The following is a 61,574-nucleotide window of genomic DNA, read 5'->3' on the forward strand; positions in this document are numbered from 1 at the left end:
CTTTGATCTGGAAATCTATGAAAAACGTTAGAGGTGAAAATATTTCTTTGATTGGTGTGTCTTAATAGGGTGAAACACTAAACACCGAAGATATCTCAGCGAGCAAAGGATGATTGAATGGGATGGTCAGATGTTACGCGAACGACGACATATTAGAATCCATTCGCCACCTAACAGTTCAAGGAATCCTTCCTCTTGATGATTGAAGCACCAAACTTTTGGCCCTCGATTTAGATGTACCGAGTACGATGGAGGTGCAATGCAATTACAAGCCACTTTAGTAAAACCTTTGACCATTTAATTTTAGATTTTTTTTTATGGTTCCTCTGGAAGAAGCCTGAGAGGAGATTTTACAACCTAATGCAAAACGACCATTGATCTCCGAACCTCCCTCTACGAGATTTGGAGACAGTTACAATTCTCTCAGTTCTTAACCCACTTCTCCTAAAAAATAAAACTATCTTAGCAAACTCAACTTTGCATGCATTTGACGAACATAGTAAGCCTCCTCTTTTACATAGATTGGAATTTAATGAAGACTGATTATATGTGAGTCAGTGTAGACAAATTCATCTGATGTGTATCAAAATATCAATCTTATGCATCCGACACTTTTTATCACACCCGATCTAATGTTTTAACCTTCCGTACTTATTTTTAAGAATAATTAAAATCATCAAATACACGCTAACGCATATTTAAATGATCCCTTCTCATTTGGATAGCAACCACCAACATTATATCTTCATCCAGGAATACCTTCACTATCTTTACAAAAAAAAATTGAGAAATTTATTGTTTAATTTAGCCCAAAATAAATCAATAAATCAGGATTCCAAATCAAATCTTCCAATAATTTATCCTTGCAACCACAATATATATATATATATATATATATATATAAAATAAATTTTCAGATCAACATCATCTGACACTTCCATCCAATCACACTGATAACCTCATTCTAATAACAACATCTCATCAAACTAGTCTGTGGTTCAAGATTCCAAAGACAAACTAAAATCTCCTTTTGTTTTCAGTTTAAAATATATTTTTAAAATAAAACAACTAAGTTTTATATGCTCTTATCAAGAGTGGACCAAATTGGAGAGATAGACAAAATTAGGTGTTGAGCCAGCTGAGTCACACCCACCCCTCTCTTCCAACCCTGATCTAATGGCAATTTGGAACCACCTAAAGGGTTGTGGGTGGATCTCATGCACATACATAGCAAAAATGATGGAGACATCACACCCAAAACTAATTGGCCCTTCTCCTACCAAGATTAGTGCATTAATTAAACTAGTCTTTGGATCACAAGAAATTGTTTTTTAAAATCTCTGAATTTTAATTTTTTTTATTTAAAAAAACATCGCACAATTAATTTTAGATGTTTTAAATTTTTTAGATATTCGACAGTTGAGAGGAGGCTAAAATGTCGGAAAACAATAATAATTTTGGGAGTCTCAATATGTGATTAGCGTAAAGAGAATGTCTTAATTAATCATTAGTGGATTAGAATAACCAATAATGGCATCAAAATTAATGAAATGATAACATAGAAATATTGATCATTATTATTGCAACCCTTTATGATTAGAACTAATCTTATATTCATTGTTGTTATTTCTTTTGTGTAGATATGACCATCCACCAACTTATAAGTTGACTAGCATCTCCATAATCTTCTATGTCAGCTAATAACCTACTGATATGCCACATCAGCATGTGAGCCAATGGTAATTATATATATGCATGGAATTACTTTTATGCCAACAAAATATTAAAGATAGGCAGGAAATTGAACTTTTCTCCAAAAAAATTTAAGAAAAAATGCTAATTTATTTCTAGTTAATTTTTTCTTATTGACTGTTGAATTAATTTTGGTCCTCCCCTATTGCACCCAAAAAATAAAAATCTTAAATTTTAAATAATAATAAAATTGGGTTGTTAAAAATTGAGTGTATTTATTTTAATACTAGATGATACTCACAAAGTTTAATCTCACTATTTTAAAATTTTTAATTTAATTTTTTGGGTGCAAATGCCCTCCTAAAAATATTATATTAAAGAATAGATATATATATATATTCATTATAGTAGAAAAAAATAATATTATCTATTTATCTTAAACCCTAGGGGTATTTTAGTCCTTTTACGAGAGAGAGGGAGGGAGAGAGCTGTAACGTTTACTTCGACCTCTCTCTCTCTCTCTCTCTCTCTCTCTCTCTCTCTCTCTCTTATTTTTCTCGCTCTGTTTCTTTAGAAGTTGACGATAGTTAGCAGCAGCTTAAGCTCGATTGCCGACACTCTTCTAACGCCATGAGCTTCTAATCCGGCTACTTGTTCGACTCCGATTGCCGGCTTCCGGAGGTATGAAGAGAGAACGAGAGATATATTGAGTTTTTTCTGTTTTGTGATTTTGATGTTATGGTTCTTTGATCCTTGCAACTGAGATCGTTTTTGGTGGGAATGGAGAGGTGGACTCGTCTCCCTTTGCTGTTCTGATATATACGTTGGGAGAAAAAGCTGGCCTTTCCCCCTTTGGGTTGGTTTCAGCTTGGGCTTTTCGTTTGATGCAGATTTGGGAATGAGGGTTTGGTTTCTTTCCCGAAATGGGGTGCTTTTCTTCTTCTTATTTGTAGTTCTCGGAGTAGAGAGGTAGGTGGGGGGGGGGGGGGGGGGGGGGGGGGGGGGTGTGTGTGATTGGTGCTTTACATGGGAAATTTGAGAATTATTTTTAACAGAGAAGTTGGACATCAATTGGATTCTGTGGTTCTATGTTTGGATATGATGGACGAGTTACTTCATGGGCAGGATTTTCTTTAAAAAATTTGCAAAAGTTTGTATTTTGTTGTCAAAATGAGGTTATTTGTGATTAAAACTCACCATTTTCGTCAATCTTTTGGACCAGTCGGTAGGGGAAATGTTTTGGATTTGGTACCATCTTTGGTCCTTTTGTTGGATATTCGTGCGGTTCTATATGGTTTCTACAAAGATGTGTGGCCAAATAGCCAATTCTGATTTTTTCTATGAGAATTTGGGAAATGATAGTCGTCGTAACTTTAAGTCGGATATAGTCTTTTTCTTTTTGTTGGTTTAGCATCATGGCCAATTCTGATAGACGTGGCCAAATGGCCAATTCTGCTCTTTCGTTGGCATAGCGTCATGTTGAATATAAGCTTTATTTTTTTTAAATGGCATTTGTGATGCTTTGCATGGCAACGTGGGACCTGGTTTTTCCTTTTGGCTCTCTGATGTTGGAAACTGTGTCGCTTTTAAATTTAATCAGCAACGTCAGGCTGTTAGTGTAGTTTTTCTTACTTTTGCTCTATAGATGATATTCTATTCTGCTGCTGGTTATCTGATCTGTTGAGTTTTGCGTGATTTCAACAGAAATGAAATAGTAACTTGACCTAGTTATCTTCCTTCACGGCTTCACCAACATTGAGGATAGATTTATAGAAAAAGTCCTTTGGCATTGATACACTTGGTCTTCTAGAAGACTTAGTTTGGCTTTTGATTTTAGCTGAGGTGGGCTATCCCTCTGCTATAGTAAGATCAAGATGAATGCTATCATGCTCATGTGATTTTCTTGATCTGGTTTGATGCAGATAGTTAGATAATCCACCTATTTTCATTAAATGACAACATGAGATATTTTGTAAACTATGCAACTTAAAAAACCAAAGTTAGCTATCTTGCCCTATCAATCTATGGCAACCTTTCTAGTTAAGGTGGCAGAATGGTGGATCATCAAATTTGGGAGACTGAATATCACTAGGATATACTTAGATACTCTAATTAACTCTGAAAAGTAGAAGCATGGCCAATTTGTTTGTTCTTCTTTTCATGCTATATTGAAGTTTAGAGAAAAAGGAATTAGATTTCTTGAAGGCTTTCACAATGTTCTGACATATCCAAGTTAGCAATGAGAAGACTCTTATTCTGGTTGAGTTGAGAACAGGAAGTTTGAGTAGATAGACCTTTATAGTTGGGTGGACTTAGTACAAACAGATGGAGTTGATTGCTCTCTCAAGGTGTCTATATTGATTGCTATCGCAAGGTGCCTATCGTAGCTTTTCTCCTTTCCGGATAACATAGTAAATATAGAGACCTAAATATATGGTTTATTTTCTAATTTCTTCTATTCCACATACTAGGCGTGAAGTCATACTATTTGGTATGCCATTATTATGCGTATTCTTAACTGAGTTATCTTCTTTATCATTAGTTTGCAACTGAAAAATTGCTACGTTCTCAGGTACGATATCTTGTATATTTCCATCAATTAAAGCATCTTGATTTGTTTTACTCACATTGGATGAGTTTCACTATGACCCTATCTGTATAAGGAAAATTTTCATTTTGCTCCCCACATTATTGAGTTATTTTGGTTCATGTTCTTCTTCACCTATTTATAAATCTACATTTTCCTTTGAAATGTTCATAGCATTATGGGTCAAGTTTAACCTAACAAGTTCTAATGAAAAGGTATTATAAAGGAATATTTCATTCCTTTTGAACCTAAATGTTTGTAATCACCAATTGCCTTTTTCTCTCTCTCAAATCTAGTCACTGGATGCCTCCTCAGAAATCCGTTGGAGTATGAAAGTGGGATTTGTTCTATTAGTCTTAGATTTAAGTCATGTTCACAGCATCGTGTCTTTTAGGTCCCATTGAAATTATCTAAGGGTATTTTAGTAATTTTCTATATATGGTTAAGTGGATAAAAGGAAAGGTCACAACTTGTTATCCGGAGTAATTACGGAATGTAAGACGATAGACATTTTTGCAGAAATGCAATATTAATTCAGAAATAATGAGATGTTACGGTCAGAACCAAAATAGGGCAAAAATGCAGGGTGCAAAATGATAATCTCCCTCCTATGTTAGTAGTTTCCTGCTGTCGTTGGATCAATGCCTGTGCTAGAAACTATAGTATTTGGGAATGAATAAATGAATGACATAAAATTTCGTTGATTATTGGGGAAACTCTTGATGTTAATTACTATTCATCATCGGGAATTTCTTTTTTTTGCTTTGGCCACTTATATAAACATGTAAATCTGCATTGGCTGTCCTGTTGTTCCCATTTCTTCTCTTTAGTTTATACTCCTAAATTATCTGCAATGATGTTCATTTCTTTTTGTTCCTTGAAAAGTACAAGGGAGGCTGTAATTTCTGTTGCAAATGTTGATGTGCAGTGATATTGTCTTTGCCTATTGGAGCTCAACAATAATCCTTGTGGATTACAATTGACTTTAGAGATTGACCTATCAAGATCTAGTGTTGCAAGTTGATCAGGCTTGATGGGTTCCAGATTCCCATCACATCAACTTAGCAATGGGCTCTATGTCTCAGGCCGGCCGGAGCAGCCAAAGGAGAGGTCTCCAACAATGAGTTCCTCAACCATGCCATACACTGGGGGAGATATTAAGAAATCTGGGGAACTTGGAAAGATGTTTGATCTTCATGTAGAGAAATCACGAAAATCTGGTCCTCTTGCCAACGCTCCTTCAAGGACTGGATCAATTAAAGGTGCTGCTTCCAACTCAGGACCTCTCATGCAGAATGCTGCTAGTCGGTCCAACTACTCAACTTCTCTTTCTTCTGGAGCTCCTGGTTCTGGAGGATCAAATAGGCAAAAGTCCAATTCCGGACCGCTTAACAAACATGGGGATTCAGGCAAAAAGCTATCTGGTCCTCAATCTGGAGGAATGACACCAATGGCTCGGCAGAATTCTGGCCCTCTTCAACCAGTGCTCCCTACAACAGGGCTCATCACCTCGGGTCCACTTAATTCTTCTGGCACTCCACGAAGAGTATCCGGTGCTCTGGATTCCACTGGATCTATGAAGCACCATAGTACCTCCTTTGTTCATAACCAGGCTGTTACTTATCTCAGCAAGGCAGATGGTTATTCATTCAAGGGCAGCCTCCCAAAGCAAATATTCTGGTAAGTGATTCTACTAGTTCCGATGGGGTTAATAGCAGGTGAATTCATTCTTGGTGCTATTTAGAATACCGTTCTTCCTATCATTGTGCTTATATCTGTGGTGGTTGTTGCACATTTTTCAGTTGGAATGCTTGCTGGGGAATAAGTGGTGTAGTAGGATTCATCAACCAGTATCCTGATGCTGAACTTAGAACTGCAAAAGACGGGCAATATGTAAAGATTACTGGGGTATGTGACCAAATGAGGATTGTTGGTGGACTATTTCCTATTTACATAGAAAAATGTCAACATTACATACCAGAGCTTTCTGCTTCTGCAAGATTAATATATTCAGTTATTCTACATCTTGTTATGTTGACAGTAACAGATGCATTACTTTATATCCTAGATTAAGTCTGCTCCTTCAGTCAATTACAAAACAAGCAACTCTTTTCCTATTTTTCCTTGATGCACTTTATTCTTTTGTCCTTCACCATTGGCACATAAGATCAGAAAATTCATTTGCAACTCTGCTGCCTGATTGTTTTTAGCTCTTAATATAATACGTTTGTGAGATCTCATCACAAACTAAATTTGTGGAAAGAACATTTTAATGTTACCTTTAACCTGCATTTTTGGAACTCATACTGCACTCAAACATGTATGCTTTCAAGCAAATGAGAAATCCCTAATTCCCTATCAATCTTATTTGCATCCAGAAGAATATCTTTTCAGAACTGTTCTAATTTATCCATGTTTTGCAACTCTGTGATGTGTACACATATTTCAAGTACTTTAGTTCATTTTAAACATGTTTCTTTCATGCTTTTCTCATAAAATTTTGGGCTTGAATCTGCTCTTGTCATGTTTCAAAATTGGCACCTATTCTTTATTGCAAGCAAGAGCAACTTAGCAATAAGCATTTTTGCTCCTGCCTGCACCATACACAACCATCAACAATGAATTGATATATGTACTGCATCTACTTATGTAATTTGAGGGTTAAATATGGAACGGGGGGAAATATGCAAAGGACTAGTTTGTCTCTTTAAGTCCCTGTGAACTGCATTTGGCTTTCATTTTGATCCATAGTTGGATGCCTTTTCTATTGGTTGACAATTGCAGATCCTTTCCCGCCAATTGTCAATTAGGTGCTACTTCTAATTTGACAGGTGTTGATGTATTTAAGCTTCTTGTAGGTTGTTACATGTGGACATGTGCCTCTTGAATCATCATTTCAAAAGGTTCCGAGATGTGTATACACATCTACTTGTTTATACGAGTACAGGGGTTGGAACTCAAAGCCTGCCAATTCCAAGCATCGTCGTTTTACATGGGGTTTACGGTCTATGGAGGTAAGCAGTTCTCATGTCACGAACTGTATCTTTAAGATATTAGTTATGTGTGATCCAAAGAGGAGTTAGATCACTGGATTAGTATCTTGTTGGCATTACTTTTTGTGGTCATAACGGTTACAATCTTGGTTTGACCTTCTATCATTGAATTTGAAACTGTGATAGCGACGTGCGGTTGACTTTTACATCTCCGACTTCCAATCCGGTTTAAGAGCTTTGGTGAAAACAGGCTATGGTGCTAGGGTGACAACATATGTTGATGAATCCTTTGTTGTTGACATCAACCCAGACAATAAGGACATGTCTCCTGAATTTCTGAGGTGGTTGCGGGAGAGGAATCTCTCTAGTGATGATCGTTTGATGCGCCTGAAAGAAGGGTAAATATGAACCTTTGGTTGTTTGCTAGCTTCTCATCAAGTAGTATATTTTTCTGTTTATGATGGAGGTTGCAAGCATCTCTGTATTCATCCGAATGTACAAGCTACAATACAAGAACATAGATTACTTAAGGAATCAATCATCCTTCAAGATATTAGATTACTTTCTTGTATATTATGCTTGACTACTTTGCTTTAACTGCAGGTATATCAAAGAGGGCAGCACTGTTAGTGTTATGGGGGTCGTCCGGAAGAATAACAATGTGTTAATGATAGTTCCTCCATCAGAGCCTTCTTCCACAGGGTGCCAGTGGACTAAGTGTATGCCTCCAGCAAAACTTGAAGGAATAGTCTTGAGATGTGAAGACACTTCACAGATTGATGTCATACCGGTGTAGTGGATATGTTGAAAGGTTGGTTATGTTCATGGATTTGTTTCTTGGCAGTTGGCTATAGGAGGAATGTGAGTAGAATGGTAATGATCTAAGATGAGTAAAATATCAAGGTGTTATTTACTTTGGGTCTGTATAGTCTTATATTTGTCTTCATCTTTTGTGAAGCTTGAGTATTATTGTTACAAGGATGCTTCGATCAATGTAGAGTGAATCATGCACTTATAGAAAGAATAGTGGAATCAATGGAGTTATAATGAGGAAAAATTTTATTTGGCTGACATCGTGTTTCTTATTCCTCTTACCTTATGCCCCTCTCACTATGCAGTTGTTCTCTCAATTCATTACAATTAGGTTTGTCATCTTGGTCGATTCCATTACTATATTGTGTCGATCAATTGATCTCTTAAAGCCTCTACTGTTCTGACAAAGTGAATTGAGTAACATGAAAAATAAAGCTTGATCCAAGAACTTTTCCAACACTTTTTTCATCAATGGAGAATAAAGCCAGTAGAAACCCAATACAACTCCAACAAATCTTGGATAGAAAGATGAGAAAGAGTATCTAAGTAAGAGAATAAAATTCTTTGGAGTAAGTTTTTCACATAAAATTCTTTCACTCACACTTTCTTTTGCAAGAATTCTGATTCTCATAAAACCTCGAATTAATACCTTCCTGTATTTTGTCAATATTGAAATTGAGAAAAGAAAAAAAAAAAAGGTAAACAAGTTCATGTGACACTTTTCATGACTGAATTTTGCACAAGCAAAGAATATGCTTGAGAAATTATTGGATAAATTTAAAACAGAATTAGAATAGCCTTCTTTCGGATGATTTTAAATTGCAGAAAAGAGGAAAGCTTTCAGTCTCACATTCCTCCTCTCTCTGCACCTGAATCCAGATGATGATACAACGCATGCGATTCATGCTATTGACTTATTTCCATCCCAATAAGTTCCGTGCCCATAAAACTCCAATTTTCCACCAATCTAACTAACTTCTTTACGTTCCGCAATGCTGTCTATAGTCTCTTCAGGCTTTTCTTCCTCGCGTCCATCTTCTTCTTATCAACAGGAACTTTTGTTGCAATTAGCCCTTCCTTCTTGTGTACTGCTGATGCCCCAGAAGCAGTCTCTAATGGAGGAACAATGACCACATTCTGGTCCTGACAATTGGTACCTGATCCTTTGCAGCCAGTTGCTGTGGTTAATGGGGTAGGTACCAGTGGCACTTTACTGCTGAGAACTGTGTTCGTCTGGTCTACATTCAGCACTGTGGTGGACTCGGAAATTGCTCCAGTTTTGGACTTTGGCCTCGGTTTTAGAGCGTGTATGCCAGTGTATAACCTGCAAGATTAAATTACCTCTTGATGCATACCATACGACCATATGACACAGAATTTAATAAAGGATTATGAAATACATGCCGGTACGATGCTAATTTTGGTTATAAACTTGCAGGCTCAGTTGTGATGATTTAAGTAGCTACAGATTTCTATTGGAAATATATACTATAAAATCCAATGAGAGATAGAGCAAAAAACAGGCAGGAATATGAAGAGAAAGAGAGAGATAGGATCTGACCTGGCATGCCTTGCATATTCGTCGTAATTTTCCAGCAACATCTTACCAGCCTGTTCATTGAGCGCAGATTCTGGAAATGGTTCAATGAGTAGGCATCTGACCACCTGCGATAGTCCAAGGTGCCACGAATTAGTTAAAGATAAACATGAGTAAAGCTGCTCAATTCAGTGATGTACTTATTTATTCTACAACCAATAAGCATCAAGATAGCAGAATAAGGTACTAGTGTATATCAAAGTATCAAACTTTGATTACTATGACACTTTTCAAGAGCAGACAACTTATTACCAAAAGTCATGATGCAGCCATTATGGTCAAAAGGTGAACTGATTTGTCTAAACAATCTGGCCCACCCATGTGGCCATCATTAAATACTCATGAAGAGGGACACCAATTTTAGAAAACAGAGGATCTGGATTCAATGGTTCAGGGGCGTGTGATGTAGAATAAACAATACTGTCTAAAAAGAAAAGCAGGACTTCATTATCTTGAACTTACAAGCAAAACATGCCGCAATCCAAGAGTTGGATTCCAGTCCTTTTTCAATGTGTTGACACAGATCTCACCATTTGTTGCAATGTTTGGATGGAATATCTTTGTCAGAAAGTAACCTACAAATATGTAATAGGAAATTAAAACACTCTTGAGTTCCCTTTTAAAAGTAAAGTACACGACTGTTTCTAGTGTTATCTACACAATCGTGGTTCATATTCAAAGCATTTTAAATGAAATACCTTTTGGGGGAGATTGAGGGAAGTCATGAGACAATATCAGCTTCATGCGGAATATGCCATTCTCATATGGAGTTCCACCTGCATTAGTGAGGTTCTACTAATTGTCATCCATTAGCTCAAAAGCTATGTATATATGGAAGGAGGCAGCCTATGACTATATCCTACCAGGACCCTCAATGTCAGCAAAAATAGTAGAGAAATCATCGTCATTCACAACAACTTTAATGCCTTCTGGAGGTGCCTCATCTAGATTCTTCAGTTCCTTCGCCAGTTGCTTGATGACATTAGGTGGAAGGTTTTCGTTGGTTGCCTTCAATAACATAAACATATACTTACTGAACAGGTCTATTAACCAGAAGAGTTAGATCTCTTAGGTGTCTGTCAGAAGATAAACCAAATAAAGCCAATAAATTGTAACTCCACTTATTCAATTACCATGGTAGCAAGGACAGTCACTGGCCTATTGCACCTGCTTTGCTATGAAGGTAGGTTTAGAACTTAGTTGCAAAACAGCTTAATATTTGACGAAATGATGCTTCAGCAGCAAGTGAAACTGTGAAATCTCCCACCAGGTGTAATCCTGCAAATGCTGTCTGTCAATTCAAATCAAATATAATTAGAGTATCATCAACAGCATGGATCTAAGAATTTTCTCATAGAATATACAGATACACAGAGTATTCAAAATAATAGTAACACGTTCTGTGCATAAGATCATTAACAAATGGTATTTCTTTTCCAAATCAAAAGTCCATTTCTTTCATCTCAATACCTGGCAAGACTATCTGCATTATTTGCAAGCTTAAACACATAAGCAAAATAAATAGAAAAAAGAAACTAATCTTGTAGCACCATTGATTTCATCAAGGAAAAATAAGATAGAAATTACTACCATTGGGCCCAATAGGAAATGATTTAGATCTCTTTCTGCTTGTACCTAGGTGGGTACAATATTTTTGCATCCTCTAGTTTTCCTTCCATTGGCAATCATTTGATTTCTTAATTCTTGGCTAAAAGTCTATGAAGAAGATGAACCACACATATTTAACTGTCTATGCACATACTATCATCTAGGTCAAGATCACCAAGCAAAGTTTAAACTTGAAACATGGGAAAAGGTTGAATGTAGAAATATAGCTGTCATTAAACTATTCCAGAATCAGGGCCTTTGGACGGTAACATAACTGCAAAACCAAGTGCCACAAGAAATCACGAATGTTAAACTTGTCTTCAATAGCCACAATAGGCACATACTCCTCTTCTCCCCTAAACTTCGACAACCCTAGCCACCCAATCCCTAAAAGTCCATGCTGCCTAGATCAATAAATAATATAATCTTCAAATTTGTCACACCAATTGTACTTCAGGACATTTCGTTCAACTAGCAATGTGTTGATTGTTTCAGATATATGCCCTTACAGCATAGTTCTGAGGATTGACTGAGGGTTAATACGAAAAAAAAAAATCTGCCTAATAAGAGCATTGCATGTCCACAAGTCAAGAATAAGTCTTTTAACTGCAATGCCTACGGTTGATTAGATGGATCCTTTTCCTCAGTTTAGTTCTACATATTATTTGATACAAGGTTCTTCAGTAAATCAAACTAATCATGTCTTTTCATACTACTTACTCCCATGTTACTTTGTCTTCTTCTCTCTCTAAGTCGAAGACCTATAACTCTGTACATTTCAGGTAAGTGAAAGAATCATAATACTATATCCACAGATCATATAACTGATGCTCCTTCAATTACCAATTAGACAATTCAAGAACAGCATAAAACTTTCCAAGGCTCACTGTCAATCCTCTTTTTTCTCTCTTTCATGCAAAAGCAATATTCCTCACCTTCCAAATTTACTCATATTTGACAAATGTCCACAAGAATATATTCTTCCTAGCAGATGATCGTGTCGGTAAAGATGCTCTAACTGCTCAAATACCTGCACAGATCCAAAACGCTTCCAATGACAGTAAAACTGTAAATGTCCACCATCCTTTCAAATCACAGCAAGACTACAAGAGCATCCAAACCCATATTCTCATTCAGATAAGACCGGAACCCAAGATTCCCAAAAGAGAGAGGAAACAAGAAAGGGGAAAACCTTAAAGAACAAATCCTGCAGATAAATTCACAGACAAAGAAGGCAACCCTCAGATTGGGGTCGCCACTCGCACCGTCAAGAAGCAACTCGAGAAAGTTAAAGAAATTAGTAGTTAAAAAAACACAAATTTTTACAAGAAAAGTGTTTGTAAACCCAAATTTCCCTTCGGAACAAAATAATCAGTAGCCGATCGAACTATCGAATCGCAACGCCGAAAGGGGACCCGTCGGTTTCTCACCTGAGATCTCGAGTTCGACTTCCTTCCGATCAGAGAAAGCGAGAGAGATCGCAATGATTGTAGAAATATAATAGATAGGGAAATAGAGAGAGAAATAGAGAAGAGAGAGAAAGAGAGTTGATGACGTGGCGACCGATCAGGTAAGACGTACTTGTAGAGTGGGAGCCCATCGAACACCGGATCTAAGGCCCACATTATGACCATTATGCCCCTTGTAGATTTACTATAACGCCCTTAAGTTTGTATTTCTCAATGCAGTCTATACAATTTGCAAAAATTACTAATCACTTTTTCCGTAAATAAAATCAGTATAACTTTTCAATTTTGCAAAATCGATCCTTGTGTTTATGCTAAGATTGCAACATTTTTAGAATTAATTTGTGCATTTATACTTTGCCATAAATTTGAGAGCAGAGATTGCAACTAGCAATGCTCATAGTATTTAATTTTTCTTTTGAAAATTTTACTAAAAACGCCCTATGGTTTACCTTTATCATTATTAATATCCTCCTACCATATTGATAGTTATTATCTGATTCCTCGTTATTTAAGATTAAGGTAAAAATAGAAATAAAAGTAAAACGTAGGGTGTTTTTAATAAAATGTAGTATATCTTTTATATTTCCGACAATAAGGGTAAATGTGAAAAATGGAATAATCTTTTGACGAAATTACCCCTCGGATGGATCGTTGACGATTGTCCCGCTTGCCGACGATTTGCGGACCGTTTGCAAGGTAGCCGTTGTGAACGCGGTCAGCTGGCATGTTTGAATTTCTTTAATTTTCGTGAATAGAATAATATAATAGGTAAAATAATATGGACTAGTTGGTAGGAAGGGTGGTGCATTTATTCTTCAAAAAGACACCCCCCATCACTACCAGCTCACACCCTCACATATATATATATATATATATATATATGACCAAAAATATGTCTTGTTTTAGTAAGCATGAATGTAGTATAATTTATGTAGTTTTTGACCAAACTACCCTCCCAAATATTTTGAACACTCCAAATGTTTAATGTGACATTAGATATACTTTGCAGCAAAATCATTGACGGGACTTTAAATATAAGGCTTGTAGGTGATACTTAATTTTTTCTAATATATTATTAACCGGTAAGCTAATTATAGAGAGGAATAGCCATCTTTAATATAGGTTGAATAATTATATTAACTATCTTAAAAAATAGACAGTAATAAAGCTAAATAATACACATATAACACTCGATGAAAAATTTATCAAATATCAATCACTAATGTCTAGGAAAACTCAAATGCGTAACTTTATTACGTGCTAGTAGAATTCAACTACTGGGTTATAGTAATGACCTGATTATGTTATTATAAGTTTGCCTTAGGAAATAAATACATCTTAGTGCATATTCGTGTCTAATAGAAGCTATTATGGACATCCATAATTATATATATATATATAATTATATATATATATATATTTTGCTTGCATGAAAATAATACAAAAGATGGTTAGATATAGATACAGCCCTCCAACTTACACTGTTGTACTTGATCATTATCGACATCACACCAACTTACCAACCAAAGAGTGGCATCGAAGCGTTACTACTTTTATAGTTGGAATAATAGGATCGCCTACTTTTCCGATCGGATGAAATGCTCGTCCGTCCCTAACTTCCCGGTAGTGGTGGGACCCGCGGTGACTACCGGAAACTGACTCTCACTTCTTCCTCCTTCCGGATCTTCTCTTCGTCTTCGTCTTCGTCGGAGAAGGATCCGCTAAGGTAGGTTCCGGCGCAGGCAGCGACGGAGGAGGAGGGGTTGGATGGCTCGGATCAGGTCGTCGTCGTCGTCGTCGAGCTGGTGGACGTATATCCATCCCGCGTACTACCTGATGCGGCCCAGGCGTCTCGCCCTCCTCTTCATCGCTTTCGTGTTCGCTACCTTCGCCTTCTGAGACAGCAAACCCTAGTTCGAGAGCACGAGGTGCGGTCCGATCCCTTTGAGTTTCCTTCTCGAATACCTCACTGATCTCTTGGTTTGTTTTTAGATTCATCGGTATTGGTAGATGTACGAGTGGTTTGATATGCTTTAATTTGATCGTAGTGAAAGTCGAAAAGGTCGTTGTAGTATGCTAATTTTGTCTCATCTTAAGTACAAATGAATCTTTTAAGATGCAAAAGGAGGTACTTTTAAATATTAACCAGCCATTTTCTATAAGTATAAGAATAGGGGCCTCGTTTCTTCTGTGAATATATTTTGGTTGCGCTAAAATTAGAATGAGATCGTTGTGAAATGTGAAAGATGTAACTCGAACAAAAGCATCCTTCTTGTGGAAGGAACCGATAAGAAGTTTGATTTGTTTGCAGGTAGATTGAAGAAGTGAACCGGCTGCATGATCAGGTATGTTTGTTAGTTAATTTGCTAGTTGGTTTATATGATATCGTTGGACAAATTTCCTGGTTGTTAGATTTGTGTATACATATTTGTAATTTTGTGGTTCATCTTTCTTCTAAAGAAAGATCTGTTGTTTCTAGTTGAGGAGAGTAGACAGTGGTGCGGAAATTCTAGATGGACTTTACAAATGGCATTCGCAAGGATCTTGTAAAAATTGAACCTATTAACGGTGAAAGGAAAGGAAAAGTGAAAGAAGCAATGCTTCATGCATGGAATTCGTATGTGAAGTATGCTTGGGGCCAAGATGAGCTTCAGGTTTATTATAAGATGACAAAGTTACTCAAATTTGATTTCAACTAGTTGTCATTTTTTATTGATTAATTCCAGCTTGAGTAAGAGATGATGCGGTTTCCTTTTGTCAGAGTCCAAGGATGGTGTCAACAGTTTTGGGGCGATGCTTGTGGACTCTCTGGATACACTATACATAATTGGCCTGGAAGATGAATTTCAGAAGGCTAGAGAGTGAGTTGTAACTTTTCCACGCCAATGCAATGTTATATTTGCCAATATTATTTTGTCGGAGTGTAATCTACCAGATCTTGAATAGCTATCCGAACCATCATTCTTGATTTTTGTTCCGTTGGATTACTCGACTATTCCTGTAATTCTGGTCATAGTCAGACCTACTATATTTGCCTTTGGATGACTAAAAATTCATCTGTATCTCATATTCTCATTCTACTTGAGGAGCACAATGCATATACATGTTTCTTGGGCTATTTTAGTAAATCATAATAATAATCAGCATAGGTGTATACTTATTATTTTATTCTCACTGTTGATCTTGCCTATATGTGTCTTTTCCCAAACCAATCTGCCATTGCTTCTGTTCTAGTTGGCATGAGTATCCAAGGAGCCGAACAGTTTGACAAATGCACTTCATCTCTACCTCTAACCGGTGTATCCTTGAAAGACTGAATCTTCTGCCAGTTGTATGTTACTTTGTCTTTCCCAGTTGGTTGTTTTTTTGTTTCCTGGTATCACTTCTTACCAGGAACTAGTTTGGTATCATTTTTGTTAACTTGAGTATCTCCGGCCTTAACATGTATAGACAGACAAAGTTTTGTTACATTTTCATTAAAAAAAATTACTCTTTTTTGCTACTAAACTGCATGCTAATCCTGGTCTACTAAACATTTGTTAATGATTATCGTACTTCTAGCTGGATATTACATTATTTTCAATCTGTATCTAAACAGGAAGTTATGATACTACTCTAATTAGTGCTTGATGATAGGTAGTTGCACTCTCATTAGATTTCAATAAGGATTATGAAGCAAGTGTTTTCAAGACAACCATAAGGTTGCTTCGGAAGGTTCAGTTGTCTATAGTTCTCATTCGTTTCCTAGATACTTTGTCATGAACTCTTGGCTGTGATATTTGGGTAGGTGATAGACTATAAGTTAAAACAGATGAGTCTGCCCTGCTATTTATCCTAATTGTTTGCTTATAGCTGATTTCTTACTCAGAGTTGTTAGTGGACTTCTTAGTACATATGATCTCTCTGGCGATGATGTATTTCTTAACAATGCTAAAGACATTGCGATAGGTTGCTGCCTGCATGGTTTCTTCATCGGGTATAACCTATAACAGAATTAACTTGGCTCATAGGGGAGTGCGTAATCCTGGCTGGAGCAGGAAAATAATCAACATCCCTTCTCTTCTCACATGTTTGATTGGATTTATTCGTTTACAGAAAAGAAAGAAGTTAATTTTATATGATTACCTTTTTTTACCCTTAAACCCGTTAGAACATGATTTTTTAATGAATTTTCATGCGGTGTGCCCCTCATGCATACATAGATTCTTGGCACTCTGGATCTCTTTTCAATTGTTGCAATCAGATCATCATTACTATTGGTTTGGGCCTCAACCACCATCCTTGTAAATCTCTTTTACAGCTGAATGAGCTAGTTTTGTTTTGCAGGATGATTAACTGAAGGTAGAGCCTATTTAATATTTGCAAGTTGTTTGTGTGACAACCAATATTTCATACTTGAACGTACTTTTTGCACCTATATCACTTATTAAATCTAACTTATTTTGTGACCGGAATAGTTCCTTTTAGCATTCTTAGAGGATATTGTCATCTTTAAATTGCCTATTCATGGATCAACTCTTTCATTTTTGCAGGGTCCTAGTGTCCTGGCAGATTCTGTCACTGAGCAACTTGAATTTATAGCTCTATCTTAGAGGACAGGATATCCCAAAAACAAACAGAAGGTTTTATCACCTTATTGTTATCAATTCAGCTATTAAATTCTGGAAGGTTTCGCCAATACCTTCTTGTTTTGAACTCTACTCATTTATGTCAGAACGGCAATAGAAACACTGACAAAACCATTGTACCCCATTATGAAATCTCACTGATTAAATAATTACTATTTCCGATTTGTCTATCAAACTAAGATCAGGTGCCTTACAAATTTATGAAAAACTTGAATTTTGTTTTCTAGCACAATATTGTGAAAACTACATGTGCAATTCATCATTTGTTTATATTGTCATGCCTCCATGGTGCTTTTTCAATTGATATCTATTTAGTAAGGCCTCCTCCTTCTTTCTTGATTTTCTTTTTCACATAGTAAAAAGTATTTTACCTGTAGGTGGAAAATGTCATCAAACAACTCCAGAAGACATATCCCAGTGATGGCTTGCTTCCTATCTTCCTAAATCCACATTCAAGGACTTCACCGTATTCAACAATCACATTTGGTGCTATGGGTGATAGGTTCTCCAACTTCTCCTAATTTATTATCATAACAACAATTCTTTCCTTCAGTTGTTCATTCTTTTTATCTAGTCATCGTCCCCTGGCTCCTTTCTAGATCGCACTATGTTATGCATCTTGCTTGGACTTGTTATAATTTCTATCAAGCAACTCCAACAAAATTAGCCGGAGAAAATTATATTTTTCATGTTAGACAGGTTAGACAGGTTCTATCAAGCAACTCCAACACTCTGAATTTCTCTGCCTGCAATAGTATTGCATTAGGGTGTCTGTTTACTGTATGATGCATGATTACAGGACATGACAGTGAGCACATCATGGAATATACTTAGGCCAGAGACTGTTGAGTCACTTATGTATATCTGGCACTTCACTGGGAACACAACATACCTAGACTGGGGTTGGAATATATTTCAAGCATTTGAAAAGAACTCCCTAATCGAGTTGGGGTACGTGGGACTCAAGGATGTGACAATGTGAGTGTTCCCCATGCCCCGGAGCTTATTATTTTCTTGTTCTTGCTTCTGTATTGGTTCACTACATGGATTCTTATCAGACATCCTTTTAACATGGACCTATTATCTATATATTTGATGACTCTAAAATGTGAAAACAGAACATTCCTGAGCATCAGGAATTTATTTGGCTGGAGGCTAAGTTTTGTTCCCATGCCTGTGACTCACTGTACAGCAAATTGACATACAAAAATCTTTTCACAGTTTTAGAGTTCAGGTGCAACAAATGCACATACAGTTATAGAATGCTTCTTTGTTGTTCTAGGCTTCTAGCATATCCATTCATTCCAGCTGGTTTACCAGATCTGAAAGTAGATCTGAAAGTATGCTTCTAGCATATCCTTTTCAGTCAGGTTCTGGTACTATATAACTAGACCTCAATTTCAGTACTGAAGTTCTGTTGGGATCGGTCAGATAGTTTCTTTTTGATTATCTTGAAATGTATTAGGAGTTTAGGTGGGATCATGCCCTATTTTGTCAGACCAATTCTGTATTCAATCGTTCGAGGTGTAATTGTGGTCTATAAAATATTTTTTTCCTCCCTATTCCCCCTGATCAATTATCTTTTCTTCCAAACAATTTCAAGGCTTAATAGGAATACTATTAGGCTCCGTTCAATATTTGGATGTTTCATGTATTCAATATAGAAGGAGCAATTTTTAGTCTTAAGAAAAATGAACTAGCAGAATACTGAAGAAAATGATAAATAAATGTGGAGACCTCCTATATGCAGCTGAAATGCATTACTGTTTAGTAAGCAATGAGAAACTCCTAGTAACTCACATATTATAGATATAATTGTAAACATATCATGAACAAAGTAATCTACTAATGAATATTAGACCATGTTTAACTAATCAGGTTACTGAAAGAACTAGAAGTCTGTTCAGTCAGACTAAAATCAGTACTTTATATGTTCAGGTAATGGGTGAGTACTTGAATCTAGTGAATCACAGTTACTCTTCTCTCTCCACCATAGAGAAACATGAAGAGTATAGAGTTGGCTTGGGTATGTGATCAGTGAAGCCGAGTAAGATGTCTTATTGGGGTCAATTTTGTGAGCAATTGTCTAACAACCAAACTGTGGATTTGAAATGAACAATAAAAGGAAAAAATAACAAGGAAAAGGAATCTTCAAATATGAAAATTGAGATACTCCAGTAAGGAGGGTTAATGGTAATTGTTTACCTGCCTTTAGAAGGGATTCTTGACTTGTATCTGGTAGACGTGCTTGGTGATAAGATTATGCTGCTTTTGTAAAGTGCATCTTTTCTATGTTCTTCCAATTCTCTATTCTAATTACCGATCAGAGAGGATAAAAAAAGTGTTTCCTTGGTATACGAGGCTCCAGCCTAGGTCCACAAAGGGAGGATGTACACAGCCTTACCATGAAGAGGTTACTTCAGATATTCGATTTTTACCATTTGATCTAGTAGAATCATTTCACCTTTTTATGATTGGAGAGTACCATGTCATAATTTAAAAGATCGACTCTATACAATTCAATTTGCTGGTAGAATTGGTTCCTCATATTTAACTTGAGTCCAATGTGAACAAACCCACTCCTTGGCATTTAACTTATATATCAGATATACTTGCTTTCAGGTCAATACAGGTGCAGAAGACAACATGATGCAGAGTTTCTTTCTTGCTTAGACACTCGAGTATCTCTACCTCTTATTCTCACCACCATCAGTCAGCTCCTTGGATGAATGGGTCTTCAATACAGAAGTTCATCCTTTGAGAATTATTCCTCAAAACAATAAAGATGAAGACCTTGATAGCACAGCAGACCAGAAACTGGTAAATGAACCGATCATTAGGCCATTTGGGTGGAAGCAAGGAAGATCAAAGTACAACTGAACATAGCGTATACCACAGGATATCTCTAGCTTGTTATACTATTGTCTACTGTAAGATAGCAGAATCGTATTTGAGTATCGATTCCACTTTTGCTGTATCAGAATTTTGTTCATCACTTGGAGAAATCTCAATTTCAGTTTAGGCATTCAAGATATGTATGTATTGCTTAGGTTTTCTGGCATTGGATATTTGTCAGTGGTTATAGGGATGGCAATGGACATCAAAACCTACCAACTTGAATTTTACCTGACTGCATTTTGGATCCTCAAAGATAATTCCAATACTTCATCAGATTTTGATTTGGATACAAGCTTGAAATAGAGGATATACCTAATGTGAACCTGTCTTCTTTAGGTCAGATACTGAATCAAGTTGCAATTAGATTTAGGTAAACAAATTGTACTAGATGGTTGAAGCTAAATCATGGTGATCTTTTATTGTTGTGGCAAAACAGAACACAACCAATGAACTGACAAGAATCTATAAATTGGATTGGAGGAAATTTACAGATTAACACCCCAGATTTTGTGTTTATTGTTGTTCAACCAATATGGTGATTTATAGTATCTATAATTGAGAACTACCCTAATATGGAGGAAATATTAATGCTTGGCGCACATAAACAAAAATAGCGAGTTTAAATCATGTGCATATAATATTTCAACAAAAAATTTATTAAATATTAATCTTAATATTTATTAGCGGGGATCGAGAATTTAAGCACTTTAGAAGGTAGGGAGTGTGATGACCACTAGAACCATACCTAAGTAGATTACTCCTCAAACTTAATATCAAAATATGTCTGTGATACTGTAGTCCTAAATAAAACGCTGATAAGTTTAACGTGTTATTTATTTTATAAAACACTCAACTACTAGCTATCAAATACAGAAGATTTTAATGGGAAGAGATTAGCTAACAACTTGTAATCTATCTATACTAACGAGCTCTTCCCTCCTAGCTCGATTAAAAAGCTAGATCCGAGTACAATCTAATCTTCTTCTTTGTTTCCCTTCCATTCCTTCCATCAACTTACCCTGCTCATAAGCTCATACCCTTCTTTGGGATTCTTAATGCAAGTAAAAGCCAAGCTAGTGCATATATGCCTATGGTTTCTACTCCAAAGTGGACACTTTATTTCTTTTGCCTTATCTTTATCCTATGCTGCTGTCTCCCGTCCCGCGGACATTTTACTTTGGGCCAGATATAAAATGCTTAACAGTTTAGTATTGAATTTAGCAGTTTTTTCATCAAAGTAGACCTATTTTATATTTTTTTTCTTTACCGAAATAAACTAGATTTTAAATTTATTATCAAATGAGGTCTAATTCGTTATAGTCCTAACAAAAACGCTAAACTGATCGTCCGTTTAGTGTTTTTATTGTCGGACAATTTTCTTTTTTGCTTTAATTATTGAAAGATAAAATTAAAAAGATTTATATAGATAATGTTAATCAGTTCAACGATTTTATCGGGGCTACGGTAAATTATACCTCATTTGTTACTAGTTTGGTTAAAAACTCTTGAATTTAATTTAAGGGGTAAGTTATTTTGGTGAAAGAAACCAAAACAAAAAGGGCAGAACTCAGTTTGTGTCTAACCAGATCCGTACAGCAAACATCTCAGTGGTCCATTCCCCAATCTGCGCGTGTCGGGGACCACCTAGCATTGATGGCCCATCCTAACACCTGTACGGATGGTAGGGCGGGACGATTAGTGGGATCCTACGGCTGGGATCGCGGGTTTTGCTCCCGAGATACCATCCGCTGGATGACGTGGACTGCCCACTTGACGGCCACGTGTACGGCTGCTGACTCAGTTGTCCTCTTCGGAGATTGTTTTTTTCCTTTTTGACCAAACTACCCCCCCTCTCTCTCTCTCTTCTCTCCCCCTCAACCTGGACACCTGTCTCTAAACAAAATTATACTTTATACCCTATATTTTTATTATTTACAAATTAAATCTTATAATTTAATAAATATATATATATAATAATATCATGATATTAGATTAGTGAGTTAAACTTAAGTAAATCTCTAATTATATATACTCAACTCGGCTAAACTCAACCTTTAATACAATTTTCTGAGAGTATTAATTCAAATCTAGTACGGAATTATTTTTTTTTAACATATTCGTTAAATTATATAGCTAAATTTATAAATAGTGAAAACTTAGGGGTGTAAAGTAATAAAAATTCATTAAGAAGGGAAGCCAGCAGTTAAGACTGCTCCTGATAATTTAATTTGACCATCTTCTCCACCCTAAGTAAAATTAAATGGCATTTAATCCAAAACAGTCAAGAAGGTTTTGAGTTGGTAGAAAGATTAAAATATCATCATCCCAACCCCATGACCTTTTGCATGCCTGAGAATTAACTTTTTTAACTTGTAACCCCCCCTCTCCACCTTCACACTACTAATCATCACACCAATGACTGACTACATGCCATCCTCATCCATGTGTAAGACTCGCATCCTAACATAGCTCTCTATACTATACGTGTTGGACTACTTGTACCTAATTAAAACCAAACCAATTGCATAAAAAGAAGACCCATATCTCCATCTCCATCTCCAAGAACCCCCCAAAAGAAAGCTACCATTAACTCTCTCTCTCATCTCTTACCTGGGAAGGAAAGAGGTACAAGGAGATGTGCTTGGCTTTGCTGTGTGGAGGAGAGGAGAAGGTTCTTGGCACTCAGAAGGCACCTGGGAGTTGCCCATACTGTGGAGGAGTGGTGATGGCTAAGGATGTGGAGAGCTCCTGGAGGATCTGCTGCCTTCCTTTGTCTGTCAAGTCCAAGAGGAAGTTCTCATGCACTGCTTGTTCTAGGCGTTTGGTCACATACCCCTAGATTTACTTAGTTTTCTTTTTTCTTTTGGTTTATTTTCTCCTTGACCCAACTCACATTGAGATCTAATCTTTCTCTTCTGTCATAAGAGTTTGTAGTTTGTGTTTGATAACTTGGTGTTATGACATGGTTCTTCTAGTTGAAATGTGCAAAGAGATCTCTCTGCATGCAACTCAAACTTTACTCTTTTCAGGTGATCCATGATTTTTCTTTCATGAACTCAGCAGAATGTTGATTGATGGCATTGTGCTCTAATTAGGTACTAATTACACTGTTACTATGACAGACCCAGAGGTTAATTTATTTTAAAGTACATTGAGACATGCAGCAGCATTGGCTAATGAAGATAATTACTACAAATTAAATATTCTGAGGCATATTCTATATACTATAAAGTGTCCTTTGATGATGTTTGCCATAATGTATTGATAGGGATGATGGTTGTTCTGAATGATTCTATTTTAGGGAATAAGATTCTCAGAAATAGTTTTGCAGTAATGGTGGACATTTTTGTCACAAAACCAAGTTATTAAATGGCATATTTAAAACGGCTCATGTTGTATAAGTGATTCGAACTCGCAATCACCGGTTTAATTGAGACACTATTTAGTTTTCACTTTTATATAAAAAAAAAAAGGATTTGAGTCAAATCTTATAAAGATATAAATCAAATGGTAAGAGTCCATAAAATTAGGTTGAGGTCACCAATGTTCACACACTAGCATGGCAGCAAAAGATTGACTGAATGATTTGACTCTTAAAATATATATATATATAATTGGAGCAGGAATAAATATAAGTGTGGTAAACGTGGAATTTGATGGATGTTATTTATTAGTATAGTTTGGTAGATATGAACTAATATGACCAGTAGACAACTAGTTGCTCATGGGATGAGCAATGAAAACATAATGATAAGGCTTCATAGGGAATGAGTATTTTTAAATTTTAGGAAATCTCAGAGTTTTTAACCAAACCAACCCTATTCTAATTTATTTTTTTCCGAAGTAGACTAACCCAATTATTTTAGTGTTTTTATCTTATCCTAGAACGCTGAATTATGTATATAAATCTTTTTAATTTAATCTTTCAGTAGTTAAGAAAAAAATTATCTGACGATAAAAATACTCTGAACTGATTAGCGTTATAAAAAATACTGATTAGTTTAGCATTTTTATTATAGCTACAGTAAATTAGACTCTATTTACTAATAAGTTTGAGTGGCAGTTTGTTTCGGTGAAAAAAGGTCTAGTTTGACTTGAACTAATAAGAAAAAAGATTGACGATTGGAAGAGGGATATTCCTAATTATTGTATTATGATAAAAGAAATATATGAAAAATGACTTAGGATAGAGAGGTTTTGACCGATATAGCCCTCTACGTAAACTTATTTACAACTATGGTTCGACATATCAGCTCCCACCTCAAGGGCTTGATAGAAAAATACTAAATTAGTTACTGTAATCTCATCAAATTTTGATATGAAATACTAATTTGTTCAGTAATTTAGTATGATTGATATGGATTTAGATTTTCCTGTCAAAAATTATATATATATATATATATATGACAACCAATTTTGCTATCCATTTAGTATTTTTATTTCATCTACTTTTCCTCAAAGGAAAATAAATAGGACTATGATTTTACCACTATCAGAACTCCATATCATTCTCAAGCCTAGCTGGCACTCAAAACAGTTGATAGTGAGAGAACAACAACTTCAAACAAACACCTACAGAAATAGATTGATTCTGGGGGAGAAAATAAATCTATGCTGGGCTCACTGTGGGAATTGTAATTGCTTGATGTTGTTTAGTTTGACATCTTATGAGAACAAATATCTAACTGCTTGGGGAGTCATGGGTCGTGTGGAATGTCACCTTCTTGACTCAGTCCAACATTCAACTACTTGGGAGGAAAATTTAGTTGGCACCAAAAAGTTGTTCAGATTTAAAATAGGAAGCATTCAACTCTACCCTGGATACAGAATCTGGATCACAACTTGTGATTAGTGGAAAGAAAGTGGCAAAGAAATACATTTTGCAGAACAAAATCTCAAGCTCGAGAACCTGTGCATAACCCGGGCTCGCTCAAGCTCAAGCTCGACTCGATAAGCACAAAATTATAAATATATAAATTATTCAGAAGTCACAAAAAAATTTCCAGCATGCCCAACTTATGTTGTCTATAGTGGGTCACAAGACTTTTGAGTGATATGTACATTTGAGAGATGGAGGGAGTACACAAAGTAGATTCTAAATATTGATTGTCATTTTCCAGAAACTATTTAGTCTGAAAATAAAGCCTGTAAATATGAAAGCAGTATGACTTGGATAGATAGGAAAGGCAGTCTATAAACATATCATTTCAACATTAAGAGAGATAAACATAAAAATAACCATATTCTTTGTAGGCAATGTAAAAAGATCCATTCACAGATGCTAAAGTTTATTGTTATTAAATCAGTCACAATACCTAGGCAATCTAATGACATACTGTAACACAATATCATAGAGATATAGCTTTTCTGTTAAGATAGTCACTATTAATACTATATATTAAATGGCAAAAGTAATAGGATATGTTCTATATCTCCCAAGAGTCCTGCTAACAAATCCAAGTAAGAAGTAAACCAAATCCAAACAAGAACATTTCACATTTTGGACATTATTAGTGGATAAATTTCCATGCTGTGGTGCTCATAAAGTTATACATTACAAGCTGACAAACCTACATCTCACTGAAGAACTAGCAACCTTATAATAATCTTTTAAAAGCCTAGATATTGGTTATATAATGATAATATCTGCCATACATAAATTTCTACAAGCTATCCCGAAAGGAACCATATCATCTAAAGCATCAAATTCCAAGAAACTAATGCAACACAAACTTGAAATTCACAACAAAACTTGTCTGTAGATAATATCTTGCAAGAACAATAAATTCAGCAATCCTAACATCCCCTAATGATTCCAAGTAAGACTTTTTCAAGTTTCTCAATGCAGAAACAAGATTCCGTTATTTGAAGTTCTACAATTCCTAACTTCTTCAAATGTCATATGTTCCTAAATACTAATCCAGTTAAGTCTCATATCGTCGCAAATAAAGCAACCATCACCCAACAGCCATTATATCCTTTGCATTAGTCAAAGCAACCAGATATCAAGATCATTACCAGATAATGCATTTGTCAGATATTTAACCTTATCTGTACAATATTTGTATGTCACCTCATATAAATCTTTATTACCACCAATGAACAATTCAAGCACTTTCATATTATTATCTTCCAAACCAACTGCTCAATCTAAACAAGCCTTTCCCTAAAAAATAAAACAAATACAAAAGAGCTTAGATACTTTTTGGCAACCATCAGTGTCCCTCTATTATGCAATGGACCGGCAAAGGTCATTTATTTCATCTTTTTTTCTTATGTCTTATGGTCTTTATACTAATGAAATAGTATTCCTGCGATTCCCACAAAGGTTTGCAACTCCTTTACTCTAAGTTTTCTTTTGCTTACAAGGACCAGTATTCAAATAATCAGTCTATTTGTTCTACAATTCAGGTTATCCCACAGGAAAGAGTTGAAAGACCATAATATTTCGGAAGAAAAAATGCGTACCACAAATGCAGAAAGAGTCATGATTGTAGTACCTCAAGAAGCCAACTGCGAGACACTAAAAGGAAACTGCAGTTTCAGATAACTCCACAAAGGATAACAGAGTAAGAACTCACAACAAAAGAAAAAGCAGGTCCCACTTGCAATTCAAGCAGGGATATTCCAGTTTTCACAGACAAAGAAAAGAGAGACCAACTGGCAACAAGTAAAAGGATACAATTAATGTACCTAGCAAGACCAATCCAACTTTCATAAATTGAAAATAAAAATTAAAAACATGATTGCATGGATAAACTGGAATCTATCACAAAAAGTGAAATTAAGGGATACTGAGTCATGTCCAACACATGTTCCAAAACACCAAAATTGCAAGGCACTAGTGCTGCTAAACCTCCTAGCATGAAATAGATCGAAAATTTCACAAAAGATTCTCGTCTTATAAGAATAGGCAGCAAAAACAACCGAAGAAATCTAGTTCATCCTTCTAATGAGCTCATTGATGTAATCCTCACGGTTTCCAGCATCGCCGCCCTCAACATAATGGTTCCTCTTCTTCTTCAAGCCACCCAATGGTGCTTTGAGCTTGAATGGCCACATGAAGTTGTTTGCCTCCTTGAAGTGTGGCCCAACAGTCATAATCTCATGAACAAGATCTTCAATGCAAATAATTTGATGCTTTCCCAAACCCTACAAAACCAAATATGATTGTGAGAAACAAGCCAACTAAGAAAATTAAAGAGAGATGCCACGCATATCCCAACAACAAACCTGTTCAATGATTGAATTGTCAGACAGAGGAACCCTTTGCTTGTTCAGTTTCCCATAGCCCCTCTTGTATATCAATTCCCTAACACTCTTCAGGTTAGGATACCTGAAAAATTACAATTCCTATCAACTTGCATAATGCCCACAGATTAATCAACCCTAAATGTAACAAAGACAAAACTTAGCACCCACCCGTAGGTCACGTAAGGCTCAACCCTACGCAACATGTTAATTGTGGCCTTGTTAACTTTCAGAAACACTCCATTAAAAATCTGCGATAAACATAGCAAAGCTACAGCTATCAAAACTAGTAAAAGAAAAGGTTTTAACTTTTAACACAACATATCTTAGAGTGCGACAAACGTGCCTGTCTTAGACGCAGGAGCTGCAAGATCTTTCTGGTCTTGGGGTGCATAGCATTGATACTACACGGGAAATACCAATAAGAACAAACCAATCCAAGAATTAAAACATAAAATAGAATTTAACAAAGAATGTTTCCACGTATTATACCCTCTAATGCGGATGATGAACAACAATTTCGCCTCAGGGCTAACATAGAATCCCCCCTTAAGCCTCGCCTCACGCTTCAAGCGGATCAATTCCTTCTCCTACCAAAGTTAACACATTTTCGACCGTAAAAATTCGATTTTTACACCAAAAAAAACTACTGATCAAAGCGTTAAACTACCACTGATCGCATCAATACCTGGGATTCGTACTCCTTGGCATACTGTTGAGCCCTGCTAAAGATAAGCTTCCGATTCTCGCGATCCTTCGTATTCTGCGCATCAGCCGCTTCCTTCTTCTTCAGAGCCCACTCCTCCTCCCTCTTCCTCTTCTTCAACACCGATTCGGGGACCACCGCCTTCGATTCCGCCGTCGACATCTCGCCTCCTTCAAGTTAGAGACGACAAACCCCTAAATAAAGAGAGGAGAGATCAAAACCCTTGAATTGGAAGGGATGGAGTAGCTACCTCCGGTTGAGCCGCGGATTCACGGTAATGGCTTCGGATCCAGGAGAGAGAGGAGACGGCTGCGAGCTTCTTAAAAGGGTTTTGGTTATAGATATTAGGGTTTCAAGTGAGAGGAATCCAACGGTGGATGTTTGGAAAGAGGATATCAACGAGTATTAGCCGTCTGATCACTGATGCAATTGTTTTATTAATATATACTCCGGGGTTTGAAAGATCACGGCCGTCCAAAAGTAATCCAAGGGCTAGGAGAATGCTTGGGCATAATGGTCACTCACATAGATTTAGTTTGACATTAGTAAACCATTTTACTTCAAACTAAAGTTGTTAAACCTTAGTCCGGACCAAATTATAACGGTTAGATTTTTCATCCAAAATTAATAATGTTTTATTAGCACCATTATTTTCTGTCATGAATAAATAGTAGAATGGCCGAGCAACCTCTACTACTATTTAGAAATCAACTCTGATTGCCTTACGTAGTGATCGCCACCCAATGATGAGCACCGTAAGTTCAACACTGAATATTTGTACTCAGTCCCAACAAGCTTGGTGGGGGAGGCTTTGTCTTCTGTTCCTCATCTGGCTCTCTGATTATAGTCAGCAATCATTTCCATCAATATTAGTCACCACTCGTTGTAGAAACAACTGCCCTTAGAGAAGGCCTACACTTTTAAATGTAAAAACGGATTCACTCGTACTCGTCAATATTCTTAAAAGATTATTTCTTATATATCAGTACACACTGTAGAACATACTAATCAAAAATCAAACGAGGTAATTAACTAACTTGCTAACACAAATAGACGTGCAAGATATGGATATACCTTATAAGAGACATATCTTGAATTTTTGATACAACAATTATATTTTGATGTCGTGGGTGCTATCGCACCACGTGACTCTTAATTAAGACTATGATGTTTTTTATTAAAAAAAATCAAATAATATTTTTGGGGGAGTTAATTAAGTTTTTTTATGTTTCAAAATTCTAACATTTATAACTTAATCCGGGTCATATATAAGGGTTAAATGTTCAAAAGCTAAAATCGAACTAAATCACAATAGGTATAATTTCTGGTTTAGTTTGTTTTAATTACAATCCCCAGTCTCATATAATGGTTATTAGTTAAATTTATCTAACAGATAACCATTTTTTAAAGAGTACAAATATTTCAGTAACAATTATAATATCTAATATATATATATATAGAATTTGTTTATATTTAAAAGTTTTAATGGCAATTATGTAGAAATCCCTGCTTTTAAGGGTAAATTAGTAATTTTCTCCTGGGCGAGGCCAAAAAGAATCTGTTGGGCTTTAACTACTTCCTAGCCCACAACCATTTGAACTAGTTTGCCTCGAAATAAAAGCATCTCCAACGGGGCTCTATAGCTAGCTCTAAATTAATAGTGGGGCTCCAAATTTAGAACCCGGCTCTATAAATTTGAGATTTTTTAAAATTTCAGTTTTGCCTTTTAAATATTTGATCAAATAATTTTAATTTCATCTATATACTTTAATAAATAATTTAGTTAGTTAAACTGAGAATATAATTAGTTTTACTAATCAATTTTTAACAAATATAGTATTTTTGGGAAAGTCTCGTTGGGACCTTTAAAATTAGTCTAATATTAAGTTATTTTTTAGTTAATAAATTTTAAATTACATAATAAATTTTTTATTATTATTTAAAATTGATATATCCTAAAATTATTTGACTCAAAATTATTTTTAAATGTAAGTACTAAGTATTAAAATACATCAAATATGAAATACATTAGACATTTAAAAATCTCAAACATGAAATACATCAAATAAGAATTATACTAAAAATTATATTCCTTCATTCTTGTGCATATGCCTAAGTGTTCAAGCTCAAAATAAGTATCTCTATTTTGAGTCTTCCTATGCCGAGCGAAGAATCATTGCAATCGTGGCTATGGAGATGACTTACTAGATTATTAAATATTTATTATTTATATTATTAAATATTTAATTCTGTTTATTTTGTGTAATATAATTTGATATTTTTAGTAATGATGTGTAATGCTTATTTTGATCTTTATTTTATATAATATAATTTCAATACGATTAATTAAGAAAATTAGTAATTTAAAATTACTTCTGAAACTATTGAATATTAGTCTTATTTTGAACATCTTAATGAGAGTTTTCTAACCAGATATTTTTTATTAAAAAATAATAATACTAAGATAATTTATTAAGTGATTTAAAATAAATTATATATATATATAACTTTTATAATAAATATAGAGCCCAATACATTGGAGTGTACCGGTCTCTTAACTCTATATTTAGAACCTTTGGGCTCCAAATATAGAACCATTAGTTGGAGATGCTCTTAGGGAAAACCATTTCTTTATCTTTTAAAAGATATAAATTAATTATATTTTCACCGCTTTTACTATGGCCTATTGTAACGTGAATATTACAAAAAGAAGGTTTAGGTAGTCATTAGTAGAGAATGAGAGTAGTTCAGAGAGTGAAAATAAAATTATCCCTAAAATTTATTTAATAATATATATACACTTTTGATCTTGTATAACCAAAAAGTATTCATAATTGAAATACTTAATAGCTTGTAAATATGTAAAGAAAAATTGACATCTTATTAAACCAGAATTGTTTGTAATTTTGTGGGGGTTGTTTTGGGCTCAAATGATGTAAATTATAGTTTACTCCTCAATGGTTGGATCCAACATCAAACTATGTAGTCTAGAGCACCAAGTTGCAACTCTTAAACAACAACAACATGAAAACACTTTGTTGCACTTGTAAAAAAGTATGGTATGATCTGAAAAACTGGTACTACTCTCTCATCTGAGGCTTGGAATAGCCTCGGGACAAACAAGAATAAAGAGAAAGAGCTGCACTAACCCTAAAAAGGTTATCGAGAATAAGATAAAGGGAAATCAAAGATGAGATCAAGCAGGCATAAAGTTATTCTAACAGAGATGCAGTTGCCACTTTGTTCTTTATCCAACTCAAGCTTACACCCTTTTCTATTTTGTGAATACCCTATTCACTTTACGCCTCTTTATAACTCTCATGCACCAATTGCTAGAGAGAATCCTTCTCAAGTTCAACATTCCATATAAGGAAACTTCTTGGGGAGGGGTAAAGGAATATATATAATATTTATCCTTAGATCTCTTTAGTTTTGGGTCTTAAAAAGATTTGTGGGAATTGACAGTAGGTCAAAAGTTGGGACATGTGTTTCATTTTTTATATAACAATGAGAATCTAGAAGTTGGGTGTGTTAGTGAAGTTTGCAAGGCTCAAAAGGATAAAAGATCATTTTACATCTACAAGTTTCTTTCTCTTGTGATGCCAAAACATGCCCAAATTACTTTTTTCATGCTAATTCGATGATATTTGGAATCGATCGCTAGGTGCATCGCGATTTATCATAATTGTGCTTCTCGGTGCAGATTCGGTCGATCTTATGCGAGCCAATCCATGCGCGATGTTAAATAGACATCAGCATATCGATCGAGTGTATTTACAAGTTTCTTTTTCTCGTTATGCCAAAACATGCGCAAATTACTTTTTTCATGCTAATTTGATGATATTTGGAATCGATCGCTCGGTGTATCGTGATTTATCACAATTGAGCTTCTCGAAGCAGATTCGGTTGATCTCATGCGAGTCAATCCACGCGCGACGTTAAATAGACATCAGCGTATCGATCGAGTGCAGTCAAGAATACTGAATGCATAAGAGCAATTGATTTAGGATAACCAAACAATAATAAATGGATAAACTTAGAATCTTTGTCATTTGTAGTACATCACATGGTTGCATGCTGCATCACTTCTCAACCATTCATTAAATAATAAATTTCATAAGACTTTCAATAACCATCATAATTATCTGTTTGCTTAGCTCTTGACGTGTCAATAATAACATCAGTCTAAGTCTATAAAATTGAGAGCTAACACTATCAAGCTGGTTGGGAGAGTACATAGATTGGGACTTAGAAGTCCATTGGTGTTAATTTGTCAAGGTGGTTGGCTTGATATGTATTATAATGTTAATTTATTAAATGAATTTTATCACAATTTGTATCTTAGGCCTCGTTTACTTTTAGAGTAAGATATATCTCTTTATTATTCCTGTATTTATTTCAGGAATAACTATTCTTATGTTCATTCTTATTCTAGAATAAAAATGTAATAATTATTTTTAATGTGATATATAGTGAAAAATAATATAAAAATATATGTGTTATTTTTTATAAAATTACTATGAATGCCCTTCGATTTGATATAAAGTAAATTGATGCGATAGATTTTAAGGGTAAATTAGTAATTAGGTTGGTTTATGGTATAAAATGTAATTTTGATGAATAGTATTTATATTATAGAATGTGAATACTATAATATTTTGTTATTATTTAGGAAAAATAAAAACAGTTAATCCTGAAGTGAACGAGTGTTTAGTGTTTGTTGGGATTTACTTTATTTTTACTTTTCATACAATTGTTTTGTACAACCACCGCATGTAATCCGATCTCCCAAAGATCAAAAGAGAACAAAATAATCACATTAAAACTACACAAAGATACACATAAAAAAATCGGGAAAAAAAAATCTATTATGCAATATATAGAGCACAAAGACTAGCACTTTTTAGTGATTTTATAATTAACACATCGTCTTTGAGTTGTTTGTAATCCAACCTCTGATCATTTTTATCGATAAGTTTTTACACTGCACGATACTATTAGTCTAATTGACTCCGTTAACTCTACGAATATAAGTTACAAAATTACCCTCGAGACCATTTCTAACCTAACCCACAAGATCAATTTTTCACTAAAATACCCTTGAGAGAAAAAATATCAAGGAAAAGAGTGTTTAAGAAGTCAAAAGGGAAGGGAAGAGGAAAAACAAGGATATGTTTTAGATATTCTAAGGTTATAAAGATTTGTTAGTCTTTTGAGTATAGAACCAAGTTGCTATATAAGATCTAATTGGAAGGTCCCTTGAGATGATCCAAGAAGCAATACCTAGCAATACCTTAACAATGGCTAGGGTGGAGGCTTACTTCATACTCTTTTATCTTTTACACAAAGTCCAATCCCTGTGAGTCATAACCAACCTCCCAATTTATTTTGAGGAGAAAAAGAATGCAACTTTGCTTTAGGCTTTGAGAGGATGGAATAGATTGCTTCAAGCATAGGGTTAGGAGAAATAAAGACAAGAAAAAGAAAAGGAAAATGGACTCATTCTTTAATGGATATTTATTTAAGTCATGATATGTGCTTTCCTTCAGTGCCAAGAGATGGGTAGGTGGCTCTTTTAGAAGCATATGTTATCTTCTTGGTGGGTTGTTGATGGATATCTCTAGTTGATGATGTTTGATTCTATTTAGCTTTAGGAGAAGACTGATCTTTTGGCAAGATGTTTGGAACTCACTGGAAATTTATCAGGGTGTCTAACTTTGGTCCATTCTAGTTTGAGAAAAGTAGTCAGGAATTTGCCTTTTGGAATATTTGTATCTTAATTTTGAGTTTCTTACCAAACTACCCATGTCTCAAATTATTTGTATCGAAATATATCACCCTCTTAATTTAATATTAAAAGAAGTCTATTTTATTATAGCTAGCAGTAAAACCGTTGATAAAATCAGTGTAAACTGCTGATTTTAGCAACAGTTTATTTGAAACGCCGATGGATTTAGCTAAGTCTAACTTCTTCTTTTTTTGGGCTAACATCGGCGTCTTGCATATAAAGAAAAACATACACTAAATTTATTAGCGTTTCATCTTCTTAAATAAAACATTGATAAATTCAACGTTTTACTGACCGCTATAGTTAAACAAACCCCGTTTGGTATTAAGTTTGAGTCGTAATCTACTTCGGTTTGTTTACAAGTATTCTCTTAATTAATATAAGTTAATTATGTGTGTCATATGAAAATTAGAGAGAAAATAGGAAGGTTAGAGCATCTATAGTCAATACTTGATGATGACATTAACATTGGTAACTCCACAACAACAAAGTTTCATCCACTCTATCAAATATCTTGAAAGGTAGTTGGCCATCTATTAGATCCAGCCAAAATTCTCCCCTTTTGCAGCAAGTTACATTCTTCTTTTTTAATTGAGAAAGAAAGAAAGAAAGAAAGAAAGAAAGAAAGAAATGGGAAAGTAGTAATGCACTTGTCTATATTTATGAGATATATTTTTGGGTTATTATCTTAGGGCTACTACCACTAGGAGGAAAAAGGGATCCTTCCACCAATAGTCATATATATGATTCTATTCCCTCTGAGCAAAGTTTAGTCTAGAAAAATATTCTGAATCTTTTTATTATAATATGTAATATTATCGATGATCGATCGCGATTGAGAGTGAGAAGATATAGAAAGGGTACTTTGGTCATTTTATATAACTACATTTAGTTTAAAAAAATAATACTGTGGAGGTATAAATATTTATAAGATAGAGTGTAAACGATAATAAAAGTAAAACACAGAGTGTTTGTAATCAATTTTTATCTTTTCTTTTTCTACATCGGATATTCTAATCACCTTAGAAAAAATAATATTCTCGTTCTATATCGTAACTCTGTATGCATTGACATACATCCGATAGTATACCCGAATCGTCAAGCATAAAATTGACCTGCAACGAGTACTAATCCCATTAGAATAAACTCGGAAAGAAAAATAAGTTTACTTATTAGAGTTTTATTTTGAATAATAGATTACACTGCTCTCGATGCGCCATGTTACCATGTTATAACAAATATAGTGTGATGCATAAAAACAAACAAAATTAATTATTATAAATTTTACTCCTGATACATCAGATGATAATCAATTAGTGCGGCTCACTCTTTTAAAAAAACACGCATAAACCCAATTACCCCATATAAAGATTATTGATAACTACTTAATTTCTTCCTTAATTAAAGGTTAAATTATGAGACGATAGAATACAAAGTTACTCTCGCACGTAGCTTTTTATTCTTAAAAAGAAACTTGCACTTGTTTTGGACTTCGTTGAAAGCGAAATATTCCCCTGACATGCCTCGGAAACCGAATCCACAAGAGCATGAAACCCTACGAACGTACGAGATTATCTAAATAGATTATTAATTTCTTTAGCAATATAAAGATTATCATAATCATTATTAACTCGCCAACCGTTGGTACTGTCAAAGAAATATTTTATTATAATATATTAAATATTTTATAAAATATAAATTATCGGTGTCTCTTTTATCCTCTCATTCGTTTTACTCTTTCTCCTCGTGGGATCGGTAGAAGAGGAGAAGAGAGAAGAAAAGGAAGAGAAAATGAAGATGAGGAGGGAGAAGATGAACGAAGACGATAGCGGAGTAGAAAGATGAGGGTATTTTAGTAATTTTATTGATGATAAGTAGGGGAAAAATGTGGAAGTTTCATAGTGAAATTATTCATAGTTAATTAATAATAATAAGCAACATATAAAAGGGTAAGAAATAAGCAATTTTTTTTAAAAAGAATTGAATATAAACAAGGGAAATATAGTAGATTTGTGGAATTTAACATAATAAAGTGGTGGACTTCTAGGAAGTTGTCATTTTTTCTCTCTATTTTTCTATCAATAAAACACACTAAGGAAATTTGCGCTTTATCTCCTGAGTGATTTCGTCTAATTGCACGAAATTCTTATGTACTTTCAACTTAACTACTTAACACTAGTCCGAACCAAAGTGCAATTATTATCATATTTTCCATCGTATCCAATAGTAGCAATTATTAATCGACTTCTCTTATCGTAAGATTATATTTATATGATAAAAGCACTCCATCTATCAAAAGGGAAAATAATCATTCACCCGCAACTTAATATATAAGGGCAAAATTATTATTCCACCTTTTTGCCACCGCCAAACTAAAAGTTGCACTTTAGTTTGAACCACAGAGTGATTAAATTCTTAAGTTGATCTTATATGGTATGCAAATAGACTAAGACTTAGTTTGTGAGGTAAAGAAATTTGTAAGTATGCTCGGTGTGAAAATTCACAAGTTTTTTTTTATACCAAATTTGAAAATAATTTTTGCATCAGAATAATATTCAAACTATTTCTATAACTAACACAATTTTAATGTAACGGTTATATTATACATGAATTATTTCCGGGAGAGCAATTTTCTAACCGCCTTTTCCGACGATTTTCTAATATAATAGTTAAATAAAAATTACTGTCTGAGATAACGATTTACTGCCAGCATATTGAAAATTAGTTCAAATAGAATGAGAATATTTTTACTGGTAGTATTACTTTGCCCGAAAAAAAAGAAAAAAAAAGAGAAGAAAAAAGATCCAAAACTTACAATACTGAAAGAATAATATCAAAGAGATGTCCCTTTTCTACTGTCATAGTTTTGCACCAAACTTTGACACCTCCGAATCGTACTCGCTCAGGAGGACTCAGCGGGCTCCACCGGCAGTGCCCCTCAACTTTCACGCATGGGTATACGAGGCGTAAAAGTGGGTCCAGATTAATGTGTCATTTAAGCAGACTTTCGTCCTCGAAACTTGGAATCGTACGCAAGAATCTGACTCTACGATGTGACTCCGCAGCATCTATATCTCTAATAAGCTTCTATTATCATAATTCTCACTAACATCTTCTTTAATAAACTATTTATAACTGATAACTGTATTAAAGTTAATAAATACGTATAAATGACACCAATAACTATTTTCCCCCAGAGTTAAATATTTATTAATATTTTTTGCCTTCTATTTTATATCTATAGTTAACTTAACTCATTTATATATTAAAAAAAACTGACATTAATGTATTTTATATCTATAGACTTGGTTGCATGCCAAATAATTAATAGCTTATTATTATCCTACAAAATTTCCTAATTATTTAAAATTTTAAAATTAATTATGAATTCAAACAAATATTTTAAAAATTCGAAGAAGATTACGACCGCATTCGACAGAGAAAAGAGAAGGCCTCACGAAATTTCCGAAAGTTTAATATACAAAAATTCAAATTAAAAAATTAAGTTGGAATTTTCTCACAAATGACATTTAATAATTATATTTTTTAATAGGTAAAAAACGTTACTAATGCGATGGTTTAGTTAAATTAGTAACAAAAACTATAGTAATTTGATAAATAAGAAATTCGATTTAGAGTCGATTCCATCCTTGATCGTCTGATCCTGGACATCAACAATATTCCTTGCACTTTCTCGGGGGACCCAAAATTATACTATTCCTCTCCTTCATGGTAACATCTCATGCCAAGCAAATTAACCACTTTATACCTTTTTTTATTTTATTATTCTTTTTTAAAAAATAAACCTAATTATATATATATATATATATATATATATATAGAAAGAGAGAGAGAGAGAGAGAGAGAGCGCTATAAAGCCATGAGAGGAGTGTTTGAAGCTGAGATCCGCTAACCGCCGCCGGAGAAGGGTTTCAGGTGTGCTCCACGGCCAAGGTACGTACGGCGTCCATCCTTTTCCGGTCACCGTCCGGTGAGGCATTCTCGCATACTATTTGTTCTACTTGTCGTAATTACTATTATTACATCGTACGTACTATATATTATGCCTTCGTATACGGCTTCTAACTATAAATCCCCTAAATTATTGTCTAATTTAATTTCCGACCCTTGCTAATCTAGATAGAATAATTAGTGATAGTAATAACAGACATCCTTCCACATTCTAATTAATTAATTAATTAATTAATTATGTGGTCTTCCACATATATTATTATTATTATATATATAGCTAGCTTAGCTTATGTGTGCCTGTACATATAATTCTTATTCTACCCACTAGTATTTTTCTAGTCTCTTATTAAAGAGTAGTAGATTTTGGCTATGTCCATTAGCAACCACCGGTCAACTCTACAAGTAGTAGGATTCTTGTCAGGTTGCTTCACTTTATTACAAAAATTAATTTATAAATATTCATTAAAAGACAAATTTATAGATAAAGGTATATTTGAAATATAAATAATATTATTTTATGTTCAAATGCGATCTAAGGAGAGTAAAGAGAGACACAGATTATATTCAGGGAGTTTTTCGTAAATTTCCCCTATGAGGAGTATACTTATACATATAAACCACTTGTTTATTATTTTTCGGCGACGTGTAAACATGCCAAGTATTATACGAGAGCACGTCGTTATTATGCTTCGCTAGTTTAGGGGTTTATTTTGTAAAAAGAACGTCGGAGGGTTGTGTGGGGAAATGTAATAATATAGGGGTTTAAGTGAAAATACCGTATTATTATTATTAATAATATGTTTGGTTGAAGGTATAAATAAACATTGGAAACAGATATAATGTTGTTCATGTGAGTCACCATGGCTTTGGAACCCTACTGCTTTCCAGTAGGACACCTGTTACGGAACCAACGGCCGAGATTCATCGATCGGGACTTTCTCTCCTCCAAGCTTTGCTGTTTTATGGAATTTCTCTTTTCGTAGGAATATTAAGAGGGTGCGAAGCTGCTCGGAAGTTTCGTTCTCTTCTATTCTAAGAAGAGAGCGAGAGAGGCGAAAGCGAAAGCGGTGAGAGGAAGAGGAAGAGGAGGAAGAAGACGAAGCAAGCGAGAAATTTCTCCGGTATTATTTTTATTTTTGCCGAAAGCAACCCTCGGTTCGTTGGTTTTTCTTTTTTTTTTTTGTTTTTTTGTTTTTGTTTTTGTTGTTGTCGGTTTGGTTTATTCTTGGAACGGAGTGGACCAAAAGCCGTGTGATGCGCAGCGGGCGGTGCGGATTGGATCGGCAGCGGCGTGTCATCTCTCCTGTGACCGGATGGAGCAGAGGTCGTCGTCGGCGGCGGCGGACTCGGGGTGGCAGGGCGAGGTGGACGATGACGAGTGCAACGCCGGCGGCGTGAGGGAGATCCAGATTTCAGGCGGTCCGTTCGTTATACCGCCCAAGGGAGCGCCGTTGGAGCGGCTGAGGCGGTGGAGGGTGAGTTCTCGATTTGTTTCCTTTTTCTTTTGGTTGTTTTGTTGGTAATGTGTTTGATATATGAGTTGGATTTGGGGAAAAACGTATATGCTTCATGAGCTTAAACAGAGAAACAGAAAGCATTGAAAGAATGATTGGCACTGGAACTTTTTATTCAACTGTAGGCTGTAAGGATTTGTATTGAAATGCAGACAAGGGGTACTTCATTTAGTTAGATTCAAGGATGTTGTTGGGGGGGGGGGATTTAAGGCACGGGGGGAAAAATTCCCTTATTAGAGAGCTTTTGTTGAGAAAACACAAATGTAAAGATAGCCACTGATGGGAGAGAAGTTGGGCTCTAAATAGTGACCATGCATAATGAAACTCCTCCATTTGCGAACTTTGCTGATGGTAGGTGGCTTGCTTTGGTCAGGTATAGATAGATTCTTGATTCTAGAGAATGTTGTAAAAGCATGGATTGACTGGGCGGACAAACTGATAAATGAAGCGGGGAAGCCACTCACCTCACCTGTAGAGAGGTTGGCGACAGTTATCAGTTGCTCTGATATATTGTGATCTCTGGAAGGAAATAAGTAGGTGTATAAATGAGCCAAGCTAAGATGAGCTGTGGTAGGCTCCACTTGGCACCAAACATGTAGAAGCTGACCTGACAAATGCCTGCTCGACCTCATTTCCCTCTAATTGAAGCATTAGAGCTGGGTTCAGTTCCAAAATTTTCCAATGCTATTTCCTGCCAGAAGGATGCAAACAGCCAATATAAAAACAAAAAACTGTTACTATTAATCAGCTGGGCTAGCACTTCATTGAGGTAGCTATGATATGTAGCTATATAATCTGAGCTAACCATGGTAAGCAAGGCTTGGCATTGAGTTAACTGCTCGATATAAATAGTTCCCAATATTTTTATATGGACTGCTCTATGCTGTTCAAATGTTACAAGCATTTCAGTTCGGTTTTGAGCTTTTGACAAGAACATTCTTCAGACTCTGGCTTTTGTGAGCAATAGATACATTGGATTAGACATCTCAACTTTTTAGGGAAGGTGAGTTTTGAAATTGTAAAAGTTACAATTGTGGTAGTATTTGTGAAATACTAATTGTCCATATTATCATAACTTAAAAGAACACATATTTTGTAAATCTTATTTAAAAGCACAAGATAAATACTCAACCTTAGGAGTTAAAATGAGGATGATTAATCTGATCCGGCATGCTGCTTTTGTCTAAGTACTGTGAAAGCAAGACGGACTACAAGAACAACACTACAGATGTGCAGTCTTTGCTCAGCCACGTTTACTTGAGATTATTAAGTTTGAATACATATGCTTTGATCAATTGTTCTCATCTTTTGAGCTCCTCAACTATTTAAAGTTAAACAATTATTTTTCTAGGTAATTTTGTTATTCTTATGAGGTTGTTCCTTTCTTTGGTAGCAAGCGGCGCTTGTACTAAATGCTTCTCGCCGATTTAGATATACATTGGACTTGAAAAAGGAAGAAGAGAAGGAGCAAATTAGGAGGAAAATACGGGCACATGCTCAAGTCATACGGGTACATATTCAAGCATGGGCTCAAATGTTTTGGATTATTTAGATTTTCTATTTATCTGTAACAATTTGCTTTTCTTAGGCGGCATTTCTTTTCAAAGAGGCCGGTGAAAGGCATCCCCTGGATGTTGGAACTCCAGGTACTAGAATAAACTCTCTTATGCTGGTATTAAAAATCAACATACTTAAACTACTTGTGTTGAACTTATTCTACAAGTGAATGGGGCCTTATAGATTCTTGCATCTGATCTGTTTTATTATACTATCCTCTTCTGATGTCTTTGCTGTTTATTTATTTTGTTTTGCGCAGTAGTTCTTCCTTGTGGTTTTGGAATTGGAGAGGAGCAGCTTACTTCAATGACCAGGGATCATGATTATTCTGCTCTACAAGAACATGGCGGGGCAAGTACCATTTAGTATTATGTCATTCTGATCCAATTTTACCTTGCCTATTAGTTAATTGTACACTTTATCTTATGTAGGTTAAAGGCATAGCAGATAAGCTAAAAACCAATATAGATATGGGAATAAGTGGAGGTGATGCAGATTTACTGTGTAGACGGAATGTATTTGGGACTAACACATATCCTCGTAAGAAAGGAAGAAGCTTTTTGGTATGTTTGACCTCTTTACCGTATATATGGCTATTATGTTATTCTAAACATCTTGGTGATGGCAAAGGTGGCAGTTTGGAGGATTTAAACCCTCTTTTCTATATTATTCCATTTTGAGCGCATGGCCCATGGCATTCTAAGCCTAATTTTGCTATTTCTCTAGTCTTTTATATTATAATAGGTTGTTGACTTACTTGATAGCTAATCTATTTGAGGTTCTTTGTCATTTTTTTTTTTGTTGATTGCAACATTTGAGTGTCATTTTTGCACATGATATTATTTTCGGACTGTTTTATTGCTTACTTGTCTTCTATTCTCTAGAAACTTGAATTATTTCAGGAGGTAATTGCAGATATTTTTTGGTTATTTCATTTTGTCTATCAAGCTGTTTTTTACTACAATTTCACAAAATATAATGCTCAGTATTAGTAATATTAATTTCATATTTAGAAGCCAATCTAAGCTCATGCATCTGCCATGTGCGATGGGCCATTAGAATTCCACTTTCTAATCTCTCTTTGGACTATGGATTATTTTTCATCTAGAAGTTTTGCCTATTGTTTCTCAGTAAGCATATTCTACCATTTAATGCCTTTTCGCTTTACTCAACAGGTTTTCCTATGGGAAGCTTGTCAAGATCTAACACTCATCATCCTTATGGTAGCGGCAGTTGTATCACTAATATTAGGCATAAAGACAGAGGTAAACTTATCTTTGCCGTCTTCTTTATTACATTGTCTTTTGCAACTCTATTGCCCTTTATGCAAATATTAGGCATAAAGACAGAGGTAAACTTATCTTTCCTTTTTGATGAGGAATTTTTAGCACTATTTGCGCTCAGCTGGTGTGAATATGATTATGACATCTTGCTTTTAACATGACCAATATGTATCAAATATGGATTTAAAAGCTTGGTTTGTCAACTTCTATAATTGCCTTTTATGACATTTCTTCATTGAACCTTTTTAAAATTGAGAATGTGTTTCATATACCTGTCATTTATGATATACATTCGTATGAGGAAGTATAGCCATCCATATATGTACTTATATACCATATATGAAGCTCATTTTAATATCTCAACAAGTTTACCTTACTAGAATGTGATATTGCATACTTAGCCAAACTGAAGTCTAGTAACTTGAGAAGTAATGCGGATGCCATATTTTTTGTCATATGTTTCAAGATTGTAGCAAGCTTTTGAGGCTTGAGGTGTGCTTTGTACTTCGTTGTACATACTTGCATTGATGACATCCCACATCTTTTAGATAGTCCATCAGCTATGCTATATATTGCTACTTATGAGTGGAAGGTGCTTACTTTGTAAATATCATCCATAAAGATTTATTGTCAATTACTCTTTCTATCTATTTCATGTAGGGTATTAAAGAAGGATGGTATGATGGGGGAAGCATTGCGTTTGCTGTTTGTCTTGTCATAGTTGTTACAGGTATGATATTTCTTATTGTGTGACTATTACAAGTGAACACTATTACTTGATTCATTCCTTTGCAAAGATTAACAACTATCATCAGTAATTGTTATTATCTTAGCCCGTCTATCATTGGGTGGCAACACAGCTCAAATATGTGAAATTTTGTTTTAAGGAATGGTTTCTTACATGCATACACCTCCAAAGTTCCCTATTTCTGTGTATGCCTTCCTAACTTTCATACTTGCATGTCTATCTCTCAAAAACCAATGGTTTTTGGATGGATGCCCTTCAGATTATTTTTTTGAAAAATAAATAATGCCGTGCCAGTGGCACGAGGCGTGCGACCTTTTCTTAACATGACATGTATCATTGGTATGTGTGGTGCCGAGTCGAGCTGGCGTGTCATTGGCACATTGAATAGTCATTACAAGTCAAAAAGATAATCTCTGAACATGTCTAGGGCCTTAAAAGTTAAAATATGTTTTAGGTGCTAAATTAAAGTCCTGCAACACTATATATTAGTGCAACATATGTAATTAGGTTATAGTGTCATGATTTTCTCTATTTTTTCTAGGTGCCTCTTTTGTTGGGACAAAGAATTTGGGGAAACCCAAAGTTTATATTGATTAGGCACTAAAATGTTAAGAGATATTAAAAAGGATGAAAGGTACCTCAAATGAGGATCCTTTAAGGTAAGATATGTTCAATTTTAGTGACACATGGATGAGTGACTATGAAGGAATATCGATACTCTTTTCCGTATTTGTGTCGATAATTCATTGGCATAATACGTAATGATCTGTGCCAACCAACACGACAATATATACTGACAACTATAAGTTAAAATATTATTAATGTAATAGATGAAAGGGCATTAATATCCTAAACTGAAAGAAATGTGTGGAAACAAAAATAAGAGTATCTTGTCTTAACAACTGAAGCTTTTGGGTTCCCTAGTTATTCAATAGTGGTGAAATAATGCCTTGTGTATATTGAGGTTGATGCTGATGTGTGGAATTAAGATAAATTGTAAAGCAACTCGAGATAACATTAAGTCTTTTACAAGGTACTATCATAAGGAGCTACATCCAATTTTTTACTGAGGGGAAATTTCCTTTTATACCTTATCTTTTAGTGAAATTGCGATTCACACTATATTTTTACAATTTGAGTCCTTTGTTTTTTTCTGTTTTTCTCTTAAAGGCTTAAACACTATTGTCTGACAAACTAACCATAGTGTAAGTTTTTCAAGGGGTGCTCTTGGGCTAATTTGGGCTGAAAAAATTGAGCCGACTTAAGGCCTATACTTGATCCACGCCAAACCCGAAGGCCTTTCAAGTCGGGCCTTGGATTGGGAAACTCGAGCAGTTGAGCTAGATGCGAGGGCCTAGGCTAGGTCTGGTTCTTAGTTGGGTCGACTTAATCCGGTAGGATGATTAAGGTGTTTAGGTTTTATGGTTTGCAACAACAATTGTTGGATGGATGTGAGGAGGAGACGAAGAACTAGAGAGGATGGAGAAGACATGATACGGGGGAAGGAGGAAGGGAGGACGAGTGAGATGAGCTCGTAAGGGGAGAAGGAAATTAGAGAAAGAGCGGTGATTGAGAGTGAAGGTTGAAAGAGAAGAGGCGGCGAAAATGCGGGGAAACTGAAGATGAGAGGAGTCCTGAGATGGGATGAAGGGAGGACGGGGAGATCAGAGATGGAGGAGGAAAATGAAGAGTGGGGGAGGGAGGAGTCAGATTGGTTTTTGGGCTTGCAACGGGTTACAGGTGTCGGGTTGGGCTATGGGTCTCTAGCTGGACCAAGAAGAGTAAACCGAATCTCGACCAAATGAGACCTGGGTTGGGATCAAAGTGGGTCTTGTTTGGGTTCAAGTTGGTTTTTGGCTCAGAAAACCCTAATCTGGTTTCGGCTGGCTTTGGGCCAGCTGGCTGGTTGAGCCATCGTAAGTTTTATACCAAAAAACTTGCACTAAATTTAACTAACGATCACCTGACGCAATGTTATCCAATGAAATCTGTAAGACATTCTTTTTGGAGGAGTGGCAAGTGTTGTAAGAATGGTACTCCTTTCTATATCACCCCATGGTGTTGGAAGGTTCTTGCTATTGTAAATTGTCCATGCATGCTGGGAGTGAGACCCAAATTCCCAATCCCTGTATGATTTCGCCTTATTTGTCTGCTTATTTTTTTTCACCACGTAACACACCATAGATTCCACAGTTTTGGGTGGCTGGTAGATTCGTTTTTCTACTCTGCAATTTTTTCCATCAGTTAGTCTTGTGGTACATGGTGAAAAGGTCTCTTTGTTAATTGACTCCAACTTACTTGAAAATAATAGACAGTAGCATTATTTACGCCTTTCAGTAATACCCGTTTGGTTAGATCTAATAAATATTTTTTTGGAAGAGACTCTATAAGAGGTGAATTTGAAATGTACATAATGAAATGAAGCTTTCCTTTATTGAGGTGGAAATGTATACTTGATTAAAGTTTAGCTATCCTTTTCTTAAAAAAAAAAGAGTTTTACTGTACAAGGGATTCCTTTCTGTTTGTCATGTTGGAGTGATTATGTACTCACTTCTGTATATCTGTTTCTTGTTTCTTTGCTAGCTGTTAGTGATTATAAGCAGTCACTTCAGTTCCAACACCTGAATGAGGAAAAGCAAAATATTCATATGGAGGTCTGTTCTATCTTAATGGCATACATGTCCCTAATCGGCATTCTTGAGTTCTCTATGCTAATGCTTTTGATGTTCAGGTTATCAGAGGTGGCAGAAGAATCGAGGTTTCAATATTTGATCTTGTTGTTGGCGATGTTGTTCCTCTCAAAATTGGTGATCAGGTAGGAGGATAGAATTGTTAATTGTGTGGTTTGGTCTATGCTTGTTTTCATACTGAATAGGCCATCTATAAACTTTCTTCTAGGTCCCTACTGATGGTATCTTAATTGGCGGGCATTCTCTTGCCATTGATGAATCTAGTATGACGGGGGAGAGCAAAATTGTGAGTTCCTGTACTATTATTTCAGAAACTCATGTGAGTTACACAGATAATCACATATGATGCTTTATTTCAGGTCCACAAGGATCAGAAAGCACCATTTTTGATGTCTGGGTGCAAGGTTGCTGATGGTTATGGCAATATGTTGGTGAGTTTCTCCAATCTGTTGGTCTTTTACACTCTTTACCATATTAAATTTGTGGACTAGTTACTCATTGGTTTGCATATTGTTAGAATGTAAAATATTAAGCACCCTTCTCTAAAGCCTCATTTATTTCAGATTAAGGGAAAATCTAGAATAGCTATTCTAAACCAATGTATTTAAATGTTTACTTGCAATCTAGAATAGTGGTGGAATAATTATGTTTGATATGATATAAAATTGAGATAAAGTACAAATAAGAAGTAAAATTTGGCTCAAATGCTATTGATTTGATATATAAATTTAAATTAAGTTCTCATTTCTTGTAGATGTACAATGTGTACTTGTATACTTATAAGTATGTAATGTAAATATTTATTAGAATGTTTGGTTGATATTCAAACTGTTGAACTTACTGGGGCTCTGTTACCCCTTGATGTAAACTTTTTATTCATGTCCAGGTAACTGCTGTTGGAATTAATACTGAATGGGGCTTACTGATGGCCAGTATATCAGAAGACACTGGTGAAGAGACCCCTTTGCAGGTTTGCTGTAGTGATTTTATTTGTGTTAAATATTATTCTCTTGTTACTCAATGGGTGATTTGTTTTGGCAAAGGTACGCTTGAATGGTGTTGCTACTTTTATTGGTATAGTAGGGCTTGCTGTTGCTGGTGCCGTTCTTGTAGTCCTTTTGGCTAGGTAACCATGAGGTCATGATATGCTTGTGTATTCGACACTGGTTTTCAGGTTTGACTGCTTATGAAATTTTTTTCTTTCTTATCAGATATTTTACTGGATATACCAAGAATCCTGATGGATCTATTCAGTACATAAAAGGACAAACAAGTGTAAAGGCTACAGTAAATGGAGCAATTAAAATCTTGACTGTTGCTGTATGTATTCGTAATTTCGTATCTATAAACTGATGATTAATCTCCTCGGTGTATATCTTACATTAAGAAAAAATAACCAGGTAACTATCGTGGTTGTAGCAGTGCCTGAAGGGCTACCATTGGCTGTCACTTTGACGTAAGTGCACACAATTTTATTTGTTTGAAATATTTGAACCTTCCTCTCTTTTTTTCCTTGAATATTTACCATTTATTTCTGATTCTGTCAGCCTGGCTTACTCGATGCGTAAAATGATGGCAGACAAGGCTCTGGCATGTATCTTACTAAAACACATAATTAGATATTACTTGATATTTCCAGTCACTAACTGTTTCTCTTTCAGGTGAGGAGGCTTTCAGCATGTGAAACTATGGGGTCGGCTACAACTATTTGCAGTGATAAAACTGGTACTTTGACGCTAAATCAGGTAAGCTTTTATCTTACTCCAAATTCACTGTTCGTGTTTGTCTGTGAATTACTTATCTGTAGTTTCTTCATAAATGGGAGCATCGATGATTGGCATCTGATGTAAAAAATTTATGGTGTCAGAAGGCAAAATCTCTCTTATTCAGCTTTCTTTCTTCATATGTATAATAATTATACTCTGACATTTCTGTGTTCCACATCGATGTTTAAGATGACCATTGTGGCGGCCTATGTTGGTGGGGAAAAGATAGATCCACCAGATAATGTTAAGTTGTTGTCTCCTACCATTTCCTCTCTTCTACTAGAAGGAATTGCTCAAAATACATCTGGCAGTGTGTTTGAGCCAGAGGTCAGCTTTCACTTTTTCCTTTTTCTTAGTTCCTAAACTTGCCATGTCTGTGATATGAGTACTTTATTAGTTTTCACATTTCAGTTTTGCAATGCCCTATTTATTACCTGCTCCTACCTTTATCAGGTTTTCTTTGTTGTAGAAGAATTTGCTTAAAAAGCTATAAAATAGAAAATCTACTCTTGCTGTAAATGGGCTAAATAAAACATTATCTGGTCTTTCTCGAACTTGAATATTTGTTAGCCAAGAAGACAAGAATCATGAAAAGTAATAATTTCTAAAATACCAAATATCAATTGTAGCCATGGAAATTTGAAGCTTAGTCATATTATCTTACAAAATTTGGGAACTTTTGTATGTTACATTCTTTTCCAGATATCTGATTGTGATGGACTATTCAAGCATCAAGGGAGTGTATTTATTTTGCCCATCTTATAATACTACAAATTGAACATAATTTACCTTTTTTTAATTTTTATGTTTTCCAGTATATTCTTATCTTGATCTCCCCATATTAAACATATCAATGTGATTCTAAGTCTGGCAATTTGGTTGGTGGCAATGTCGCAGCATGACACCTATTTTATACTCTCTTAGATGAGTATTCTGTTTTTACCTATAAAATATCCATTTTCAAATTTTGATTCTGCCATGTGTTCTCTAGAGTACGGTCATTCTGCTTGCTGTTGGATGTGGTCAAGGTTGCTCCTTTATTCTTCTTGAGAGTTTTCTCTTCCATTACTCTGCTGGAGGTTTTGGAATTTCTTTATTTGTCTTGCATCTAGAGCTTATGTTCCTTGGTTTCGATTGGATAGATGAATACATAATATTTCACTTATCTTAATTGTAGATTTTTTTACTCGTTGTATTTTTGTTCCATATTCTGTGAAGCATGATAACTTGAAACATCTTACCTTGGCAGGATGGTGGAATTGCTGAGGTTACTGGCTCACCCACTGAAAAGACCATCCTTTCTTGGGGGTTGAAGGTACTTTCTTTTTCCCTTTTCCTTTTTCCCGTTTCCTTTTTCCCTTGTACTTGTTTGTGTTGCTCATCATGTCTGCCAATCATTTACAGCTGCAAATGAAGTTTAATGAAATCCGATCAAGATCATCAATTATTCATGTCTTCCCTTTCAACTCAGAGAAAAAACGTGGCGGTGTTGCAGTTCATGTGGTAAGCACAATTCTTAATTTATTGATAAGAAGATAGTATGCAGTCCTTTATTTTTTTTTATGACCCTTTTGATATATATATGCAGCTTGAGATGTTTCTTTAGCTTTTGATATATGCTCTATTTTTTTTATCAAGTCACTGTGTTAGGTTTAAGCACTGCAGCCACATAAGAAGAAATAATTCATTGTACAGTTTTGATCCTCTGTCCGGGCTTCTTGCAACTTAATTGCATTCCATTTTTCAATTGGATTGTGTGCATCTCATATGTAAATTATGTGTACTCTAATATAGAAAGGTGTATCCAGTGTGGAAAATGTATGCATCACTTATCAAAAGCCCAAACTTGCCAATTAAAAAGAAGACTGCAATTAAGTTGCAAAAAAACCCTCCATCTGGAATACAAACTTGCCTTTCCTTTTCTCCAAGGCAGTTTTGGCTAGTCTAAGCTTATTCAGAACCACTTATGCAGAAGTCATCCAGAAACTATCCATTATGTTAAATTGTTAACAATAATGAATAGCATATTATGTATAGTCACTGTCGTCTGAGTTGGAGAAAGTTGATCAAAATACAGTGCATCCACTTTGCTATGCAGTCCTGTTCTCTAGCAATCTTACTGATGTTGCTATGTTGAAACCATTTTCCTTAGAAGTCATAAAATAGGTTCTTGATGTATAGTCAGCTCCTAGATAGTTTATTCTTGTTTAAGACACCACAAATCTCATTCAGTATTTATTCACGATAAGTAGCACACACAAAGGACTGCCGTTCTGTGTGTCGTCGCCATGGGGGGAGGGAGGGAGGGGGTGACTTGATCTAAAATCATATATGATTGCCGACTTTAGTCTTCGGTTACAAAAAAAGAGTGGACCGGTGAGAAAGGAGGAAATTGATTGGTTACATTATGCGGACCCTATTATAAGTAATATCTGATGCAGATCCTATTATAAGTAATAAAGAATTTTGACTGATCATAAAGGATCCTATTTTAAGTGCTTTGGATCCTTTAAGTGATACTGGATTCTAACTTATCTTAAAGGATCCTCTACGACCCAAATCTAAGTTTTAAGTGATTTAATATTCCACACTCATCTTCTCCATCCGATCAATGGAACACAAAAACCCCTAGCAATGACCCTTTTCCCTTCTTTGGCTTCCCCATGCGACCATGAAATCCCTATGCAAGGCCTTTTTGGGGGTGCCGTTGGCACTTCAGCCATGTGCCAGCCTAGTATCTTGATTGTTCATGTGCTTGCGTCGTGTATCTTCATACTGATATTGATGCAATGACTGTTATTTTCTTTGTTCTTCTTATTGGTAATTTGGTCCTTTTATGCTTATAATTTGTAGGGAGGTTCTGAAGTTCATGTGCATTGGAAGGGAGCTGCTGAACTAATTGTAGCATCATGTACGAGTTGGTTTGACACAGATGGCTCGAAGCACGAAATGACTTCTGACCAGGCAGGTTCTTGAGATCTTAGTAGTTTACTTGTTTCTAGACTTTTCTGATCCATTATGCCATTGCAGCTTAATGCATTCAGGAAGTATATTGAAGATATGGCTGAGGACAGCCTTCGCTGTGTCGCTTTTGCTTATAGACCTTTGGAATTGGAAAATGTTCCGAATGAGGAAGAAAGAATTAACTGGTCGCTGCCTGAAGATAACTTGATCCTGCTAGCTATTGTGGGGATAAAGGTGTGTATTGGAGAATGCATATTCTAGGTGGCTTAGATGGTTATGAAGTTACTTTTCTCCAACTTCCGTAAGACAATACTTGATATAAATATTATGCACTTCATTTAGTTTCCATTAAGGAAATAAAATAAATTAGGGGTGCAACTCTGTGATATGAGGGAATTAATAATGTTATGAATAAACTTTCTGGAGTCTACTACACTACTGCAAGAAGTGGAAGAAAGCTGGATAAGTTGATAATCAAGGCCAGAAATATTTAATCATGTAAAATTCATATCTCGTTAGTGTATCATTAGCTCTTGTGGCTTGAATTGGTAAGTTATCAAAGGAATAAGTGAATAACCTCAACTAGTTCCCAATTCTTAGATTATTTAGTTTGACATGTACTTTTGCTGCTTATCCTGAACATATAATTCATATTCATATAACATAATCTGATTAATCAAGCACATCCTACTCTTAGGTTGACATCGACCATATTTGCTAATGGTGTTCTCTAGTAGATCCTCATCATCCATAAAAATCATTATCTCTCATTGTCACCTGTTTAATGCAATAATTGTGAATTAATCATGGTGAAGCAGTTGGTCTCTAATACCATCCCATTTCTTTGTTTTTATTTTATATAGAAATTGGACAATAGTCATGATGTAACAGTTACGTTCAATTCTTCTTCTGACCGTGATTGTCACATAAAAGAGAATGTTGGCAACCAATTATCATTTCTTTGCTCACACATATGTTGACTTATAGGATCCTTGCCGACCTGGGGTTCGAGATGCCGTTCGGCTATGCCAAGAAGCAGGCGTCAAGGTACTTCTGGTAGCTTATTGAATTGTATAATCTTTTTAAGTGCTATTAGTATGTCAATGGGATGGTAAGATGTTCTACCACACCCCACTTAAATTAAATGTAATCTTAATTTTGTACGTGAAAGTGCCATATCATGGATGATAGTCGTTCTGCCTTTGAAAACCATAAAGAAGCATGGATTTTTCATTTGATTTGTTATGGAAGTTCGTAGTGAAGGTAATCTGTTTAAGACAATAATCATTATTAAGAAACCTTGTCATCCTAGATCAATGTGCTCCTGAACATACTATGACCTTTTTTTAAACTTCATTTTGTTGTTTTTGAGCAAGTAGGTACGTATGGTCACTGGGGATAATCTTCACACAGCCAAGGCCATAGCTTTTGAGTGTGGGATACTTACCGATCGCAATGTATCAGAACCAACTGTGATAGAAGGAAGAGTATTTCGAGCTTATTCTGATGCAGAAAGGGAAAAGGCTGCTCAGAAAATTTCTGTAAGAATACTTTTGATCTCTTGTGTCTTTTATCATACTATCAGCATTAACTATATCTATTAAAAAATTGTCGGTTACATTTTCTTTCCTTCTACCATAAAATATCTGCTAATATTTGCAAGCATAAATATCCATCTGTCTCTTTCTTTAGAAAAGTTTAATGCCTTTTTCATTTATGTATATTGAGTTCTTGATGATGTCATGCTTGAAATTTGTGCCTAATTGATGTACTACAGTTCAATGATGGCTGTGTCGACCACCAGCCGGCACGGCACGACAAGGCGCGTGTCGCGGCACTTGCTGGCCGTGCCGTAAGAGGGAGAGAAAAAGGTAAGAGATTGCTTATTGTTATGAACCAGATCTGGAACAATCCGTATGTAGGATATGTAGGATGATCCTGAGATTTTGAGGGGTAATAATCTCGGAAGTTTCGGATCTAATGGCTTTAGAATGAAGTCAATCAGAGATTTGGATGAAAAATTATAGTTAAAATAGTTAAGCAAGGTCGAAGTAGGGCACAATAGTAATTGATCGACATTGTGGCTGTCGTCAGAGGGTGGTGGACAGCCAAGGGCGGTGATGGATGGCCATAAAGTAGGATGTCTGGAAGATCGGGATGCTTCTATAACTATGATCTACTCTTAGAAAGATAAAGATAATCTGACGACGAAGGTAAAAGATAAAGACGTTGCTATGGTAAAAGATAAAGACGATAAGAAATATTTAGTTAAACTCATTCATTCAACGCATAAACAATTAGGGTTGCACTCCATATATTTATAGAGGCTAGTTCTAAATTGACTCAGACTACGATTTGCTTTAAGGGCTTACATTAAAGATAAATATGACTTAGAGATAATTATAACTCAGCTAAATCACCATTTCTTATGCTTCTCGAAATGTTTCTTCGTTCTGTCATAGATAGAGTTCTAATTCGAAGAAGCCTTGACTATGAAAGTTGTAGATTAGAATATCTTCGATCTTCTCCAAGTGGTTTCGTAATATTCGGTCGACTGATGAATATTTGTAGAATATTTTTCTAAAATTACACAGGAGTTAACTAAACTTAACTTAGGTGATCAAATAAACTTTTATCTACCTAGACTCTAACTAAACTACATAAATAAAATAAATGAAATAACTAGACTCGATTCATCGAGCTTAATGTCCATATAATGTGATTTGATCTGACCCTGTTCGCATCACTCACCTTTACCGCTCGCCACTCGTTGCTTGCCGACTCTCCATCGCTTCTCTCTCGACCTTTCTTCCTCCTCCCTTGTGTTAGGGCACCCGATGGGGTGCGAGCTCGGGTGGCGGCGATAGTGTTGACGGCTTGGTCAGTGTCAGCAAGCCTAACGACAAGGTTAATGGCAAGCAACGAAGCTACTATGTGGGTAGCCGTGCGGCACCTCTCGTGCCACGTGCCGATATGTCGCCGGCACAACACGGCCATCCATGCTACAGTCACATCAATCTCATTCAGGTCATACATCAGTTTGTTAAAAGGATCCAAGCATTTATACGAAGCATTTCTCAAATTTGCTTTCACTTTGTTGAACATCATATTATTGGTAAAGTACGTGTTGGTAGTTTCACTGTCATAAATCCAGAATTACCTGTGGCTGTGGCAACCTTTATTATGATACTTGGCATTCATCTATCAGCAAACTCCCAAGGCTTGGCATTTGCAACCCTTATGTTATTAGAATAATACCATATTTAGTTATTTACATGATGCTATATCCTTTTAGATGTGTCAGGGGCTCAGGGCCACTTTCATTTCATCATGTCAATTCTGTGCATATTACCTACCTTGCTCACTAGGAATTTCTCCAGTTTGCTAGAAAGTTTTATGCGAATGGCTTTTGCTGGTATGTAATGTTTTGCCTAGCTTACACCTAGTATCTATCTAATGTCTTCTTTCTAAAATTTTCATCGATAAGCGTAAACTATTACATTATTTTTTTCTTTAATTTATGGAAGCTGTGGATATTGCTTCCAAGTCTTTTATTACATCGAATTTATTAATACTAAAAATGATATGAAAGTATCACATTATGTTGTAACACTTACTATCACAATTCGTTCCCAGTTTCAAATATATCATTCATCTACGCCACTCATGCAACTGAGCTTCAGGGAGAACTATGGCTCATGCTCCTCTTTTTATTTATTTTCAAGGAGAAATAAATGTCGTTCTTGCTTATATTCTTATTTCCTCACGAAGAATTAGGGTAGTGACCAACATATATATATATAAATCTGAAACTATTGTTACAGGTGATGGGAAGGTCTTCGCCAAATGACAAGCTACTGCTTGTAAAAGCATTGAGAAACACAGGGCATGTGGTAGCTGTTACCGGGGATGGCACAAATGACGCACCTGCACTACATGAGGTCTGCATATAATATAAATTGTGCACAAATATACTGAGCCATGTGTGTCCAACTGTTCATGCATATACACATGGTTGCTCATTCTACAGACCTTCACTCAAGCATTTGGTGCAACAGATGTTGCAGGGTTACTAAGTCACCTGATTTTTGGTTTTCAGGCAGATATTGGTCTTGCAATGGGCATTCAGGGGACAGAAGTAGCTAAAGAAAGTTCAGACATTATTATTCTTGATGACAATTTTGCATCAGTTGTGAAGGTTTGATTGTTGGCCATATTCTATAATATCCAAGGTTTAACCTACTAGAACTATTAGAACTTCTCATGTGTGTATTAGGTTGTCCGCTGGGGGCGTTCTGTCTATGCAAATATTCAGAAATTTATCCAGTTCCAGCTCACTGTCAATGTTGCAGCTCTTATAATAAATGTGGTTGCTGCTGTTTCTTCTGGAAATGTTCCTTTAAATGCTGTTCAGGTTTGACATCAAAGAATCTCCATATCTACTGTCTTTATCATAGTAGAAGAAATGCCAAACGGAAAATACTATTTAGGTCACTAGAACTCTCATGATATCCTCAGTTGGATAATATTCAACTGCTGCCCATTTTTTCTTTCTGATCAACATGCTAATGATTAACACAAGCATCTTGTTAAGTTGTATGTCTGGCAGATAAGAAGTGCAGAAAACAATAAGGGTCGATTTTTTGCCACTTGTTTCATTAAATTAGAAATGGTTATAGCCAAGCTGCATAGCTTTGTTTCTGGTCTAACATTTTTTATGGGCTTATCTTTTCCTTGTTGTAACAGCTGCTTTGGGTTAATCTCATTATGGATACACTCGGGGCTCTTGCACTGGCAACTGAGCCACCAACAGATCACCTTATGAAGCGACCACCTGTTGGTCGTAGGTTAGACCTTTTCTTTCCCTCGTATCTATCTGATGTTCTTCCAATGGTGCCTTTTGTCAGGAAATATGCTTTATATATTCCTTTAATAAACTTCTTTGCTTTGGAAAGACCATAGTTGTTTAACTAATAGTTGAATGATCCTCTACTGCATCTAAATATTTTCACGACATTAATCCTATAGGCAAGGGGGTCACCTTGCCAAAATGCCAAATTATAGTGTTCACATTCAGAGATTGTCATATGTTATGTCACTTACACAAGGTTTTCGTTACATTAAAATTTTCCTTTTATCAGCTCAATTTGTTGCTTCAATTTTAACATCAGTGAGGAGCTATTCATTCCTTGTATCAGCTCAATACTTTTGTGCTTTTAAATTTAACATCAATGAGGAGCTACTCTGTCCGTATATCATATAGAGAACAAGCAGTTTTTTTCAAGATTCCTAATATGAATCTGCTTACTCTTTACAGAAATGTAAGTGATTACCCTAGGATTTTGTAGGAGGTTGGTGTTTGATTTTAGATGCTGTTATAATAAATGAAGATAACCTTGGAAACTAGTGATAAAGGCTTGTCAAGTATACCTCATTCTCTCAACTCATCCAACACATACTGTTCCAATAAGGTGTGGAGATCAGACCTGTCTTGTCGCCTACGTGAGTTTAAACTGCTATCTTATCTGAATTTATTTCCTTGTACTTGATGAGTTTGGACCAAATTATTAGTTGTAAATGTGCAATTTATGCTTAGGTTTCTGAAATAAAGACTGGCCCTTGCTGCCTGCCCAGACTAGTGCCCATCATTAATTCTGCACTGGCTCTCTTTTCTCCTAGTATTATCTTCAGATCTGGCTTACATAATTGAATTTTTTTTATTGTGGGATGAAATAGAACTTTTGCCAATCATATGTTGTGTTGCATCTATTTGTGGAATTCTAAACTATGATCTGTTTGAGTTACCGTTGAACCTTGTACTTTTATGGTTGTATTTCTGTTAAATATAGTTGTCTGTGCTTTCAATTTAAAGTCTGTGACAAAGAACAAGATAAAAAACTAACCTTTAATAGGTTACTGGTTTATTAGAGCATCACCACTAACCCTTATTTCCTTAATGGGTTATTGACTTATTGGCTCATTGGACGCTTTAGAGCATAATCACTAACCCTTAAGTGGTTATTGGCTTATTGGAGGCTCCAAAACATCATTTGACTTGTCATCAGTCGATAAAGTTGCTGTGCCGACCTGCATGCCTTGGCATGAGCCTATGCCATTGGCAAACACCATGCCAGGTGCTGTGTCTCCTTTAGCATGGTAATTTGGCACAGCAAACATAGTTCTTCAGTGGTTAGTATAGGTTTTAGTTTTCCACTGGTTGAGTTAGGCCAGATGCCTGTTTCTTCCCTAGATAATTTTATGAAGTTATTAGTGTGACTGGAGACCAAGGTTGAACATTCCAAGCTTGGAGGAATTTAGTGAACTTATATGCAGAAAGATCTAAATGGTATTATAATATTTGTCTATCTTGTTATCATCAGTTCTATTGAAGCTGCTTGTAGGAATGCAGTCTTAGGTAGTTTATGAATATACTCATTTTCTTTTGGTATTTGACACATCTGTCCTCTGTTAAATTTTGTACATATGTATATGAGTCAGTGTTCTGTTATCTGTTCAAATTTTTTACCGTATGTTTGTTAGTAAATTTTCTATTTTTGCAGAGAGCCTCTGGTTACTAATATCATGTGGAGGAACTTAATAATACAGGTATGTAATGGTTTGATTAATACCTACTGTTGACACTTTCAGGCCTCGTTTTCTACTAGAGCTATTGGCAGTTATTATGGTTGTTTGGTGCACCTGCAGGCCCTATTTCAAGTTGCAGTCCTTCTCACAATGAACTTCAAAGGCAGGAGCATTCTGCGTTTGAATAATGATAGTCTTGAGCATGCAGATAAAGAGAAAAATACCTTCATATTTAATACATTTGTCCTATGTCAAGTAAGTTTCTCTAATATTTCCCCAGGATAGAAAGGTTTCAGAAGAAATTAAATTTAATATCAAATTATTGCTAATAGTTTCTAGAAGGTTTTCTAGGATCCGGATTTGCAGTTACTGAACCTTACTATAGTCGAACTCTAAACTACTAGATGAACAAGTACCCTGAAAATCTTTCTTTTTGAAATCTAAAAGAAAGGACATTTGACTCTAGATTTCTGATCGTGTGGCTAATTTCAAGTTCTGTCGCAAAGCTTGATTATGCTCCTTTTTTCTCTTAGGTATTTAACGAGTTCAACTCCCGGAAACCAGATGAACTGAATATATTCAGTGGTATCACAAGAAACCACCTCTTCATGGTCATAATAGCGATAACTGTTGTACTTCAGGTATGAAATTTTAGATCATTAATACATTACATATTTACACTGAAAAGAAATTATTTGACTTGTTTTTTATGCTTTTCCTTACTCTTTGTAGGTTTTAATAATTGAGTTTCTTGGGAAGTTTGCATCTACTGTGAGACTTAATTGGAAGCTGTGGTTAGTTTCAATGGCTATTGGTTTTGTAAGGTAAACATCAGTTTCTTCAGTTACTCCAACAATTACCAGTTGGTTTATATTTACCCATCTAGGAATGTTAGACTGGTCTTTCGGACAGTTACAGTTACTTTCCCCAGTGATAATTAGTCAGTTCTTCAGACTATCTACAAGAAAATTAATAAGGGATGGGATGTAGAATGAGATCAAGGGACGAGTATAGAATGACTCTCCAATGAGCATCCTATTATGCTTTATTAGGCTCCGTGGTATTTCTTTTTTCTTTGGTGTTTTGATCAAACAGTAAATCCTTGTGCAGCTGGCCGCTGGCCATTGTTGGAAAGCTCCTCCCAGTTCCAGATACTCCATTACAGGAATTAATTCAGAGAAGTTTTTGCTGCGGAAAGAAACCATCAGGTTCAACCCAAGGTCCCCCAGGTCCCATAATTCTTTCTTTTTTACTTCAGATCAAGTTTTTAATGCTATCTTCTGGGGGTGGCGCGTGGGCATATTCATGTTGCAATCATATCTGCATGCTCTTTGGAGTCATCTCTTTACTCTCATTTAGAGTGTAATTGTCAAGGAAATTGATGCCTTGATGTGAGATCTTAGATGGGAAGATTGCCATGTGCTCTAGCGAAAAGCTATAGTAGCCCAAGTGCATACAAGTGCCTCTACGCACCTGAAAGTAGCATTCGTTCCATCGGCGGTATGTACGACTTACACTTTAGCTATCTCGCTCGCAGATCATAATGGGAATGGACAAGGAGATTCCAATTCAGCTACCTCGCGCGCAGATCATAATGGGAATGGAGGAGGACATTCCAATCATCCGGATCCCAGTCATATGGTCTGATATGACATCCATCCGAAGGGGACTTCTTTTATACTGTAAGATTGAGTGTGGATTGTAATTAGATGTTTCTATACGATGAAAACATTAATACTTCCCGACGGAGATACTAGTGTCATCAAGTAAAGAGGATCTTTTTTTATTCAGACAAAGCTGGGCGTCAAAACGTTTGGCTCTAATATAACCTTCGCACTATCATGTTGCCACTTTCAGGTCTGTGTAGCAGACTTTTATCCCTCAGTGTTGGTCTTCTCTGCCAGTATAAAGAAGAGTTAATTACTTGAAATATTTATGTCATATCTCTTGTATATGGACACGATAGTATATATTGGTGTCACCATTCCACTTTTTATGAATGCCCTTTCTTGTGACAATTGTACTCAAGCAGAAGTTGGTCCCTGCTGTTTCAAGTATTCACAAATTTCAAACTGCAACGCTCTTTATCTTTGACAGCAGCAAAAGCCGCAATTAATTCTTTCTTTCTTTCTTTCTCTCAAGATTTAAAGTTATGGAACCTCTTTGAATGCTACTTAGGGATAAGCAGCGGTGAGTTATTCTGTTCTTTATAGAATAGAATAATACCCGTCTGTTCGTCTCTCCTTCACTGCAGCCTGTTCTTGAGCTCTTCCTCTTCCCACAGGCTCTTGAAGAGGTGATAGAGTCTTGAATGAATTACTTGGGCATCAACGACATGCTTTCTGGGAACATTTCTTCTCATGGTTTGATACAGAGGAGAGGGGAAATGGGGGTGCGGAAGAGTAAGAGTAAGCCTGCAGCAGACGATGATCACTACTTGGATTTCAGTGGGATGTCTCTGGACTCCTTATCCGATCCTCTCTCCCATCAAATCCTGCTCTTACCACCATTCTTTGATCTCTCCAATAACAATCTTGAGGTTTGAGGGGATTCGTCCATCATTCCGTTCTTGATCCCATTAATTCTTGCTCTCATTATGTATTAAATTGATGTCTGCTATGTCTTGAAGTCTTGAAAGTCTTCATCAGAGAGAAGGGAGGGAGGTTCAGTTTTCTTTAGAAGAAGTGCACATACGCATCTAACTGTGAGCTGAATAATGACATACAGCATTTCTGCAATGCTACTACTGTAAGTGCTGCAGTCCCTTCCTTACTCTATAGGCCTTCTTGTCTCTTTAGTTGAGGTTGACATAATTAGCTACAACTAAGATCAGTATCCTTCCTGACTCCCATGAGATGCCTAACTAACCTTTTCAACCTCCAGGCCGAAGGCAATCCTCTTGTGTTCCCTCCTATGGAAGTTGTGGAGCAAAGTCTCTTCGCCGTTTCGAGAGTATCTCAACGAAAGGATGAACGGAGCCGCAACGACTATAATGATAGCGAGCAACATTGGCGACATCCGAGATGAAGACGAGGTAAAAGGAATTGGAAACTAAGGTGAGCTGCTTGCTTGTTCTAGCATAGAGTTAAATGAAACATGGTAGGTGCATTCTGAGACAATCATGAGATTGCTGCTAGTTAGCTATGACTGATGCATTCTAAGGATTAGTTAGAGAACTGTTCTTTATAGGATAGTGGGGTACTTATTTGCCATCATTGAACCATCCATTGCAGACATTTACATTGATCAGGTGTGTTGGTTTCTTAGAACAATGCATAAAATAATTCATATTCCTTGACTTTTGGAGCTCTGGGGGGGCAATCTAGTAAGAGATATCATAAACATGATCTGAACTTTGATCCGAAATTGAGATGCTGTCCCCTGAAACAACCCTAATAATTATAATAATTATTATGTTTTTAAATTAGAAATTGGATTTAACTTCGAATCCAACTAGTACCCAAGTCAATATCACTGCACGAAATCCATACATCTAAACTATCCAAAACCCAAAACCTAAGCTTTGAAGAATGATCATATATCAAAACAAGATCAAACTTATAGTTTGCTACATGATTTTATATATAAAAGAAAGAAAGAGCATTCACAGTAAAGCCACACAAGGGCAATCTAGTAAAAAGGAAAAATCCATGTTGTTAAAACTTATATCCTCATGAACTATAAGGCTATATATATATATATATATATCTATATAGTTAATAAATTTACAACCTATCGCATCAATCATATCATGAATTCGATAGGACATGCATGAATACGTGTCATCTTAGTGCCACGTGCATGCACGTGATTTCCCTCTTGTCTACACGTACGGCGATCATGCATGCAGTCCATGTCAGCATGCGCATGAAAGGCACCAAACATGCATCCATGCATCCATCCATGTACTCCCTCTACTCATACACTTCACTGCATCCCAAAAAAAAAAAAAAAAAAAAGAAAAAAAAAAGAAAAGAAAAAGAAAAAGAAAAATACGTACAACTTTAACATTTGATTAAAAATCTAAAGCTGTACGTTAAGCTTTAAACTCAGCTAGTTAAGGGCTACAATTTCCATTAGATATGGAAGTTGGAGAGAGTATCATATATGATTGGAGTTTCTCTTGAATGATTCAATTCTAGGGTTTACATAAAGAGAGATGAAAAGATATCTATCTATATAACCATATGAATAAAATCTGATTCGTAGAAGATATAGATATAGTATTATTAATCTGTCCGTTAGCGGTGATGACTATGAGATGAAAAGAGAAGCTACCTACCAGTAATAGTCATTTTTATTTATTATCATGTAGCAAGGTTGTACTCTTGTGTCAATTTTAGCTTTGATTTTCTTTTTAATAGTAAGTGTGATGGAGATTTTATATATTATTTGGTAGACAAACTATGATGTCTGTAGTTAATATACGAGCTCTAATTAATTTAAAAAAAAGGAAAAACTCCAA

The 61,574-nt window shown here is 35.6% G+C and overlaps 6 protein-coding genes across 19 annotated transcripts; 4 read left to right on the top strand and 2 right to left on the bottom strand.

The window, feature by feature from the left end:
* The first annotated feature begins 2,210 nt into the window (after positions 1–2,210).
* On the top strand, positions 2,211–8,343 carry LOC140767648 (uncharacterized membrane protein At1g16860-like). Its single transcript, XM_073107643.1, has 6 exons — positions 2,211–2,373; positions 5,208–5,959; positions 6,082–6,187; positions 7,138–7,293; positions 7,459–7,670; positions 7,876–8,343. Exons 2-6 carry the CDS (start codon positions 5,313–5,315, stop codon positions 8,066–8,068), a joined length of 1,314 nt encoding a protein of 437 aa, XP_072963744.1. The 5' UTR covers positions 2,211–2,373; positions 5,208–5,312; the 3' UTR covers positions 8,069–8,343.
* Positions 8,344–8,665: 322 nt separating this feature from the next.
* LOC140767801 (ubiquitin-conjugating enzyme E2 22-like) lies at positions 8,666–12,856 on the bottom strand. 3 transcript variants are annotated; one of them, XM_073107855.1, is made up of 7 exons: positions 12,721–12,856; positions 10,816–10,960; positions 10,546–10,725; positions 10,381–10,458; positions 10,145–10,257; positions 9,647–9,750; positions 8,666–9,409 (listed from the first exon to the last, which is right to left on the bottom strand). In XM_073107855.1, the coding sequence occupies exons 3-7, from the start codon at positions 10,706–10,708 to the stop codon at positions 9,085–9,087; spliced, it is 783 nt and encodes a 260-aa protein (XP_072963956.1). In that variant the 5' UTR covers positions 10,709–10,725; positions 10,816–10,960; positions 12,721–12,856; the 3' UTR covers positions 8,666–9,084. The 3 variants fall into 3 exon arrangements, with proteins under 3 accessions (XP_072963956.1, XP_072963955.1, XP_072963957.1); XM_073107854.1 differs by having other exon boundaries at positions 10,816–10,973; positions 12,721–12,835; XM_073107856.1 differs by having other exon boundaries at positions 8,667–9,409; positions 10,546–10,690; positions 10,816–10,973; positions 12,721–12,835.
* A 1,485-nt stretch (positions 12,857–14,341) lies between these two features.
* Positions 14,342–20,522, top strand: LOC140766516 (mannosyl-oligosaccharide 1,2-alpha-mannosidase MNS1-like). Of its 10 annotated transcripts, XM_073105904.1 has the most exons (9): positions 14,344–14,687; positions 15,071–15,104; positions 15,239–15,413; positions 15,521–15,620; positions 17,292–17,381; positions 17,765–17,889; positions 17,987–18,086; positions 18,187–18,365; positions 20,010–20,522. In XM_073105904.1, the coding sequence occupies exons 6-9, from the start codon at positions 17,879–17,881 to the stop codon at positions 20,035–20,037; spliced, it is 318 nt and encodes a 105-aa protein (XP_072962005.1). In that variant the 5' UTR covers positions 14,344–14,687; positions 15,071–15,104; positions 15,239–15,413; positions 15,521–15,620; positions 17,292–17,381; positions 17,765–17,878; the 3' UTR covers positions 20,038–20,522. The 10 variants fall into 10 exon arrangements, 2 of the variants coding, with proteins under 2 accessions (XP_072962005.1, XP_072962006.1); XR_012105455.1 differs by adding an exon at positions 15,994–17,100 and having other exon boundaries at positions 14,342–14,687; positions 17,765–18,365; XR_012105452.1 differs by adding an exon at positions 15,994–16,058 and having other exon boundaries at positions 14,343–14,687; positions 16,696–17,381; positions 17,765–18,365.
* Positions 20,523–22,813: 2,291 nt separating this feature from the next.
* LOC140767824 (uncharacterized) lies at positions 22,814–23,302 on the top strand. The gene has a single exon (XM_073107894.1). The coding sequence runs from the start codon at positions 22,921–22,923 to the stop codon at positions 23,122–23,124; it is 204 nt and encodes a 67-aa protein (XP_072963995.1). The 5' UTR covers positions 22,814–22,920; the 3' UTR covers positions 23,125–23,302.
* A 3,717-nt stretch (positions 23,303–27,019) lies between these two features.
* Positions 27,020–28,639, bottom strand: LOC140767823 (large ribosomal subunit protein uL30y-like). Its single transcript, XM_073107893.1, has 7 exons — positions 28,493–28,639; positions 28,225–28,412; positions 28,029–28,126; positions 27,883–27,940; positions 27,708–27,787; positions 27,519–27,621; positions 27,020–27,437 (listed from the first exon to the last, which is right to left on the bottom strand). Exons 2-7 carry the CDS (start codon positions 28,402–28,404, stop codon positions 27,222–27,224), a joined length of 735 nt encoding a protein of 244 aa, XP_072963994.1. The 5' UTR covers positions 28,405–28,412; positions 28,493–28,639; the 3' UTR covers positions 27,020–27,221.
* Positions 28,640–37,872: 9,233 nt separating this feature from the next.
* On the top strand, positions 37,873–59,137 carry LOC140767463 (calcium-transporting ATPase 5, plasma membrane-type-like). 3 transcript variants are annotated; one of them, XM_073107385.1, is made up of 36 exons: positions 37,873–37,984; positions 38,986–39,123; positions 39,265–39,477; positions 40,910–41,026; positions 41,105–41,162; positions 41,333–41,424; positions 41,505–41,636; positions 42,249–42,338; positions 43,017–43,086; positions 45,688–45,758; positions 45,836–45,919; positions 46,003–46,080; positions 46,154–46,225; positions 46,681–46,764; positions 46,838–46,920; positions 47,006–47,114; positions 47,195–47,250; positions 47,342–47,384; positions 47,456–47,539; positions 47,750–47,887; positions 48,810–48,875; positions 48,965–49,063; positions 50,414–50,524; positions 50,591–50,758; positions 51,512–51,571; positions 51,904–52,065; positions 54,349–54,465; positions 54,624–54,722; positions 54,801–54,938; positions 55,271–55,371; positions 57,085–57,130; positions 57,230–57,364; positions 57,643–57,750; positions 57,842–57,933; positions 58,220–58,338; positions 58,647–59,137. In XM_073107385.1, the coding sequence occupies exons 3-36, from the start codon at positions 39,316–39,318 to the stop codon at positions 58,754–58,756; spliced, it is 3,354 nt and encodes a 1,117-aa protein (XP_072963486.1). In that variant the 5' UTR covers positions 37,873–37,984; positions 38,986–39,123; positions 39,265–39,315; the 3' UTR covers positions 58,757–59,137. The 3 variants fall into 3 exon arrangements, with proteins under 3 accessions (XP_072963486.1, XP_072963487.1, XP_072963488.1); XM_073107386.1 differs by having other exon boundaries at positions 58,220–58,329; XM_073107387.1 differs by having other exon boundaries at positions 58,220–58,317.
* Positions 59,138–61,574: the final 2,437 nt, after the last annotated feature.

The sequence above is a fragment of the Typha angustifolia genome, chromosome 9 (assembly GCF_048772165.1).
Source record: "Typha angustifolia cultivar Huaian chromosome 9, ASM4877216v1, whole genome shotgun sequence".
NCBI classification, from domain to species: Eukaryota; Viridiplantae; Streptophyta; class Magnoliopsida; order Poales; family Typhaceae; genus Typha; species Typha angustifolia.

Excerpts from the sequence above, each read along its gene's own strand:
- LOC140767801 (XM_073107855.1), bottom strand. The coding sequence starts at position 10,708 with ATGTTTATGTTATTGAAGGCAACCAACGAAAACCTTCCACCTAATGTC. Across the intron at positions 10,258-10,380 it reads CCCTCAATCTCCCCCAAAAG|GTTACTTTCTGACAAAGATA; the intron begins GTATTTCATTTA and ends ACATATTTGTAG. Across the intron at positions 9,751-10,144 it reads GATTGCGGCATGTTTTGCTT|GTGGTCAGATGCCTACTCAT; the intron begins GTAAGTTCAAGA and ends GGACTATCGCAG.
- LOC140767648 (XM_073107643.1), top strand. The coding sequence starts at position 5,313 with ATGGGTTCCAGATTCCCATCACATCAACTTAGCAATGGGCTCTATGTC. Across the intron at positions 6,188-7,137 it reads AATATGTAAAGATTACTGGG|GTTGTTACATGTGGACATGT; the intron begins GTATGTGACCAA and ends AGCTTCTTGTAG. Across the intron at positions 7,294-7,458 it reads GGGGTTTACGGTCTATGGAG|CGACGTGCGGTTGACTTTTA; the intron begins GTAAGCAGTTCT and ends AAACTGTGATAG.
- LOC140766516 (XM_073105905.1), top strand. Across the intron at positions 18,087-18,186 it reads ATATTTTTCATGTTAGACAG|GACATGACAGTGAGCACATC; the intron begins GTTAGACAGGTT and ends GCATGATTACAG. Across the intron at positions 18,366-20,009 it reads GGACTCAAGGATGTGACAAT|GTCAATACAGGTGCAGAAGA; the intron begins GTGAGTGTTCCC and ends ACTTGCTTTCAG.
- LOC140767824 (XM_073107894.1), top strand. The coding sequence starts at position 22,921 with ATGTGCTTGGCTTTGCTGTGTGGAGGAGAGGAGAAGGTTCTTGGCACT.
- LOC140767463 (XM_073107385.1), top strand. The coding sequence starts at position 39,316 with ATGGAGCAGAGGTCGTCGTCGGCGGCGGCGGACTCGGGGTGGCAGGGC. Across the intron at positions 55,372-57,084 it reads CGACCACCTGTTGGTCGTAG|AGAGCCTCTGGTTACTAATA; the intron begins GTTAGACCTTTT and ends CTATTTTTGCAG. Across the intron at positions 57,934-58,219 it reads ATGGCTATTGGTTTTGTAAG|CTGGCCGCTGGCCATTGTTG; the intron begins GTAAACATCAGT and ends ATCCTTGTGCAG.
- LOC140767823 (XM_073107893.1), bottom strand. The coding sequence starts at position 28,404 with ATGTCGACGGCGGAATCGAAGGCGGTGGTCCCCGAATCGGTGTTGAAG. Across the intron at positions 27,941-28,028 it reads TTCATCATCCGCATTAGAGG|TATCAATGCTATGCACCCCA; the intron begins GTATAATACGTG and ends TTTCCCGTGTAG. Across the intron at positions 27,438-27,518 it reads ACAATTCAATCATTGAACAG|GGTTTGGGAAAGCATCAAAT; the intron begins GTTTGTTGTTGG and ends TTGGTTTTGTAG.